The sequence below is a fragment of the Rattus norvegicus genome, chromosome 5, assembly GCF_021556685.1.
Source record: "Rattus norvegicus strain SHRSP/BbbUtx chromosome 5, alternate assembly SHRSP_T2T, whole genome shotgun sequence".
In the NCBI taxonomy this organism is placed as follows: domain Eukaryota; kingdom Metazoa; phylum Chordata; class Mammalia; order Rodentia; family Muridae; genus Rattus; species Rattus norvegicus.
In genome coordinates this window covers 165,970,592-166,037,773 of record NC_141538.1, presented here as the reverse complement: position 1 = coordinate 166,037,773, position 67,182 = coordinate 165,970,592, and the positions used below count along the sequence as shown (strand labels likewise).

General features: G+C 47.5%; 3 protein-coding genes across 24 annotated transcripts; 1 reads left to right on the top strand and 2 right to left on the bottom strand.

Moving 5' to 3' along the window:
* Positions 1-20,098: 20,098 nt before the first annotated feature.
* On the bottom strand, positions 20,099-33,369 carry Lzic (leucine zipper and CTNNBIP1 domain containing). 9 transcript variants are annotated; one of them, XM_087550258.1, is made up of 8 exons: positions 33,334-33,369; positions 32,612-33,239; positions 31,534-31,642; positions 30,240-30,375; positions 29,738-29,836; positions 26,185-26,280; positions 25,722-25,803; positions 20,099-23,334 (listed from the first exon to the last, which is right to left on the bottom strand). In XM_087550258.1, exons 3-8 carry the CDS (start codon positions 31,632-31,634, stop codon positions 23,276-23,278), a joined length of 573 nt encoding a protein of 190 aa, XP_087406384.1. In that variant the 5' UTR covers positions 31,635-31,642; positions 32,612-33,239; positions 33,334-33,369; the 3' UTR covers positions 20,099-23,275.
* Positions 33,370-33,425: 56 nt separating this feature from the next.
* Positions 33,426-51,495, top strand: Nmnat1 (nicotinamide nucleotide adenylyltransferase 1). 11 transcript variants are annotated; one of them, XM_087548519.1, is made up of 7 exons: positions 33,426-33,498; positions 35,069-35,246; positions 44,253-44,423; positions 45,343-45,377; positions 45,679-45,862; positions 49,546-49,688; positions 49,933-51,495. In XM_087548519.1, the coding sequence occupies exons 5-7, from the start codon at positions 45,768-45,770 to the stop codon at positions 50,346-50,348; spliced, it is 654 nt and encodes a 217-aa protein (XP_087404645.1). In that variant the 5' UTR covers positions 33,426-33,498; positions 35,069-35,246; positions 44,253-44,423; positions 45,343-45,377; positions 45,679-45,767; the 3' UTR covers positions 50,349-51,495.
* On the bottom strand, positions 34,853-61,102 carry LOC148006159 (uncharacterized). Of its 4 annotated transcripts, none has more exons than XM_087551717.1 (7): positions 60,543-61,101; positions 55,039-55,192; positions 39,661-39,723; positions 38,739-38,818; positions 37,411-37,541; positions 36,333-36,399; positions 34,853-35,408 (listed from the first exon to the last, which is right to left on the bottom strand). In XM_087551717.1, the coding sequence occupies exons 2-7, from the start codon at positions 55,050-55,052 to the stop codon at positions 35,332-35,334; spliced, it is 432 nt and encodes a 143-aa protein (XP_087407843.1). In that variant the 5' UTR covers positions 55,053-55,192; positions 60,543-61,101; the 3' UTR covers positions 34,853-35,331. The 4 variants fall into 4 exon arrangements, with proteins under 4 accessions (XP_087407843.1, XP_087407842.1, XP_087407844.1 ...); XM_087551716.1 differs by lacking the exon at positions 60,543-61,101 and adding an exon at positions 59,511-59,566; XM_087551718.1 differs by lacking the exon at positions 39,661-39,723 and having other exon boundaries at positions 60,543-61,102.
* Positions 61,103-67,182: the final 6,080 nt, after the last annotated feature.

Below are 67,182 nucleotides of genomic sequence, written 5' to 3'. Positions count from 1 at the left end.
ATCTGAAATGGAAGACGTTGCAGACTATTTAGAGGCGTGGGCGTGGTATCGTGGACCGGTTAGGTCTGCTCTTGAATTTGGGGCCTAGCCGGGCTGCTGTGAAACCCCTCTGCCAGGGCCTCTGGGATTAAAATGTTTCTACAGTCAGTCTTGCTGTATCTGGAGAGGTTGAAAGGGGAAAATTGTTCATTTTTGACAAAATACGAATTGCTTTTAGTATTTGACATCCTTTTAAAGAGATATGAATGTGTAGGTGTGGTCTCATTTCTAATATATTTTTGAAATATTTATTATGTGTGTGCCGACATGCATGTATGTGTACCACATGTATGTCTGACGCCTTGGCATTGGGTTCCCTGAAACGAATTCCAGACGGTTGTGAGCAACAATGTGGAACTGGGAACTGAACTCCGGTCCTGTACAAAAGCAGCAAAAGCTGTTAGCTGAGTCATTTCTCTCTCCAATCCCTGGTTTCTAGGGTTTTAGCTTACTGTGACAGAGTCCTGACTCCCAGTTCAATTACCTCTTCCCCACCTTTCAGTGTCTGCTCTATTCTTTTTCTTAAGATTTATTTATTTTATGTGTATGAGTACACTATTGCTGTCTTCAGACACACCAGAAGAGGGCATCAGATCCCATTACAGATGGTTGTGAGCCACCATGTGGTTGCTGGGAACTGAACTCTAGACCTCTGAAAGAGCAGTCAGTGCTCTTAACCATTGAGCCATCTCTCCAGCCCCAGTGTCTGCTCTTTATTCCCTGCTTTTCTGTACATTTATTCCTCTCCCTAAGGGGAGGGGATAAAGTCCGGGATGAAGAGATGGCTCAGGAGTTAAGGTAACTCCTTACTCTTGCAGATGACGCAAGCTTGATTCCTAGTATTCCACTTCAAATGGCTCACAAACCGTCTTAACTCAACTCCAGGGGATCCGATGCCGTCTTCTGCCCTCCATGAGCACTGCAGTCACATGCACAAAACCGCACTCCTAGACACATATGCATATTATTTTAAAAATATAAAATTAAATGTGGAAAAGATGGGTCAGTGGTTAGGACTTGGGTTTGATTCCAAGCACCCACATCTGGTAGCCTGCAAGTGACTGAAATTCCAGTTCTGGAGATTTCAACACTCTCTGCTAGTGTCCCATGGTATACAAACAACAGGCATCCACACATATAAGTTAATTGAATAAATAAATTTAAAAACTAAAAATGGTACTTGTCCTGGCAACAATTCAGAGATTTGCAATGGGCCCCGAACAAGGATGACACACAGATCTGTGAAGCATTCCATATTAAAAATAAAATTTAAGGGCTGGAGCGATGGCTCAGCAGTTAAGAGTGCCGACTGCTCTTCCAGAGGTCCTGAGTTCAATTCCCAGCAACCACATGGTGGCTCACAACCATCTGTAAAGAGATCCGATGCCCTCTTCTGGTGTGTCTGAAGACAGCTACAGTGTACATATAATAAATGAATAAATCTTTAAAAAAATAAATAAAAATAAAATTTAAATGATAAAAGCCAAAACCTTAAAAATACAGTAAACTTCTATGTATTGTTGTTGTCTGAGTATTCCTGGGGAGAACAAGCATATACTCACCTCAGACAAAAACTCTACCAAAATCCAACCTGGTAAACCAATGAATTTTATGGCTGCAGCTTACAGAAGTATGGGTGAAATTAAAGGAACAGAAACGACTCAAAGACTACTGTGTCGCCAAAGCCTACCCCAGTATGAGTGGCAGCTCACATGAGCTAGAAACCTGAAACACACTGCACAGTCTGCAGGCAGCTCAACAGGTTGGAGAATGTCTTTGTCCTGCAGCTCAGTTGGTCCATGCCTCTTCTTAGCAGCTCAGCCGGCTTTATTGCCTACCCATGCTTGGGAAGGGATGGGTCTAGTAAATCTGGTCGATTTCAGGAACTTCCTGAAGCCATTGAGTTGTCTACCTCCTGAACTTAATGAGTTTAGCTGTAGGATGGGATGTTTTATCTTCCTTTAAAAAATATAGTCGCAGGCTAGAGAGATGGCTCAGTGGTTAAAAGCGCTGATTGCTCTTCCTAGAGATCCTGAGTTCAATTCCCAGCAACCACATGGTGGTTCATAACCATCTGTAATGAGATCTGATGCCCTCTTCTGGTGTGTCTGAACTTACATATAATAAATAAATCTTAAAAAAAAAAGTACAGTCGCTTTGACTTCCCTTTAACATCCTGTGTATAAAAGAGCTTCCTTCAAAAACAGAATGTCTTCATCCCAGAGGAAACTGCTACACAGCAGTTATATGTGTGCATGTTGTTTGTATGTGTACATCTGTATGGAGGTCAAAAGGCAAAGTCTGGTGTCTTCCACTATTCTTTTTTTTTTTCTTTTTTCTTTTTTTTTCTTTTTTCTGAAGCTGGGGACCGAACCCAGGACCTTGCGCTTCCTAGGTAAGCGCTCTACCACTGAGCCAAATCCCCAACCCCTTCACTATTCTTTTTTTATTTTTGTTTTTTTGGTTCTCTTTTTCAGAGCTGGGGACCGAACCCAGGACCTTGTGCTTGCTAGGCAAGCGCTCTACCACCGAGCTAAATCCCCAACTCCGGTCTTCCACTATTCTTTTCCACCTTATTCTATTTTTGTTTGGTTGTTTTTTGGTTTGTTTTTGTTTTTTGTTTTTTGTTTTTTTTTTTTTTGAGTTAATTTCTTCTACTGATCCTAAAGCTGAGGAACAATTTGTGAGTTCTTTATTGCCTTTAATGATTTAGTTATCTTTATTTCATATGTATTGGCTTCTTGCCTTCACGTATGAGGGTGTTGGATCATCTGGAGCTGCCATGTGGGTGCTGACAACTGATCCTCTGGAAGAGCAGCCAGTGTTCCTAACCACTGGGCCACCCCCTCAGCCTCTTGATGAGCTTTCTCTTCCAGCAACCTGCATACCACCTTATGTCACTTTGCTGGGAAGCTGCTCACTTGGATTCGCTTTGACTTGCCCGTGTGCTCTATCCCAAATGTGTGGCATCTTCAGCAAGGCAGCGGGATGGGTGATGATCAAGAACCATACCATGCAATGCGCCTCCATTGTTTTGGAGCCTCTGGCTCCCTGGCCGCCAGCTCACAGAGAGGGACCCACACCTGACGCTGGGATTTTTGTTCGGGAGGCAGCATTATCCATCCACACAGAGTACTTCAAACTTGTTAAAAATATACTTTTATTAATTAAGGCTGGACCGGCTAGCCTGGCGAGCCCCAGGGCTCTGCCTGCTCAGCTCTTTGGTTACAAGCTTTTATGTGGGTGCTGGGGATTTGATACCTCCCCAACTCTCGCCGGAGACATTTTAAAACACTATGCTCACATCCTGAAATGCTCGAACTGCCCCTTACTCTTTTTTTTTTTTTTTCCCTTCGGAGCTGGGGACCGAACCCAGGGCCTTGCGCTTCCTAGGTAAGCGCTCTACCACTGAGCTAAATCCCCAGCCCCTGCCCCTTACTCTTGATTCCACGAGCTGTACCTTAGTCATAAGTGAGTGGACACGGTGGTTATGAGAATATGAATCCTCAAAGACCGTAAAGATGCCTCATTCATGACTGGACCTCCAACAGGATCCAGAAGGCAACTGTGCCTGGAGCAAAATCTCAACAAATATTTGCCACTACAGCTTACCAGTGGGCACTTCAAGTTTCCCAGTGAGCACACTGATGCAAAAACACAAGCTCACGGTGTTTTGTTTATGTAAATACTCATGTCTATGCAAATCAATTAAAGACTGTTGGTGTTGCTTGCTAGTCAAGACGTAAGAGCACGGATTATGTTCTCTTAAAGATATGCTTAAGGAGGTGGGAAGGACGTGCAGGAGATTAGACGTGCTGGTGAGAAAGAATGGCTACTTCCGATGTTTCCCAAGTTTTCATGTGTAGTTTTTTTTTTTTAAGATGTGACTATTTGGTTTTATGTGTATGCGTTTTGGCCTTAATGTGTGTCTGGTCACCATGTGCATGTGGTGCCCTCAGATCCCAAAAGCGGGCGATGAACCCCTTGGAACTGAAATTACAGATGGATGTGAACTGCCTGCCATGTGGGTGCTGGGAATCCAACCCTGATCCTCTACAAGAACAGCCAGTGCTCTTTTTTTTTTTTTTTTTTTTTTTTTTTTTTTTTTTTTGGAGCTGGGGACCGAACCCAGGGCCTTGCGCTTCCTAGGTAAGCGCTCTACCACTGAGCTAAATCCCCAGCCCCATGAACAGCCAGTGCTCTTAACCATGAGCCCTCTCTCTACTGTGTTTATGGTTCACAGTAAATTTATTAACACAAGTCAGCCTATGAGCTCAGAGTTGGGCAATGGGCATTTATAGGCAGCAGAATTCCTTAGATTAGCTCTGACCCCACCCTGTGCCTAGGAAGTAAGGAACACTCTTCAGTGTGACCGTCCCTCCGTGGGGAGCAGGAAGGACACAAGTCCAAGGCCAGGATGGGCACCGCAGTTATATAGCTCAAAGCAAACTCAGCGGCAGAAGAGAAGGTCAGAATCTGACGGTGATGGTTAATACGGATTGCCAATATGACGGGTCTAAACTCACCCTGGAGACACATCTGTGGGCATGTCTGCAAGGTATTACCTAGATGGGGTGAACTGAATTAAATGTGACCAGAATTATCCCAGGGCTGCTGTCCCAGACTCATAAAAAGAAGAAAGCAAGCTGGACATCAGCATTCATCTCTCTGCTTCCTGACAGCGAGTGTGATGTGGCCAGCCGCCTCCCATTCCCAGTATCGGGCCTCCCCATCCTGGTGGACTGTTAAACTATACATTAAAATAAGCCCTTCCAGAGTTAGGGATTTAGCTCAGTGGTAGAGCGCTTGCCTAGCAAGTGCAAGGCCCTGGGTTTGGTCCCCAGCTCCGGAAAAAAAAAAAAGAAAAAAACAAAATAAGCCCTTCCTTAAGTTGTTTTTGCTGTTGTTGTTGTTGTTGTTGTTAGATGTCTTTATCACAGCAACAAGAAAGTAACATAAGGGTCTGGAGAGATGGCTCAGTGGTTAGGAGCACTGACTGCTCTTCCAGAGGTCCTCAGTTCAAATCCCAGCAACCACATGGTGGCTCACAATCATCTATAATGGGATCGGATGCCCTCTTCTTGTGTGTCTGAAGACAGCGACAGTGTACTTATATACATAAAATAAAAATCTTTAAATAAAAAGGAAAGAAAAAAAGTAACATAAACACAGGCTGACGGTGTACCTCTGTGGTAACATGCTTGCCCAGCATGCACAGGTGAGTCTGACACCAGTGCCACAGAAAAATTTAAATGTACCAGGTAGTGACTGGGAGCACTTGGGAGGCAAAGGTGGGTAGATATCTGTGAGTTCGAGGACAGCCAAGGCTACACAGAGAAATCCTGTTTTGAGGAACCCTGTTTCAAGAACCCAAAATCATAATAAATAAGCAGACAAATTAAATCCTAAAGTGTAAACGTAACAACTATTAACTAACAAAAAGTATAGTGAACAGAGCTGAGTGTGGCGGCTCACACCTGTCACCTCAGGAGCCGGACACAGGAGCATTGCCATGAGTTTGAGGCAAGACTAGACCTCACAGTTACATATTGAGCTGCAGCCTAGCCTGGGCTATGGGAGTGGGATTCTGTTTCTAAAACACTAACAAAACAACCATTGATGTGACACGGTGGGTCACACAAGCCTGATGACCTGTTTGATATTCTGACCCAAGTAAATGGAAGGAGGGAATCAACTCCACACTGCTGTCCTACACACATGGACGTGCACGCGTGTGCACACACAAGCCTGCACATACACGTGCACATACCCACACAGACACACAGGGGTTGGGGTAGAGGCTGGACAGAGGGCTCACTAGGTAAAGCATTAAGGATGCTTATATAATGAGTCTATATCCCTGACCTGGGTTCTGATCCCAGGACCCTTAAAAGCCAACAAGGTAGTGTGTGTCCAATCCTAGGGCCTGATAAGGAGGCAGAGACTTGAGAGCCCCTGGAAGCTCACAGCCAGCCTAGTGTGGGTGTAGCTGAACAAAGACCCTGTCTCAAACAAGGTGGGAGCCGAACTGACTCGGGACTGCCCATTGGCTTTAACAGGGGCATCAAGGCGCATGTGTACGTGTCTAAGGGAAACAAGTGCCTTTTGTTCTGGTCCCATGCCTGAGGTCTGCTTACATTCTGGATGGCTCTAACTTTTCAGATGGACATTTGGGAGCCAGATGCACAGGGGACAGGTCCCATCCTCCTTGGTTGTTCCTTTGGAGATAACTGGGAATTATTAAACATGATGAATACATATCTGTGAATGTATGTTATTCGGTGTCCTGAGTAGGGCAGGTGCAGACTGCTCCCAGAATCTTGGTCTCCACAGCATTGGATAAGGAGGTGCCCATCACATCACAAAGTCCTGAGAGGTGTTCAGGATCAGTACAAAGAAGTCATTGCCTCTTTCCCAGGGCTAGGAGTTTGCAGACAGACTTGCATGTTTGCAAGAGTGCGTTGGATCTGACTGCAGCAATGAGATCTCACCTTGAACGCAAACACTCAGCCTGCTGCCTTTAAACCTGCTGTGTGTTACCTTTTGACTGCTGGTTATTGTCCAATTAAGGACTGAAGGAAAAGACAATTCCTAGAAGCCATTAGCTTCCACTCTCTGTGAGTGAGTGCTAAAACACTCACCATGCCCCTCCTAGAACACAGCTACCTGAATTCCATACCTTGCAGATGCTTCGGGACTGTCCGGCAGAGCTTGCTCAATCTAAATGAATATGGTAGTTGTGTTTCTCCACCACCCAACCTCTTTGTCTCTTCATTACAGTCCTTGTGGGAAATGACTTCCCGTCTGCAGCAAAGGCCTCCCAGTCGGCTCGTTCTGACGCTAAGAAACACTGAAGGCGCATCCCAACCCTGATGTCTGCTAAGGAAGAGCCCCTCACAGACACTTATCCAGACATGCAGACGTGCATGGTGCACATATGCTGTGATCTGAGGGCTCACTCTGCTCCCACACGGTGCATGACAGGCAGCCATGATTATTAATTATTTAAGCAATGAACATTAGAGCCAATGCAGGTGATTTTTCCTTTTTTGAAGGAAGCTACACTCTTGGAGCCTCTGTTGAAATCATTTTAATTAACATAAGCTGTAGAGCTCAGAGAAATGTGTCAAGATACTAATAGAAGATAATTTCATTTTTTTCTATTACTTTTTTCCCTTTAAAGACAATGACAAATTGGGTTATGTTTGTAAACACGGTTGACAAAGTAGAATTTAGGATTAACTTGCTTCAGCAGGCTTCCTTTTATGATATCAAGGAAAGGGCATGAAGTGTTGGTGAGATCTGTTATGCGTATGCTATGTGTATGTATGGTGTATGCATACCTATGTGTAGGGGCGTACACCCATGTGTGCCCATGTACAAGCCAAAGTGGGACATTAGCGTCCTGTTCTATCTCCACCCCACCTACATATTCCCTCGGAGTAGGGTCTCTCTCTGAATCTAGAGCTCACAGCTTTTCTTAGAGTCTGGCAGTAAACCCGTGATCCTCTTGTATCCCAGCGCTGGGAATACAGGCTCTAAGGTAGCCACACACACTTTTTATTTGGGTGCTGGGGACTTGAACTCTGGTCCTCATGCTGGTGCCGTAAGAGTGCTGAGCTACTGAGCTGCCTCCCCAGCCCTGGTTAGCTAGGCCTGAACTCGCCACCCTCCTACGCCAGCCTGTACCTCTCCTAGCATCGTGAGATGCCCTTGGACTTCTGATTTTCCTGCTTTCACCTCCCAGGGGCTGGGGTTCCAGGTGTGAGCACCAACGTGCTCTGAAATTTGAATTTCAATTAAAAAATCAAATCTTAGAGATTCGCTTGTTCTTTGACATCTGGGTACTCACAACAGTATCTTTCAAAAGCGTTCACACTATTTTTAAAGCAAAGAACCAAAGGGGCGTGGTTTCGATGTCTCTTTCATATTCCAAGGCTGGTGTCACCCATCTGAAACTAACAGGCAATTCCCTCCCACTGTAACCTTCCCATGTTGCCAACCTTCCTGTATTAATGCTATTTCTCTCTTACCACGGTGCTCACTTCTAACTCAGTGACATTTAGACATCTCTCATTATCACTATAACCAACCTGCCTCTGCCGCAGACCAGCCTCTCCTATGCAGGTGTCTTTTGCAAATCACTTACATTGTCTTTGCCTTCACAGTGGGTGTGACACATGCCAACAGACGAACAATGGGTAATTCTTTGTATCTGCAGCTAAGTGCTAAAAGCTGAACTCTGTAGGAATATAACCTTGTATCAAGGTCAAGGTTCTATTAGGGTCCCTCCTCCTTAGAAGAGTAACATAAAAGATACACTTGAATTGGATGACGTAGCACTGAAGAAAGACGCTGAGGCAGGAGGACAGAGTTCAAGTTATCCACTCTACTATGTAACAAGTTTGCAGGCAGCCTGGGCCTCAAAGCAAAGCAAAGCAAAACAAAACACCCAAATAAAAACTAGTAAAAATGTAAGTCTTTTGTGGTATTCTTTGTTTTGAGACAGGGTTTCACTTTGCAGCACTGGCTGTCCTGGAACTCACTATGTAGGCCAGGCTGGCTTCAAACTCACAGAGATCTGCCGGCCTCTGCCTCCCGAGTGCTGGGATTAAAGGTGTGCACCCCTACATCCAGTTTAAATGAAAGTTTACACTGATGTTATAAATTGGGAATTAAGTAGGCAAGGAATGAGGAGAGATGTGTTGTAGGCAGTGGGTCCAGACCATACAAAGATCATGAGGAGGAAAGGAAAAAACCCAAACAAAACACAACAGGCCCACAGGACTGAGTGAGAAGGCTAGAGGCTGTTTGTAGAGGGATGGAGAGACAGACACAAAGGAAGCTGGTCAAAGAGGCTGGGTCCAGGTCTTTTTGGATTTCAGAAGCTACACTTTTGGTCTTTATCCCAACAGTAAAGAGGATTACTGAGGTATATGGTCTCAATGAGCATGACCCCTGGGGTTGGGGATTTAGCTCAGTGGTAGAGCGCTTGCCTAGCAAGCGCAAGGCCCTAGGTTCAGTCCCCAGCTCCGAAAAAAAGAAAAAAAAAATGAGCATGACCCCCATGGGCTCAAATATTTGAGTGCTTGATCCCCAGTTGGGGAAAATGGTCAGGAAGGATTAGGGGGTGTGGTCTTGTTGGAGGAGGTGTGTCACTGGGGGTGGCCTTTGAGGATTCAGAAGCCCATGCCATTCACAGTTAGCTCTCGACCTCATGCTGTCAATCAAGATGTGATCTCTCAGCTATTGCTCCATCGCCATGACTACCTCCCTGCTGCCATGCTGCTCATGCTCATGGACTCTAACCCTCAGAGACCATGAGCCCAAACTTCAGCACTTCCTTTGAAAGTTGCCTTGGTGGTGAATGATATTCTGTCATGGTAATAGAAAAGTAAACCAAGGCAGGGGGTTTAAATGAGGATAGGACATCATCAGATGTATCCATGAATAGGTAACTATGGAGACTAGGGGTGTAGCTTAGTGGTAGCTTGTGGGTAGAGCAAGTATAAGGGTCAAGGTTCAACCCCAGCATCCCCAACCCCCACCCCCATACCAGCAGGGCTATAGTAAGAAGAATGGGCCGCAATAAAACAATACTGTGTGACAGATGTGCTGTTCCAATGAGAACAGCCTCCACGGGCTCGGACATTAGGAAGCGTCCTGCTTGGTGGAACTGTTGGGGAAGGGACAGGTTGTAGTCTTGTTAGAGGATGTGTGTCACTGAGAGTGGACTTTGAGGTCCCAAAGGCTTTCTGTCATCCCAAGGGTATTCTCTGCCTCCTGCTTCTGGTTCAAATGTAAGCTCTCAGGGCTGGACATGATTCAGTGGTTGAGAACACTGGCTGCATTTCCGGAGGACCCGGATTCAGTCCTACGGTGACTGGTAATCGCTTGTATCTCAGAGAGCTCTATGTGCTGGGGTCTGATGCGCTCTTCTGGTTTCCGAGGGAATGACTGGGAATACACAGACATACGTTCAGTCAAAACACCCATACGTGTAAAAATAAACCCGAAGGGGGTGGAGGATGCCTCTTAGCTACTTGGCTCTGACTTCTACCTGCTACATTTGCTCCATCACAGAGACTCTAGCCCTCTGGAAGGGGAAGCCCCAAATAAACCCTTCCTTCTCTAAGTTGTATTGGTCATGGTGTTTTCTGTTTCTTTGCTTTCAAGACAGGGTTTCTCTGTGTATCCCTGGCTATCCTGAAACTCACTCTGTAGAGCTGCCTGGTCTCGAACCCAGAGACCCATCTGCTTCTGCCTCCTGAGTGCTGGGGTTAAAGGTGTGTGCCACCACTACCCAGCTTGGTTTTTAACACAGCAACAGAAAAGTAATTAACAAACCAGCTCAACCACTTCGAAATTTTCTGGTTTTGGTTCCTTCCTTCCTTCCTTCCTTCCTTCCTTCCTTCCTCCCTCCCTCCCTCCCTTCCTCTCTCTCTCTCTCTCCTTTCCTTCCTTTCTCTCTCTCTCTCTCTCTCTCTCTCTCTCTCTCTCTCTCCTCTCTCCTTTCCTTCCTTTCTCTCTCTCTCTCTCCCTTTCTTTCTTTCTTTCTTTCTTTCCTTCTTTCTTTCTTTCTTTCTTTCTTTCTTTTTTTCTCAAGGGCTAAGATCGACAGGCTTCAAGCTGTGGTCTAGCCACTTACTGTGCCTGGTTGGGCTGGATCAACAGGGTTCAGGTGCAGACTGGACTAGGATTACTCCACCAGTCTCTGTTAGCCCAGGGGCTAGTCAGTCATGAACTTCAATGATGAATGACAGAAAAGTCAGAGCAACCGTGGAAGCTCACCAAAGCTCCCTAACCACAAACATTCCAGTGGCCAACTGCCTCATGGCCAGGCCCCAAACTATGAGGCAAGGAAGCACACTCCACCCAAGGGAGGGAGGTGTGAAAAGCAATTCTGAGTAATACTAACGTATCTCAAAGCAACGATGACCAAGGAACTTTCTTTTCCTTGTTGGCTTTAAGGTTTAATTTATTATGTATACTATGTTCTGCCTGCATGTATGCAGGCACACCAGAAGAGGGCGCCAGACCTCATTCCAGATGGTTGTGAGCCACCATGTGGTTGCTGGGAATGGAACTCAGGACCTCTGGAAGAGCAGCCAGTGCTCTTAGCCACTGAGCCTTCTCTCCAGCCCTGTTGTTTTCTAAGACCAAGGAGGAAGCAGGGCAGGGCTGGAGAGACGACTCATCGGTTAAAGGTACAGCAAGTCTGATGAACGAGTTCAATCCTCGGATCCACGAGTCAGGTGTTACATACCTAGTCGTCTTGTAGAGGGAGAGAACGTAGCCCTGAGAGGTACTCTCTGAGCTCCGAAAGCATGCTTATGGCTCAGGCACACCTCCTAGCTAACAAACTCACACAAAATAAAATTTTAAAAACAGAATTAAGACGGGGTCTTATGTGTCTATGACTGTTTTGAACCCCCAAATCTTGTATAGCTAAGGATGGACATTGCCCCCACCCCTAACTTCTGATTCTTCTGCCTCCATTACCCAAATGCTGGGATTTAACAGGCACGTGCTACCACACCTGGTGTACGTGGTGATATAATTTATTTGGTGGTTAAAATAAAAATCTGACTTAGCTTTCGAGATTTGTTCATTTTTAGTTTATGTGTATTTTTCCCTGCACGTTTAGTGTGTGTGCTTGGTGCCCGAAGAGGGCATCAGAGCTCCTGGGACTGAAATTAAATGTAGTTGTGAACGGCCAGGGGGTGCTGAGAACTGAACCTGGGTTCTCTAGAAGAACGAGCGCTGTTGACTGCTGGCTGAGCCATCCCGCCAGCCTCTCTGCCTTGTTTTGAGACAGGTCTTGCCTAAAAGTCCAGGCTGGCCTGGAACTCACGGTGCATACGCCTCTCCCTTCAGGGGTAAGGAGTGTAGGTATCACCTGACTGCACGGCTTGGTTTAATAAGCAGCTGGTCTTGTTGGACTGCAGTGGTTTTGCTGGGGCTCAGGCTGGTGGAGACGGGCACTCTTGAGCTGTGAAAGTGAGATTTTTTTTTTTTTTAAACTGAATTCAAGTGGAGGTGATTCATGTAAAGAATCTAAAGGTTTCAGTAATATCTTAAATTGACTTTAATGAGTAGTTAGACTGAAATAGCTACAGGCTGGGGGCTGGGGGTGGGAGGGAGACCAAACCTATTGAGGCCCCCTTCCTGGGAGATAAAAGAGCTTTAAAAGTAGCTTGCACTAGCAAAGCAGTGTCAGGTTCTTAATGCCCCCAGCACAGAACTCAGCGGGGGAGCATTTCTGCTCATCTGACTAATTGGTGGCTAAGTGCAGACAGAATAGAAAGGGACGCCTATTTCACTAATGAGCAGGAGAGCTGTCTTAGGAAAGAGAGGGAGGTTCTCAGGGAAGGAGGCAGGGAGGCTCCAAGCTTGCATACAGGTGACCATTCTTTTCAGAGCAGGGAAACACAGAAGCAGCAAGCAAAAAGGGTTGCGGGGGTCTGGAAAAGATAAAGGAACTAGTTTTAATTTGCCTTCCGGTTCTGGTGCCAATGATGCCCCGCTGAGACAGACTGGAGTGTTAACACTCCAGTTCCCACAAGCCCATTCATGCTCTTTCATCAGCCCATTAAGAGGAAACTCCTTCCCAGCACCTCCAGGAGGGGAACCAGAGGAGGAACATGGCTGTGAGCTCTTTCCCACATCGGGTACCCCAGTGTCTAAGACATTTACTTCCTATCCCTCCAGAGGTCTAGACTGTCAAGGCACAAGCCCCTTAGTTAAGCCAGACACAATGCCACCACTGTGTGGTGGAGGATTGGTTCTCTTTTTTCCCCCCCGCTGTGGGATCCAGGGCGCCAGGGCAATCACTCAGCACACTTACCCTTCGAGCCATCTCACCAGACCCTATTTTAAAGCTGGTGTTGTTTTTCTTTCTTCACTTTTTTGAGACAGGGTCTCAATGTAGCCCCGGCTGCTCTGAAACTCACTCTGTAAATCAGGCCGTCTTTAAATAGCGATCCTCTCGTCCCACCTCCAGAGCTGAGGGATTGAGGGTGTGTGCTAACATGCCTGGTTTATTATGTTTTCATAGTTTTGTGTTTATGTGTGATGTGTGTGTGTGTGTGTGTGTGTGTGTGTGTGTGTGTGTGAGAGAGAGAGAGAGAGGAGAGAGGGAGGGAAGGAGAGAGGGAGGGAGAGAGAGAGAGAGAGAGAGAGAGACCCATGTGGAGGCCAGTGGAGAATGTCAGGTGTCCTGTCAAGTTTTTTAAAAAAGATTCATTTTATGTATATGAACACACTGTAGCTGTTTTCAGACATACCAGATACAAGAAGAGGGAATCAGATTCCATTGCTGGGATTTGAACTCAGGACCTCTGGGAGAGCAGTCAGTGCTTTTAACCACTGAGCCATCTCTCCAGCCCCCTAACCCCTGTTCTTTTTTTTTTTTTTTAAAGATTTATTTATTTATTTTATGTACAGCATTCTGCCTGCATATGTGACTGCAGACCAGAAGAAGGCACCAGATCTCATTACAGATGGTTGTGAGCCACCATGTGGTTGCTGGGAATTGAACTCAGGACCTCTGGAAGAGCAGTCAGTGCTCTTAACCACTGAGCCATCTCTCCAGCCCCTAACCCCTCTTCTTTTTTTTTTTTTTTTTTTTTTTTTTGGTTCTTTTTTTTTGGAGCTGGGGACCGAACCCAGGGCCTTGCGCTTCCTAGGTAAGCGCTCTACCACTGAGCTAAATCCCCAGCCCCCTAACCCCTCTTCTTAAGGCTGAAATGGACCTCGAGCTAGGCTGGTGGCCAGCAGGCCCAATGATCCTCCTGTCTCTGCTCCCAACAGCACTGGAGTTCGAGGCTTGCACAGCCACACCAGTTCTGTGTGTGTGCTGTGGAGCCACGCCCAGGTTCTCACGTAGGCACAGCAAACACACTTTTCCACTGAGCCATCTCGCTAGCCCCCACACGAGTCATCATGCTGCAACTGCAAAGCAGTTCTTCACGGAGTATTTATGGATCTGTAGAGAGGGCCCTTGACAAGTAGGAAAAAACCTACGTATAAACCTGTAATCCTAATCAGAGGCTGAAGCCCCAAGATCGCTGAGTTCAGCCTGAGCTACAGAAAACCCTGAGGTTAGATCCAGAGAGATGCCTCGGCAGGTAAGGCATTTGGCCTTAAAGTCAAGCTGAAACCCACATAGTGGGAGAAAAGAATTGATGATTACCAGAGGCTGTCCTCTGATTGCCACATGTGTTTTATGATAGGAATGCGCAAGCACGAACACACACACACACACACACATTAATAAGCTCTTCTGGAGATTTCTTCTGGAGATTTTTTTTTTTCTTTTTTTCGGAGCTGGGGACCGAACCCAGGGCCTTGCGTTTGCTAGGCAAGCGCTCTACCACTGAGCTAAATCCCCAAACCCTTCTGGAGATTTTTTAATGAGAAGAATTTTTGTGACAGTACTGAGGGTCACACCCCAGAGCTCGCATATCCTAGACAGGTACCCACCTCTGAGCTACACCCCCTGCCCCGGACTCTCCGCTCCTAACTCTAACTCCACCACTCGTTCACACTTGCTGTTTGTGTGCGTGTGCTGTTGTTTTTATGGAGACATGGTCTATCTACATAGCACTGGCTATCCTGAACCTTGATATGTGAACCGTGCTGGCCTTGAAACCGTAAAGGTCCTTCCTGCCTCTGCCTCCCCGACATGTCCGGTTTAGTAATGTAATATCTTTCTTTACATTTTATGTATTTATTGAGCACAGATATGTATACCTGAGTGAGTTTATGGGCACTATGCGTCTGCAGGAGCCCTCGTGGACTAGTAGAGAGTACCAGATGCCCGTGGACTAGTAGAGAGTATCAGTTGTGAGCCACCGTGTGGTTGCTGGGATCTAAACTCAGGTCATCTGTAACAGTGGGTAGTGCTCTTAATCAAACCACCTCTCCAGCCACAACGAAATGTCTTCTTTTTCTTTTCTTTCTTCCTCCCTTCCCATCCTCCTCCTCTTCCTCCTCTTCCTCCTCCTCCTCCTTCCCTTCTTCTTCTTCTTCTTCTTCTTCTTCTTCTTCTTCTTCTTCTTCTTCTTCTTCTTCTTCTTCTTCTTCTTCTTCTTCTTCTTCTTCATTGTTGTTGTTTTGAGACAGTATTTCTCTGTGTATCCCTGGCTATCCTGGAACTTGCTCTATAGACCAGGTTGGCCTCAAACTCAGAGATCCACCTGTCTCTGCCCCTTGAATGCTGAGATTAAAAGGCGTACAACACCACTGCCCAACCACAATGCCTTCTTGTTTTGGTTGCAGGCCTAGTCTTTAAGAGCAGAGCCATCTCTCCAGCCCCACAATTAATATGTTAGGGAGCCGCCTATTTTATGAGATCGCTTGAAGATAAAATTTTTAAAAATCACCGATGAATTGTCGTATACACTATTCTTGACAACATATGTGAATTTCCACTTAAATCCACATTTGAATGTTTCTAAGAACCCAGAAAACTTAGATACTGATAGGTATCTCTTTTATTCTTATATTTATTTAATTTTGAGACAAGGCTTCGTGCAGCCCAGGGTAGCCTCAAACTTGCAACACAGCAGAGGGTGGCCTTGAACTTCTGCCCCGCCTGGGGCCAGGATAACAGGTGTGTTATGACATCATACTTGGCATGAGCTGGGAAAGAACCCAGGGCTTTATGCATGTTAGGCAAGCACCCTGCAGCCGAGCTGCACCCTCAGCCCTTTAACATCCTAACTTTATCATTACAAAGGAGGGAACTGCAGGATGACACACTTGTGCCGCTCAGCCTATACTGCCATTGTGAAACCACGTTGTCACTACTGCGTGTGTACCAGGTGCATGTGTGAGCGTGAGCACCACGGCATTCGTGTGGAGGTCAGGGGGCAAGGTCGTGGGTTTGGTTCTCTCCTTCCCCCTCTCCATGGGTCTCAGTCGAACTCAGACTGTCAGGCTTGTGCAGCACGCACCTTTCTCACCCACTGAATCCCTGTCTTAATGATTATGAATGATAGAAACATTTATGATTTATTTGGAAGAAAAATAACACTGTATCAAATGCCCACTTTAGAAACAAAAAAAGAGGAGCTTACTAATTAAGTGTTTAGCTCTACCAGCACTAAGTTAGTAAAGGATTCTCTTTTTAATTCTATGTATTCAGAAGGCCAGGGAGCATGCACATTCCCGTGGAGGCCATAGGAGGGCTCAGATCTCTGGGAGCTGGCGTTACAGGCAGCTGTGAGTCATCACATGTGGATGCTGGGAACCAAACCTGGATCCTCTGTAAGAGCGGTCCATGGTCTTGGTCACCGAGCCGTCTCTCCAGTCCATCCATCACGCAACACATTTCTTATGAGAGATTCAATGGCATCGCAGAGATGGCAAAAGGAAAGGCATCCCACTCCTAGCAGCCATGGCTTTTAAGATTCTCTCAGAGAGTACTTCCTTTTCTCTGACTTTAGCACCTAATCTGCAGCAACGAGAACGAACACGCCTTTAATCCCAGCATTTAGGGGGCAGCGGCAGGCAGTTGGAGGCCAGCCTAATAACCTACACAGTGAGTTCCAGGACAGCCAGGGCTATAGGTGAGATTCTGTCTCAAAGCCAAATGAACAAAGTTGGCACCATGTACCTCCTACTCTGGCACAAGAAACATAGTAGGTGGTTGAAAGCCAAGCCGGCACAAAGGGTGCTGCTGGCTGGTCTGACTCCCCCGAGAGGGACGTCTGCCTACAAAGGAAGGGCAGGGTCCACGTTTTATATTGAGAATGCTGTGTCTATATCTTCCATCATATGGAGCCCCGCACTTAGTATTTCCTGGCACGGCAAAGAGCCACTCACTTCCTGAAGACAGCCGGAGAGCCACCATGATGCTGAGGCCAAGGGTCAGGGTTTGCTCCTTGCACTCCAGGAGAATAAATGTGAAATAGTATTCCAGTACAGTCTAAGTTTTACAAAGTAGACCTGCGGCATAATTCAGGACTCAAGAGAAGCGTGCTGTAAAGCCAAGATTCTAACCAAACCACCACCTTTCTCCAAGATCAAACAGCAAAGTGCCGATTCCCTAAGCCCATGGCCGAACCACAGACACGGCCATGGGTCACAATCTAATCCAAGAAAATGTTTACTGAGGTCTAAACTACCTGCCCTTTGAGTATCACTGACGTTAACAAGTTCAGTATCTAGTGGGATGTGGGTAACGCATACTGGGAAAGGATGTCAGAGCTAAACGAAATTCCAGTTTTTACATAAGTAAAATTTTCTCCTCAATATTTTAAATTAAAAATTTCTTTTGAGGGCTGGAGAGGTGGCTCAGTGGTTAGAGCACTGACTGCTCTTCCAGAGGTCCTGAGTTCAATTCCCAGAGACCACATGGTGGCTCACAATCATCTATAATCAGGTCTGGTGCCCTCTTCTGGTGTGTGTGAAGGCAACGACAGTGTATTCACATTAAATACACACACACACACACACACACACACACACACACACACACACACACACACACACACGAAGAGCTAAGTGCTTGCCTATTTCAGAGTAAGCAGACAACTCTGATAGCCTACTCTATGAGCTGATTGGCACTGCATGTCTGCAATCTCAGTGCTGGGCAGGATGAGGCTAGCCTGCAATGCCTACTGCATTCTAGGATAGCCTGAACTGCTGAGTGAGACTGTCTCAAGATGGCAGAATGAACAAAATTTAGAAGATAACTTACATTCTTAATTCCAGTGTTGAAATTGTATCTGGAACATGGCTTCATCAGAAGCTGCTGTTGGGTAATGTATCAAAAACTCATAGTTGCTAGAAAGTGGGGCAGAGGATCCATGGCTGATACACGATTTTAGAAATAACCCTTTTTCGGGATTGCTGTCACTCAAAAATTGGGGTGTGGGGGCCAGAACTTGGAGGGAGATATCAGTAAGTAAACAGGTGGCCTTGTACATCCGGGGACCTAAGTTCTGTCCCTAGAACCCAGGACCCACCGTGGTAGCACATGGTGGTTAATCCCAGCACTAGGAAGACAGATAGGTTGGTCCCTTCGGCTCCCCGGCTACCAGTCAAGCCTACATGTCAAGCTTTAGGCCAACGAGAGACGCTGACTCAAAAGGAGCTAAGGCTTTCCTGAGGGTCACTGGAGGTTGGATGTGATCTTTCCATGTGGCAAATTTACAGCGCTCGCGCTCTCTCTCTCTCTCTCTCTCTCTCTCTCTCTCTCTCTCTCTCTCTCTCTCTCTCTCTCTCTCTTTCTCTCCATGAAGGGTTTTGTACATGCGTAGCAAATCCTCTGTACCCCAATTTCCAGCTGTTTCTGTCAGTTGAGAGAGGTTGCAAGCAACTAAATTCTTATAAACAACAAAGGATTAGGATGCTTCCCTCAAACCTTTGTTTTATATAAACTATTCATTAGCAGTAAAGGCCTAGAGACTCATTTCTTCTTGGTTATACCCATGGTACAGCCCAGCAGCCAGTGGTCCTGATGTGGTGACCGCCTGTGGACATGAACCCCACAACTGGCACAGCACCCAATGGGCTCCAGCCTTCAGCTGCTCCTGGTCCCACGCAGCTTGTCTAGACCGTTGGCCAGAACCTGGCTGTACTTCCCGCTCTTCACACCCTTCTGTCTGTCCAAGAGTCAGTCTGGGACCTTGTAGTGTCGTGGATTCTGCATGGGGGTGATCACACGATCCACCTCATTATCTCGCTATCCGTGAGTTCTCCAGCCCTGGTGAGGTCAATGTCTGCCTTCCTCAACACCACATGAGCTTTTCTTTTTCTTTTTTTTTTTTAAGATTTATTTATTTTATTTATATGAGTACACTGTAGCTGTCTTCAGACACACCAGAAGAGGACATCAGATCTCATTACAGATGGTTGTGAGCCACCGTGTGGTTGCTGGGATTTGAACTCGGGACCTCTGGAAGAGCAGTCAGTGCTCTTAACCCCTGAGCCATCTCTCCAGCCCCCACATGAGCTTTTCTGCCTCACGCCCTCAGCAGCAGTGCTGGCCACATCGATGTTGGTGTTGAGTACTTGTGAAATGTGCTGGATTTTTTCCGAGATCACTAGAGACATGAGGGCACAAGCAGCAGCGTGCAGACCTCCTCTGGAAGCCAGCTGTTAACCTTTCAACTGCTGTCTGTGTGGACTGACCGACCCTTGCCCTCAGGGACCTGTCAGCAACATGGCCTCTACATTTTGAGGTCAATTCTTTATTAAACACTTAAATAATTTATTTTATTTTATGCACATTGGTGTTTTGTCTGCATGCATGTCTGTGTGAGGTTGTCAATTACTGGAGTTACAGATGGTTGTGAGCCACCATGTGGTTGTTGGGAATTGAACCCAGGTCCTCTGGAAGAGCAGTCATTGCTCTTAACCACTAAACCATCTTTTCAGTCCCAGGGTCAATTTATTTTATTTTTCTTCTTTTTCTTTTTTTCAGAGCTGGGGACTGGGGACCGAACCCAGGGCCTTACGGTTGCTAGGCAAGCACTCTACCACTGAGCTAAATCCCCAACCCCCCCAGGGTCAATTTAAATAGTGTGAAAGACTTCAAAATGGAGGTGAGTAGGGTGTGAAAGGGACATATACTGGGGGATTATCTACCAGGGTCATACTTTGCTTTTTTTTTTTTTTTTTTCTTTTTTTTCCGGAGCTGGGGACCGAACCCAGGGCCTTGCGCTTGCTAGGCAAGCGCTCTACCACTGAGCTAAATCCCCAACCCCCATACTTTGCCTTTAGAAATGTGATGAGATGTGGAACACATTCCTCCAGTTTCTAGCATCTTTTTTAACTTCCAGGGCTAGGCAGAATGGAAGCAATTATGTGTTGCAATTTGTTTCTGGGAGTCGGTGGGAATGCTGACAGTTTTAATTTACACACTAATGTTGGAAAAACATTTTGAGAGGCAAAGTAATAGAAAGGTCTTTGTAACAGAGAGACTATGGAGAAAAATAGACCACTCTGAACAGCAGACAGGAAGTGGCTGCCCACTGTGGGTGACGGCCAGGCTCAGTTCCTCAGAAATAACCCCCACCGTCCATCATCACTGCAGTAAGACACCATGCAATGGACTCACAGCCTTTTATTCCATGGCTCTGCCGTCAGAGAACGGCCTAACATCACAGTTTACGAGCTGTTGGCCCCAAAGTCTTGGTTTCTCCTGAAAACCCTCCTGCTTGAATACCTGTTGCCATTTGCAAGATCAAACAAATCTCTGAAACACAAAGTCTAGGTTAATAGATTTAACTAACAGCCCATTTAGACACTCTCATTGGAACTTTTTTTTGTTTTGAGACATGGTTTTGGTATGTAGCCCTGGCTGGCCTGGTATTTACTGTGGAGCAGTCTAGCCTGGAACTCAGAGACCTACCTGCCTCTGCTTCTCTGCCCCCCCCCCCCCCCCGCCCCTGACCATACACACATCTGGTAGCCCACAAGTGATGAAATCCCAGTTCTGGAGGATTCAACACTCTCTGCTAGTGCCCTGGGCACCTACCCGTGGTATACACATATAAACTGAGTAATTCGATCCGTGCGCCACCACACCTGGCCTGAAATGCAGGAATTTTCACCAAAACATCTTGGCACAGGAATATTACAAGGCTCTCTTCTGTATGTGACAGACCTTCAAGTTCCAGAAAGGATGAAGATGTGAACAGGAGACACGGTTTACTGGCATTTAATAACTGCCCTTGTAGGGCCTTACGGTGATGGCGGCATTGGGGAAGCAGATATCACTCAGGCTAATGAGCACTGGAATGGTGCACTGGCACCACGGCTAACCGCTGCTGAGGGAGGAAATGCAAAGTAACTGCAAAGCAGGTCTTCTACCTCTGCTGAAGACGGTGAGGCTCCATGAGCTGCCGTAACTGAGGTGCCCAGAGTGTCAGACTCTTAACAGGGGCAACTTTCCATAGAGCAGAAAGCTGTAACAGTAAGTTCCTCCCATGCTCATCTCGTGGTTCTGTTTTCTCTTTGCTTGAGAAGGGCTTCACCAAGAAGCCCTGGCTGGTGTCAACCTCGTCTCTGCCTCCCAGCACTGGGGTCACAGGTGTATGATACCATACCCAGCCTCCTGGTGCTGGTCTTTAAGGATGGTTAAGGCTCCCCAACATTAAGGGTTTCAGACTGACATGAGTCTTCTTCAGATGAAAAATACCTCTAGATTCCTCAGTTTACTGGGGGAGCATTAGGCAAAGGACAATCTCACTATATCTTAAAACTCAACATAACGATTCGGTAACTAGGTATTAACGCAAAGGAACCTGAAAATAGGAACTCAACATGTACTCGTGCAGAAATGTTCTTAATGGCACTGTTCACAAAATCTGAAAACAACCCAGATGTTCATCAGACACACGGCTAAACAAAATATAGTATTCATACAGGGTAGTATTAGTCAGGCACAAAAATGAAGTTTCAAAGTGTGTTACAATGTGAGTTAGCCCTAAAAATACTGCATGAAAAAGCCCGATACATAACCAGGAACACAGGGTATAATCCCATGTAAAGTTCATATGCACTGTCCAGCTGTAGAGACGAGAGAGCAGCTCAGAGGAGGCTGGAGGCTGGAGGAAGGCATCTTGCTCGGAGTGACTGGAATAGACACAGGCTCTCCTGCATGAATGATGGGCATGACTTGGTGCTCGGGTGGGAGCTGCACAGCATCACTGAATCTACACTGTGGAACTGGGACTTCTGGGTAATATGAACTTCTCTCTACGGAATGGGGGTGGCACACACAGCACCGCGGGTTACAGCGGTGATCAGCTTTCTGGGTGTTCTACACTGAACGGCGAATAGAGACAGCCCACTGGTAAGGCCCAGCAGTGCTCATCTAAGCACTGGCTTCTTGGGAGGAGGAGTGGCTAGAAGAGTCTGAGCCTACGACTCCAGCATGGGGACTCCTGCTCACTATTTATTTATTGTATAAGTGTGCATATATGTGTGTGTACATGTGTACACATATGGGCCATGGAACATCTGTGGAGGTCAGAAGATACCTTGTAAAAGTCAATTCTCTTCCTTCATCAGGTGGATCTGGGGATTAAACTCAGGGCATCAGGAATGGCAGCAAGCACCTTTACTCACTGGGCCGTCTTGTTGGCTTATAGACCCACACCTCTCAAAGAGTCCAAAAGACATTACAGTTCCAAATAAGGCATTTACATAGCTGAGGTCCCCTAATTTGTCCAGTTGGCAAAGCACCTAGTAGAACTTTAGTTTATAAGAAGCAGTAAAAATGTTTTTAATTTGTATAAAGTGCAAAAAAAAAAAAAAAAGAATAATGAGAAATACACAAAGGACTACAATGCAGGCGAGGCCTGGAAGGTTTGTGTGAGGGCGAGGCTCGAGGTTGCCCATGCAGAGCTATGGCTCCCAGGGAGAAACCTGCTTTCCTCATGACTTTGTGTTTCTCCCCAAACTGCACAGTTGATAGTAACTTGCTGTTACCACCCTCAGAGCTGGCAAGAGGTCACACACAGAGGGCTTCGGGCTGCCATTTCCCCACTGAGACCAGGCAGGGGGTTAAGTTACTTCAGGAGGCTCTCAACAGGGCTCCCATTGTTGCTTCTTAGGAACCCAGAGATACAATGGGGCCCATTCATGCTGCCCACCACCAGGCTGGGAAGAGGCCTCAGTGCCCATTCAACTGAGTTAGGTAGGACACTGAGTGTTCAAAGACGCCAACTTGCACAAATACAAGTTAATTATTATATTAAAAAAAACCTCAGAAACAGTACAGAAGAAAGAAATAAAACTTGGATTCAGGACACCTGAGCCCCAGCCTCAGCCCTGCATCTAGAGGGACTTTGGGCAGATCAGATACTCTACATCTTGGTTTTCCTTGTGTAAAAACAGAAAGCTTTGTAAGGTTCTCCAGATGCAGGGTGGCCAGTGACACCACTGTGCTGTTCATCACAAGGCATGCAGACAAAGGCAGGACAGCCGCTAGCTCGCAGCTCTCACCCTATCAGCACTAAGAACAAGACATCTTAACAGAACAAACCGCGGTGAACAACGTCCCTCTGTCCCAACAAGTCTGGGGTCATGTAAGAAGGGAGAGGCACAGAGAGGGACGAGGACCCGAAGCAGAAGCCACACCGAAGTGTCCAGGTCACCTGCTCCTGGGCTGTTGCTGCCTGTTGAGAGTCTCTCCTCTTTGCACCGCCTGAGTCCTCAGGATGGAAGCACCAAGTGCAGGACGGACGGGGCTGCCCGGGCCAAACCCACCGCGCTGTCATTTCTTGGCTTTTTCAACCTCGAACCCTGCCAGAGCAAGGACCTTGTCTCCAGAGCCTACGGGAAAGACACAAAATAAAAAGGTTACTTCAGATGCAGTTCCAGCCCAGGTAGGAAGAGAGCAGAAACAGATGTATTAGCCCTACAGCGTCCCTGATGGCCGCCTCTCCCTCCCGCGCAGTCCAGCTAGGAGAATGGCTCACTGGTGAGGAATCTTAACTCAGCTCCAGGTATGAAAAGCACATGCAAATCTTAACGTAGGTCTACAGTTACCGCTGCTGGAAGGCATTCTTTTTTTTTTTCCCCCCTGGAGCTGGGGACCGAACCCAGGGCCTTGCGCTTCCTAGGCAAGCGCTCTACCACTGAGCTAAATCCCCAACCCTCTTTTTTTTTTTTTTTTTTTTAAGATTTATTTATTATATATAAGTACACTGTAGCTGTCTTCAGACACACCAGAAGAGGGCATCAGATCCCATTACAGATGGCTGTGAGCCACCATGTGGTTGCTGGGATTTGAACTCAGGACCTCTGGAAGAGCAGTCGGGTGCTCTTAACCACTGAGCCATCTCTCCAGCCCGCTGGAAGGCATTCTAAAGTCATCTGTGGGGGATTTGGCTCAGTGGTAGAGTGCTTGCCTAGGAAGTGCAAGGTCCTGGGTTCGTTCCCCGAAAAAAAGAAAAAAGAAAAAAAAAAAAAGTCATCTGTGAAGCTGGGGATATAAGAGCTAAAGAGAGCTCAGCAGTGAGGAGCTCCTGCCGGAGGACCCACTCCTCAGGATAAATCAGTTCTGTAACTCTAGGGGAAGGGGACCCAATGCCCTCTAGGACTCCTAGGGCACCAAATACAAGTAACCAAAACAGTCATACATGAAAAATTTAAAATAAATAATCCTTACTATTAAAAAAAAGCTGGGATTGTTGGTGTGTACCTACGGGGTCTGTTACTTGGGGGCTAATTGAAGATAGGTGATTTTAAACTTCCTCTCTGTGTATGGGTGTCTTGTCTGTATGTAAGAATGAGTCCTATGTGTGTGCCTGGTACCCACGGGGCTAAAGGAGGGCCTCGGGTCCCCTGGAACTGGAGGTCCAGATAGTAGTGAGCTAGCACAGGGTGCTGGGAATTTAACCCATGCCCTCTGGAGGAGCAGTTTGTCCGTGCTGTCAGCTGATGAGCTATCTCTCCAGTCCTATGGCATGGAATATTTTGGAAATTCATCTGTCTTACTTTATTTTTATTTTAGAATATGGAGCTTGGTGTGTGGCACATGGTCATGATTCCAGCACTTGGGAGGTCAAGGCAGAAAGATGCTGAGTTCAATGCCAGATGAGGCTCCTATGTGACCAGGGAGATGTGTGGGGGCCAGAAGGGCAGCTCAGAGACTAAGTGTGGTTAGTGCTCATTCACAGACTGAATTAGGACCCATGAGACCCCACATTACAAGTTCAGAAACAGCTTCAACTTTAGGTTCAGGGATCTAAGGCTCCATTCTGTGGTGTCTGCATACGTGTGTATATACACACCCGGTTCACACGTATAAATAAAAAGTGAGTATTTTTTAGAAGCATGAAATAAAACCAATAAAATAGATTTATGGAGAAAATAGTTGGCTGGAGAGATGGCTCAGTGGTTAAGAGTGCTGGCTGCTCTTCCAGAGGACTCACGTACAGTTCCCAATACCCACGTGGGTAGCCCACAACCTCAAGTAAGTCAAATTTCAGGAGATCCAATGCTTCCTCTGGCCTCTTTGGGTACCTGCACTAATGCACAAACACCACCCCCAGAGACGCACATAATGCAAATTAAAAACAAAAATCACACTTCACTGTAAAGAAAAGGTCACTGCTGGGGTTGGGGATTTAGCTCAGTGGTAGAGCGCTTGCCTAGGAAGCGCAAGGCCCTGGGTTCGGTCCCCAGCTCCGGAAAAAAGGAACAAAAAAAAAAAAAAAAGAAGAAAAGAAAAGGTCACTGCTGTCTATGCATATTCTCTGTCATAGAAGCCCAGCTTTCAGAAATACGCACGAGGTCCTGGGCTCCATCACCAACATCACTAAAAAAAAAAGTACTTTCACCTTAGAGACCCTTTTACAATTGAGAGTTCTTTCATTTTCCCCTCAATAAACCTATGTTTACTCAGAAAAAAAAAAGAGAGAGAGAGAGAAGAGAAGGAGTAGCCTGGTGGTGGTGGTGCACACCTTTGATCCCAGCACTCAGGAAACAGGGACAGAAGAGAGGGCCAGCATGGTCTACAGAGGGAATTCCACCAGAGCCAACGCTATATAGAGAGACCTTGTCTCAAAAAATAGATAAATAAAATAAAATAATAAAAAAGAAAGGAAAAAGGATAAAAGGGAAAGAAGAGGAGGAGTGACTTCAAGGAAGAGAGGATAGAGAGAAGAGGGCCAGCAGGGAGGGAGGGAGGGAGGAACATGAGGGCGCTCACTCACCGAGCTCTGTGGAGACTTTTTCAAACTGGCTGAGCACTGCACCTGCGTTGGCTGACAGGAAGGCCTCATCATCATCTGTCAGCTGCACGGATGAGACAAGTTGAGTGAGTAGGGGCAAGTGTGAGAGCCAACATGGGCAAACATGTGCAAACTTGTGTGTCCTAGGAGCCACAGTGAGGACGGCTCAGGGCTGGGGAGATGGCTCAGTAGTTAAAAGCACTGACTGTTTTCCAGGAGCCAGCTTCAGTTCCAGCACCACATGCTCACATGCTGGCTCCCAATCATCACAACTCCAGCTTACACACACACACACACACACACACACGCAAAGCATTCACACACATCAAATAAAGAAACCTACAGACATTTTTTTAAAATGCCTTAGGTCTACAGAGCACATCACAAGCAGTAAGTTCTGTGTCAAGTACAGTTCTACACAGCACACTGAAGCACACGCCACTACCTTCTCCCCGAGCTTCCTGAGAGCTGTCAGTATCTCCACCTTCTGCTGGGTATGCAGGTCTCTTTCCAGCTTCCCCACCATCAGATCTCGGTCCATCTAGAGGGATGAATGCAAGGCATGTGCACGTGAGCAGCCATTCTGTGCAGAAAAGCCACCTTTTCAGACCTACCTCTTAATCCACAACTACTGGGTTAACATAAACTATAGAACTGATCAGAATGACAGGCAGTGGCAGTGCTGTCAGGTGAGTGCTTGGCTTTAATTACCTGCTTGTTTGTTTATCTATTGGTTTTTCAGGACGCCATTTCTCTGTGTAGCGCTGGCTGTCCTGGAACTCACTATATAGATCAGGTTGGCTTCAAACTCAGATCTGCCTGCCTCTGCCTCCAGAATTCTGCAATTAAAGGTGTGTGCATCACTACCTGGCCAAGTTTCTGAAAAATTTCTTTTCTTTTTTTCGGAGCTGGGGACCGAACCAGGGCCTGAGCTAAATCTCCAACACCAAGTTTCTGAAATTTTAAAAAATTACCTTCATTTACCTACATGCGCATGTACATGCCTGTGAAGTCAGGGACAACTCCTGGGAGTAGTTTCTCTCCTACCATGTGGGTCTAGAGATGGAAATCAAGCTCAGGACAGGCCATCAAGCTTGGTGACAAGTGTCCATACACACTAAGACGTCTCGCTGACCCACAACAGTTTTTACAGTCCACTTTTGTTTTTCAGAACAAAGTCTCAATCTGTACCTCTCAGGCTGACTTCAGAATGTGTTGGTGACCCTCCTGCCTCGGCTTCCTGAGTGCTAACATTATGGACATGAGTCACCATATCAGACTAGTTTTAAAGCATTTTAAAATTATTACTAGCATTGTTTTGTTTGTGTGCGTGAATGCCTGTGTATCTGTAGAAATGTGTGTTTTCCACAGTGTACACATGGAACCCAGAGGATAACTTCGTAGCGTCTGTTCCCTCCTTCCACCTCTACATGGGTCCCAGGCCCATCATGCACTGACCGTCTTGCTGACCCCTAAATCCGAGTCTGTAATGCAGACACTGTTTAGCTGTAAACTCCACAAGGCCACGGCTCCCACTGGAAAGAAGCTGCCTTCTACAATTTTTACTCTCTTAGGACGGTCTTCTTCTTCACTTTTTCTTTTTACAATGTCTATGTGTGTGTGTGGTGGTGTGTGTGTGTGTGTGTGCACACGCGAAGAGGTCAGGAGACAACTTCACAGAACGGCTCTCACTTGCACACTTCGGTGGGCTGAGGGACTGAGCTCCAGTCTTCAGGTTACATGGCAGGCGCCTGCACCCACTGAGCCCCTCAGCACCGGAGGTTTGTTTTTTTTTTTTAAGGTTTATCTGTTTTGTTTTTTTCTTTAAAAGATTTGTTTATTTATTTTATGAATATACTGTAGCTGTCTTCAGACACACCAGAAGAGGCCATCACATCACATTACAGATGGTCGTGAGCCACCATATGGTTGCTGGACTTGAACTCAGGACCTCTGGAAGAGCAGTCAGTGCTCTTAACTGCTGAGCCATCTCTCCAGCCCAAATGAATTCTGAGCCTGAGTATTTTGTCTGCTTGTCTGTATGAGTACCCTTGCCTCCTGCCTCCACTTCCCAATATTAAAACATATACTACTATATCTTGTCAAGAAATGAGTTTTTAAAACTAACCTGGAGTTTCTTGGTTTGAATGGGGTATCAGGCTCCTGGGGGCTTCGCTCAGTCCTTGTTGGCAGAAGCCCCAGTCAGGTACTAACACTGTGGACATCCCACCCCCTTTGTTAGTTTTCTTTGTGACACTGCTTTCCTCTGCAGCTTGAACTCAAAGCAATCCTCCTGTCTTGGCCTCTGAGTGTTGGGATCACAGGTGTGAGCCACCTTGCTCTAAAAAAATCTTAAAATGTATTTAATGTTTACTCAGCTGGAGATTTAATCCAGTGTCTTGTTCAGGCTGGGCATCCATGTTTACAGGGCATGTGTGGAGCTCAGAGGACAAGGACGGTTGGCAGGCATCAGTTCTCCCGCTGGCATGTGGGCTCAGGCTTGGAGGCCTTCACCCAAGGTGCCACTTCACTGGCCTACTTATTTCCTCCAGACAGGGTCTCTTATGTTGTCCAGGCTGGCCTCGAATGATCCTCCTTCCTCTGCCTCCCAAGGACCTGGGTCCGAAGTCAGCTGTGTCACCTAACCCACACGACAGCCACAAGTAGAAACTCATAATCACCTTCTAACAGGTAAGAGACCAAGGTACAACGCTGAGTGAAACGCCCTGCCAAAGGTCACACCCACCCAGAAACAACCTGCCTGCCAAGGTCACACCCACCCACTAAGTACAGAAGGGACTCAAGCCCAGCCAGTCTCCTCTAAACCTGTGCTCTTTCCCGTGTGTGCTCTGTGTGCATGTGTGCATGTACACGTGTGTAAGCCCAGTGGTCATGTCAGGCATCTTCCTCAATTCTGTTCCCTTTATTTTTTGGAGACAGGGTTTCTCACTGACAAGAGCTCCAGTCATCCTCTGGTCTCTACGTCCCAGTGCTAAGACCTCGGAGGTATCCTGCCTTGCCAGGCACTTGGCCAGTTGAGCCATCCCTCCAATCCCTAACACATATCCTTACTTCTTTCTCTTAACTAAACTACCTGTAGACGGAAATTACCTGGTAGGCCATAACTATATTCAAATCCATAACAAGACTTCTAGAACTAACAGGTGTATAGAGATGTTTGATAGGAAACCAAAAGAGAGAGGGAGGGAGGGAGGAAAAGAGAGAGAGAGAGAGAGAGAGAGAGAGAAGGAAAGAGAAAGAAGAAAAAGAAGAGAAAAAAGAAAAACAGAGGGCAGTAAGTTTAATCCAAGTACTCAGGAGATAGAGGCAGGTGGATCTCTGTGAGTTCAAAACCACACTGAGAAACCCTGTCTCAAAAACCAAACCATGGGGCTGGGGATTTAGCTCAGTGGTAGAGCGCTTACCTAGGAAGCGCAAGGCCCTGGGTTCGGTCCCCAGCTCCGAAAAAAAGAACCAAAAAAAAAAAAAAAAAAAAAAAAACCAAACCAGAACAACAAAAAGCTGTTTGACAGGCAGGAGACTCAGCTCAGTGGTTAAGAACTGTGTACTGGGGGCTGGGAATTTAGCTCAGTGGTAGAGCTTACCTAGCAAGGCCCTGGGTTCGGTCCCCAGCTCCAAAAAAAAGAAAAAGAAAAAAAAATACAAACAAATCTGAAAAAGAAAGGAAGATGCTGGCAGTGTACACACAAAAGCAGCTGATGCTGATCCCAGCAAGATCTCAAGTTACGGCCCCAGATGGTAAGGGAAAAATATTAAAGATGGAGGCCAAGTAGAAGTGGTTGGAGGTGATTCAAATACCCACCCAGTGGTTAAACATTCCTTTATAATTAATTATAACTGTCCCAGGTAGCAACTATTGACAATCGAGTGTGGCTCTAACACCAAGTGACCAGACTCTAAAGCACGGGCTAGTACAAGAAGTGAATCCATGGCTTGAAGAAACACACAGAACCACTGGAGCCTCGTGAAGAACTTACCTCAGCCAGCCTTGTCCGAAGTTGACCTGGCTGCTTCTTCGCAAACAATCTGATGACTTCAGGAGTTTTAAAGGCCTGGCTGATAGCTGCCTGAATGGCCTAGAAACAAAGGAATGCAAAAACTAACCAAATACCCCACACAATTAGATCTGCAACAATTCACTGGCGACATCAGTTTCATTCGCCATTGCTGAGCACGTTACTGGGGCTGAGCAGGCGTAAGATCAGGATGCTATCTAGTAAGAAGCTGACTAGCAAACACTCCACTCCTTTTTCTTTCTTTCATTTAACTTTTTGTTTTGAGGTGTTGGGGATAGAATCTAGGGTCTTGTACATGCTAGGCAAGTACACTTCCACAGAGCTTCATCCTCAGCCTTCAAAGTAGTCTACCTGAAATATACCCACAAAACAAAAAACAAAAACACATTCACTTACACAACCCACACAGGCTCGTAATACACTCATGCACACATGCACACACACAGAATAGAATTCCTCTTACCAGTTGCATTCCACTGAGTTCATCTACCAAAGTCATATTTCCTGACATAATCTTCTTCAGCGAATCGTTGAACTCACTCAACTGCTCCAAAGTTTCCTTTTTAGTTTCTTCATATTCATCCCCATCGAGCTCCTCCCTAAATCATAGCTCACATCAGAATGCAGAAATACCCAGAAGTTTCTAAGCATGAAAATCTTATAGTTGTTCTAGAGCAAGGCTGGAGGGAAACACAATGACTAGTGGTACACAAATCCACACTTCTGGCATTTCCGCTGCCTTTCAGTGAGGTGAAACTCAGGATGAGAGCACATTACATCCCCTCGCCCCCAAACAACTTTTACCGGTATGAGTAACACTTCAAGCACACGGTAACTTCTCTTACGCATCAATGGTAAAACCTAGGGCAAAACAGTACACAGAGCCAAACCTCAACTTGTCTATTCAGCTTCAGAGAACCACTGTACAGTGCTACTAAGATATTTATAGAGAGAAAACAAAATAAAGTGCCTGGCATCTACTTATAGCTCAACAGCTGCCATCAGCATCAGACTCTTCGATGGTAGGAAGCACCTTGTACCCTGCAAGCAACAGCAGCACATCTGCCATCTGAGTAGAAGGTTATTTTAATAAGCAAACCGCTTATTAAATCTTTACCTCAAGTAACAACAGCTCCGCTAAGTGAAGCACTTACCCGGGACAGGCACTGTTTTCTCTCCTTCATTTTGACATTTATAATATCCTTGCAAGGATACTAAAAGCTATAATTATTAGTTGGCTTGTTTTCTTCTGCTTTATTGAAACGGTCTCATATAGCCAGGCTAATTCACCGTGTAGTCAGGTAGGACCTTGAGCTCCTGACCCTCAAGTACCCATCTCCCATGTGCTGGGATTACAGAAGTGCAGCACCTCCCTTTCCCTCCCTCTTCTCTGATGCTGGGGATTGGGTTCTAGCATGTTAGGTACCCGCTCATCCACAAAGCCAAGCCTCGCCCCCCAACCCCCAGCCCAATCATACTATTGTTAGCAATTAGCAGGGAGTTCATGCTAGGCAAAGCCGTTTAAAATACTAAAGACAAAGTAAGCGTTGTTATTTCCAGGACTTAAGTATTTTAAGTCTTCTACATCTGAGGCTTTATGACTACAAAGCTTGACAAGTTTGCTTCTACAGACAGACAAAGTGCTGTAAAATATGACAGAGGAGACCAAAGTCACACGCCAGCTTGCATCCATGGAGCTTGACATCGCTTCTTACAAACAGGAGTTTACAGAGTAAGAACATATAGTTATAACTTACCTGCATTCCTCCAGATCTTGTAGCTGCTGCATCAGTCTATCTAACTGCTCTTCTAAATTCTGCTTTAGTTTGCTTGTCTCCGTCTTTCCTCTGGAAGCCATTTTAATCACTGTAAGAACAGTAAGCTACATGACTACATTGTATTTGGTTACATGAGTACATTTGCATTGGGAAGAGTCGACATATCAGTGGAATTCAACTTTAAGAAAATCTAAAATGCTGGGTGTTGGTGGTGCATGCCTTTAATCCCAGCATTCAGGAGTCAGAGACAGTCGAATCTCTGAGTTCAATACCAGTGTGGTCTATAAAGAGAGTTCTAGAGCACCCAGGGCAGAGAAACCCTGTCTTGAAAAACCAAAAAAGTAAAAAGTAAATTATAAAAATATAAAATGAAGAGCTGGAGAGATGGCTCAGTGGTTAAGAGCACTGACTGCTCTTCCAGAGGTCCTGAGTTCAATTCCCAGCGACCACATGGTGGCTCACAACCATCTGTAATGCAATCCAAAACCTCTTCTGGTGTGTCTGAAGACAGCTTACAGTGACTCATATACATAAAATAAATAAAAAATTTTTAAAAAAGTAACTTTCAAAAAAATATAAAATGAAAATAATATATTACATCTAGGATTTCTAGCATTACAGGTATGTGCCAACATGCCCAGACTTTTTTTTTTTTTCCCCAGAACAGGGGATTGAATCCAGAACCTCATTCCTAAGCAAGCACTCTACCATTAAGATAAATCCCCTGCACAGGGAGTTATTACTGTTTAACAGAAAATCTACCTATCTCTTCTTGGGGGGAAAGGGAAGGACCAGAATACTACATAAGCACTATTACCAGGACACACTCCCAAGCCGCAAAGTCTCAAAAAGCAAAGTTATTCTGAATAAATTAAGGAAATATGGAGACTTGTTAACAAAACCAAGACAAACCCTTTAACCACACACTACAGATTTAGGCCAGAAAGATTTAACTCACTGGCACCACCTAGTACTGAACAGAAGTGATGCATTTCCTTTGAGACTGCTGAAAAGGGCCAGTTGTCATCTGGAGTGGTAAATATTTATTCACGCTCACCGGGCTTCTAGTATTCTGTACTGTGTACGGAGCTGATGGGTCTCAAATTGTACAAATCGCCAACTGTTGGAGCTCTGGGTGTCATCAATTTGAGGAAAGCGAAGCTGTTATAGAGTTTACAGGAGGCTCAAACTTCAAACCTCCTAGGGGTGGAGTTGGCTAGAACAAGGTAAACTGTTACCGTTTTATTTGCTATGTCTGAACTTGGCCTACTGAGTCCAGAAAACTTCCCTTTAAGCAGACTGTAATTAAAATACATTCTCCATTCCTAGGAAGGTGCAGGAGAGGCCACAGAATCCCTGGACTGTGCCTCCTGTAGCTTTTGCTGAGGTTTCCTCTGGGTGAGGCCAAAGCACACTGCACTCAGGGCACGGCTTGAGGAAAACTGTCACAGAAGCACGAACAGGCAAGGGCAGAAAGCACACCTTCTCGGGGACGGAAGGGAGCAGCGCTCGGCCCAGGACCACCGGAACAAAAATAAACTGCCACGCTCGGGCGCCAGTCTCCTCCTCGCGGACGAACTCCAAGCTCCGGTCTGCAGGTCCCGCCAAGGCCGGGCTCCAGCAGGCCCAGTGGTCACCTGAGGTGGCGGGGAGTCCTACGCCTGCGAAACGCTTCTCGGTCCTCCCTGATGAGAAACAGGACAACCTCCTTCTGCTATGGCGTCCCCGCCGGCCGCCGGCTAACAGATCCCAGAATTTGGAACCAGGAGCCCCGCCTACCTGACGCCCTGGCCGGGCGGACCACATGGAGCGAGCACTTCCGCTGGACTCGCGCACTTCCGGCTTCGTGGGACCAATGAGAGCGCCGCTTCGGTGTTCCCTGCGCTGGCGTCCGGGCCGAGGTTGTCTCCTGGAGGACTAGGGCCGTTTGGCCTTCACGGCCTGGTAAGCACCCAACCCAAGGACCTAGGAGACGCACCTTTGGGACCGTTAGCCCGACGCCCCGTATTTTGTCAAGCAAGGGAGAATGCACAATGGCTGGACCTATAGAGACCTTCGTAACGGTCCCCGGGGCCAGGTCTTCATAGTCAACTCTTGCCCTTTAGTTCTTGGAACCAAAAAGTTGGTAAAATTTCCAGTGACTTTGATGCAGGTCAGTTCACCCTTTGGAGTGGCATGGGGTTTTCCTGTCTAGAGGCTTCTGGAGAGCAGGCGCCCATGAACTTAAAGGGAAGTGAGAGGCAATGTGGGAAAGCCGGCATTGAGACAGACTTTACCTCTTAATCATTTCCAAATTTGGGAAAGAGCATGCGCACACAGCCTTTGAGAACTAGGAAAGTAGCTGCTGAGTGGACTGTACTGAGTTGCCAGGGAACTGAGTGGAGATAGGGCTATGCCAGCTCTTTGGAACCCAGATCGTGAGTCCCAAATATCGGATATTGAATTACACTGTTGGATTCTGGGTTTGCTTTGTTGGGATCATTCCTATTCTCTGGTTTTTCCCATTTGGGATTAGAAAGTCTGAAACTTATTTTGTATTTTACAGGAGCTCATGACTAAAAGACTTGGACTTTGAGACTCAGAACTTTTAAAAGTTGAAATTTTTAAAGACTGAGAATTTTGAAAGTTGGCTTATGCTTGATATTACAATGTTAAGGAGACTTTGGAGACAAGGGATTGAAAGGTTATAGCTTATCGAGATGCCTTTGTGAGGTTAAAGATGGGGTGGGGGTGGGGATGGGGCTAAGAGTTCATAGATTACTTTTAACTGCTAACTGTCATAGCCTAGAGTCATCTGAAAGGAAAACCTTGATTGAAGAATTGTCCAGATCTGTGGCCATGTCTGTGTAAGGCTGTCCTGTAAATTGTTAGAGGAGGGCCCAGCCCACTGGGCGACACTATTCCTGGCAGGTGGTCCTGGGCTGTATTAGTTTGCTGGGTACTGGGCATTGGCACTATAGAGGCAGAGGCAGGATGATATCTGTGAGTTCAGGGCCAGACTGGTCTACAGAGTGAGTTCAAGCCAGGAGGCAGCATTCCTCAGTACTGTCTGCTTCATGTTTCTCCTAGAGCTGGTGCCCCAATTCCGTCAGTGATGGATTGACCTGGAAGTAAAGGGCAAAAGAACTTTTCCTCCCCAATTGCTTTTGGTCAGAGTGTTGTGTCACAGCAGCCGAGGGAGGCTCAGACTCACTTAGGTCAACTTATGTGTTCTACAAAATAATTGGCTGTAGTAATACGGAAGACTGTTGTAACCCACAAAGAGATTCTCCTTATCCAAAAATCTCCACAATGCAAAGAATGGATACATTGATCTTGTTGAATGTAAGGTCTCAACCACTGTTTCCATGTGAAACTTCACTTGGCTGAGATAAGTGATTTCTTTTGACTATGCCCACTTCGGCAGCTTTCGTCCACTCAGATACTAACGTCCCTGGTTTCTAGGAACTGAGGCTTATAGAAAGTCAATATAACAATCTCGACAGTACTGTGTAAATCCTCACTCTTCCTTCAGATGAATTTGTTTGTAATGGAGAGCCTGTGGTAGCAGTTGACCAGCTCACTTCCTCGCTCGGTATGAAACTTTCTTCCATGATGGCTGGTTTTGGCCTGCTTCCTATGTGGCCAAGGTGTGCAGCTGACATTTCATGTAGAAATGGCAGCTAGGAGATCATCTTCTGAGATGCTTGACGGTATGTGGCGGGTGCTGCTGGGGCAGACTCAGTCAGCCCAGGCGTGTAAATGAGGCATGAGACCAGCAGGACCCACAGGCAAGCTTCAGACTGTTGGCTTAGCATCTGACCTTGGGCAGGTCACTTTGGACAGCCAGATGAGCCCCATGCCAGAGAAAAGCACTGCAGGACAGAGCACAGAATCTAATAAGGTAGAGCAGAACTCAGGCAAGAAGGATGCTTTTAAAAACTTATTCCTAAAAGCTTAGACAAACAAGGACCGCATATATAAATGTTTGTTGATGGTGTTTCCCTGCAGTACTCTCTTATTCCCCTTCCCCATGAAAACCTTTCTTCCGAAGATATCCTGTCCTACTTCCATGACTTTGTTTTCTTTGTGGCTCAGAGGCTTTAATTAATGTTGCCTGCATAAGTGGGGGGAGGGGGCAGGTGAGCAAGAGCACCTTTCCAGTGCCTAAAACCAACGTGAAATCTGACTCCCTCTCTAGCAACCATTAACTGCCTATATGGAACACCTGGGGGGGGGGTGGCCTTATGAGCCCCTCCTCTACACATGATGATGGAATGTTGAGTGGCCCAGTCCTGTGCAAGTCCTATGCAGCTAACTACTGCTGCTGTGGAAGATTTGTGACACAGGGTCTCTCTCTTACATAGTTCCTAGAACTCATTGGGCTAGCCTCTGACTCACAGGAAACCACCTGTCTCCATCTCTGCCTCCTGAGTGTTAGAGTCTCATGTTTCTCAGGTGGGCCGGGAACAGGTTGAACTCCTGATCCTCCTCCTGCTTCCTCCTCTGGAGTATCTGGGATTACCAGCCTGGGTGCCACCACCTGGGCATAGGCAGTGCTGGTGTCTGAACGCAGGACTCTGCTGTGCTGGGCCAGCACTCCCCACGGGCTGCATCCCAGGAAACCTCTTTCTATCCCATCCAAAGCCTCCTTTCCCCTCTCTAACACTCTGTCTCTGAGAGTTCTGCAGTAAGAGGAGCTGGGGCTCCTTACATAAACCGAGGTCATGCCATGTCTTCGCTTGAGGGGTGTGCAAGCATCTGACCTGGGTGGGGGCTTGGGAAGTGTTTTTACTCACCCGTGGATACCAGGCTACCCACTGACAGCAGCACGGATAAGTAGTAAAGTTCAGGGGTGGTTTTCTCCTGTATGAGAAGCAAAGAGCATCATCAGGAAGAAATACCTTTGTCATTTAGCCAGTGGGGTTTGGTTTGGTTTGGGTTTGGTTTCTGTTGTTTCAACCAGGGTCTCACTGTGCTGCTCCGGCTGTCCTGGAACTCACTATGTAGACCAGGCTGGATTCAGTCTCATACAGAGATCCACCTGCTTCTGCCTACCAAGTGCCGAAATTAAAGGGTGTGCTATGCTCAGCTTTGTTTGGGTTTTGATACAGTGTTTCTGTGTAGCCCAGGCTCACCCAAACCTTGCAGTCCTGCTCCCTCTGCTTCTCAAGTTCTACAGTCACAGGCACATAGGCTACAATACTCTTGTAACATTTGTTGTCTTTTAATGTTTATTAAAATGGGTTTAGGGCCAGTGAGATGGCTTAGTGGATAAAGGTGCTTACCACCAAACCTGATGACCTGAGTTCAATACTGCCTGGGAGAAGGAGGGCATCTGCTCCATAGACTTGTCCTCTGACCTCTACAAGCTTGCATGGCATGTGTTTCCAAATATACATCACACACACACACACACACACACACACACACACACACACGCTATACTTTAATAAAAAAAATTTTTAAATGTAATGGTAGCTAGATGGTGGTGCATGTCATTTAATCCCTGCTCTTGAGAAGCAGAGATAGGTGTAACTCTGAGTTCAAGGCTAGCCTGGTCTACAGAATGAGTTCCAGGACAGTCAGGGCTACACAGAGAAACTCTGTCTCAACCCCCTCCCACCCAAAAAAAGAAGAGAAAAGTAACGGTTCTGCGTTCAGAGTGAGATGCCAAAACTGCCACCAGTCAGATGGCTCACTGGGTAACACTGTTTGCTCCTGAGATGATAACCTGAATTTGATCCTCAGAGCCCACATAAAAGGGGAGAGGAGAGACCCAGCACCCTCAAGTTGTTCCCTGGCCCCCATTCAGATACTGTGGCATGCATGCAATGACATGTAGACAAATTAATGGACAAGAAGAAAAAAGCATACGCAGTCTGGTGCCAGAAGTGTTAACAGCCCAGAGCAGACTCCTTCACCAAAGGATGCCACACCAAATACGGCCAGCGTTGTCCTCAGAGTCAGAGGGGCCAGCTCCGCCTGAGTGAGCAGCACAAAGAGCCCTGCGAAGAGATGCACCGTGGCTGTCAGGCTCTACTGCCTCACATGAGCTCCTTTTTGCTGTTTTGCTTTCCTGTCTTGGAACAGGTTCTTACTATGTAGCCCAGGCTAGCCTCAGGCTCAGTGTTCTTGCCTCCCTTTCTTGATCGCTGGGACTACAGGTGTGCGTTACTGTGCCTGGCCTCAGAAGCATCATCTCTCAACATGAATTATTTTTATATTCATTAAGGAGAGAGAGAGAGATCACTTGGCAGGTAAGGGCAGGTGATCTCTGAGTTCCAGGCCACCCTTGTCTGCAGAGTGAGTCCAGGATGGCCAGAGTTACACAGGTCTAGAAAAACCAAGAGAAAGAGAGAGAAAAGGAGGAGAGGAGAGATGGGGGCTAGGGGGTCAAAAATGAGAGCTGGGGGTGGGGTGGGGGCACAAGCAGCATGGCCAGTGTACGTGGCAGGACGTCAGAACACTACTGTGTGGATCCATTCTCCTCCTGCCTTTCACTTGGGCGCCTGGAGTGGAACTCTGGTTGCCAGCCTTGTCCCCCGCAAGCCCCTTTCCCTGCTGAGCCAGCTTGCTGGCCCTACACGGCATATTGAACGAGTCACGAAATCTGGAGCTTTATAACTAAATAGAATGTTACAATTCAGGCATGGTGGCCCGAGCATGTGATTCCAGCATTGAGGGCCAAGAGGCAGGACGATTGCCATGACTCTGAGGATAGTTGGGATGCACAGCAGTAAGTTCAAGACCGTCCAGGGCTGGAGAGTGAAGCCTGATCTCAAAAAACCAGCACCCTAGGCAGGCAGTGTGGGACATGCCTTTAATTCCAGCTCTCTGGAGGCACTTGTCTGGAGTTCAAGGCTAGCCTGGTCTACAGTACAGGACAGCCAGAGCTACACAGAAAAACCCTGTCTCCAAAAACAAAAAACTCAGACACCCCAACCGCACCACAAATATTAGGGGAAGAAAGGAGAAAAATAAATTTATTTGACTAGATTTGGCCTCAGGTTTCACATTCTGATTATAGGATTAATAAGGGTTGCCCAGGAAGTTTTTAAGATTCTCTTCGTTTAAGTTGTTTTTCTTTTCTTTTTTAATGATGCTGACGGTCAAACCCAGACATCATATATACTAGGTAAGCATTCTACCATGGAGCTAGGACCCAGCCCACCGTCAGGGTTAACTGCTATACACTTACTTACCAAGTGAGAGCAGGGTGAAGACCATGTTACCAACCAGGTTGGCCAGGAGAGGCTGACTGCAGTACCGGGAGGATCTGGGCCTGAAAAGCAAACCACAGACTGATGGCCTTCATTCACCACTCACCACAGTATTCCCTCGTGCTCCTGGCAGCCTAATAATTAGCACTGTGAGTCAAAACGGAGGAATAATGCTTATTTTGTAATCCTAATTTGATGGTTTTGGTGAGAAAAACTTTGTAGAAGTTCTGACAGTTGGGAGTAAAGAACCGCGCTATACCGCGCACAGACCTGCGCTATGCGTTTAGCACCAGCTCGGGCCTTCTCTTTTTGTTTGTTTGTTTGGAGCTGGGGACTGAACCCAGGACCTTGCGCTTGCTAGGCAAGCGCTTTACCACTGAGCTAAATCCCCAACCCCGGGCCTTTTCTTTTTATCCCCACATCAATGGCTTCTCAGCTTTCAGATTTATGTAGAACTTCCACATTTTTAAGATTGAGACTCGCTTCGCTCACTCAGTGGCAGTTGTCTCTAGCTTGCAGACTGAGCACCCGCCCTGAATCTGAAGTGGCATATCCGCTGAGAATGCAGTCGATTGAGTGTGCCTGCCCTGCCCTCGGCCCAGCAGACAGTAGGTCACATTAGGCCCTAGGGACTGGACTCTAGGGAATCCACCAACTGAGTCATTGGTGGTGCCCTCACTGTCTCCCCTCTAACACTGGAAGTAAATCTCTGTTAAAACGTAAATTCTCCGTTCCCTGCAACCTTTACCAAACTAAGATTTCCAAGTATGCGAAGAGGCGGGGCACACTGCGGTCAATAACAGGAGCAGAAACAATGGGGCAGGCGGCAGTTAGGCGGGTAACTCGGACCTCAGAGAGCATGCGCACCACACCCACAGGTAAGGCCCGCAGGGCTAAGACTTACCGAAGCAGCACGAAGAGCTGGAGGGTCAGGGTGCCCATCCCAAACAGGAACACTGCCACCTGGCTGCAGGGGCACAGGGAGGCACACCTTTAGGACTTCAAGGAAGCAAGTTTGAATTCCGTTTTAAACTAAGCAAAGGTGGATTCCTAGCTCGCTGCTTTCCAGGGAACCGGCTCCTGTCTGTACCTCAGTAAGAAGCTAGTAGCTGCCGTTATTCAGCTCCAGCCTTGTACCGGGTGCCGCGGATCGCAGTCGCGAGGCGATCCGCAGAACCTTTGCCAGGATTCGGTCAATGTTACAAAACAACCGAAACAACGCACAAATTACAGTGGGAAGTGTTAACTCAAAGTAAGAATAAAGAGAAAAAACAAAACTACGAAAGTTAATATTTACAGTTAGATAAATATGAATTTCCTTCATACATTCTCTTATTTAATAGTCAAAGCTCTCTAAGGTAAGGACTATATCCTTGACACCAGAAAGAAACTCCGTGTATAGACCAGGCTAGCGTCAAACTCACAAAGATCTCCCTGCCTTTCTGAGTACTGCGATCAAAGATATGCAGTACACAGGTACACACGCATGCGCTCGTGCACACACACACACACACACACACACATATTTTTTTTTTAAAGATTAAGTCTTACTATGTTCCTCAGGTTGTTGTTGAACTCCTGGGCTAACGCAGTCTTTCTGCCTCAGGTTGCCAAACACTAGTACTAGAGGCACATGTCACCAGGCCTGGGGTCCCCATGTTAAAACTGCAGAAGCCAAGGCTCAGAAAATTTTGAGTTGTTCAAGGACAGACAGGAGCAGTAAATTCTTCTCGGTGATGGGGTTAGGGATTTAGCTCAGCGGTAGAGCGCTTGCCTAGCAAGCGCAAGGCCCTGGGTTCGGTCCCCGGCTCCGAAAAAAAGAAAAAAAAAAAATTTCTTCTCGGTGCTGTCTCAGTGGCCTATAAGTAAAGCTTCACCATAAAATACTAGTCCACCCTCTGGGTGTTACTCACCCCAGTTGTTTTATTCATAGGCCTTAGGGCTGAATGACTGTAGGATGTTCATAGAAAACAATTACTGCACTTTCAGATGAGGCGCTAAAAGGATGCACACCTTCAAAGGCCACACGACTTAAAACACTTGACGCACCATCAGAACAAGATACAGAAAGCTACCCATTCAAAAGGAACAGAGGCGGTTGTGAGAGGTGGTCCGACCTGATGTGACATTTGACAGTGGGCCAGTGTGGTTTGAGACAGGGCATCTGGAGATGAGAAAGAACAGCCCAGCAGTGTCCCAGCGCTCTTCAGACAGTTGTAACCACGGGTTAATGTTTGCATCACCGTGTCTTTTCATCTCAAAAGATGGGTGATTTAGAAGTAAATTTCAGTTAAACTTGAAGACTGCCCCAGGAAGCCGTGAACTTTTTGACATAACGCGCTGGGGAGGGACACTTACAGCCTGAGCCGGTGCGACCTCGGCAGCCAGCAGTGCAGGTGATAGGCTGTGTGAACCAAACAAAAGTGAATCATGGCGACACGGGTCCCCCGTAGCAGTGGCGTTCAGAACGGTTGTGAGATTCCACACCCATCCGTCACCTCCATGTTGGGGCAGGCCACGATGTAAGAGCTCACTGTCACTTAATTCTGTGGCTTGGAGGGTTGAGAGCCCAGCCGAGATGGCTGGATATCTGAGACAGTGTGACAAAGGACAAAGACTGCCTTCTGTCCGCTGAGAGATCAGCTTCCACCAGCCTCCTCATTCCCCAGGGATGGAAGGGAACCCAAGCTCCCCAGCACATGGGGTGGGGCCAGGAGCACTTTGTTCTCTCTCTGCTTCCAGTCCCCAGGCAGTCGCTGGTCTCCCTCCACACCTTATCTCCTTCTACTCTGCTCTCCCTTAAGGGACAGCATCTAGCACCTGACTTGGGTGTGTCTAGGACTGGCATGAGGGACCTTCCAACAAGTCCTGGAGAGCTTGCTCGGAAGTTGGCAGGTGCCCTAGTCTCCCTATAGACTACAGTCCTATGGAGATCCTGCCTCTTTTATAGCCCGGGTTGGCCTTGAACTCACAACTCTTCTCTTTCTCCAGCTGTGCAACAGGTACTTTGTATGGGCAGTGGATAGAGGTAAGGCTGGAGGGGACAGGGTTAGCAAACCATAGCTTTGTAATGAAAAAGGAGAAATGGGACCTCGAATCCCTTACTGTTTAACAACTCCTTTTCTTTTAGGGTATCTGACCGATGGCTGCATGAGAGGCAAGCACTCCCACTGAGCGCTAGCTGCAACTCCTAATGCAACTAACAGCAACTAACAAAACACTGAACGCTGGTGACTGGTCTCAGTTCCCGTCCAGCATTTAGCAGCTTTGCTGTGTCTTTTGTCTTTCATTTTTATTGGTCAGTTGGCGCGCGCGCGCACGTGTGCGCGTGCATGTGCGTGAAGGTGCACGTGTGTGTATGTGTGGATGTGTGAGCATGTGGAAGCCAGTGATCAATATCTGATGTCATCCTCAATAGCTGTCCTCCTTACCTTTTGAAATGGGGTCTCACACAGAACTCAGAGCTTGCTGATTGAGCTAGAACAGCTAGCTCTGCTTCTCCAGAGCTCAGATATAGTAGGTGTGTGTTCCCAGCTCGATATGTGTGCATGCACAAGAGCGGGGGTGGGGAGTGTATGTGCGTGCAAGTAGAAAACTGAGATTAGTGACAGGTGTCTTCCTCAACCCCTCCCACCTCTTTCTAAGACAGGGTCTCTCAGTGAACCTGGGGATTGTGGTTTTGGAGAGACTGGCTAGCCAGAGATCCCTTGATAGCCTCCTGCCTCTCTCTGCCTGCCCGGCTCGTTTATGCGGGTTCTGGAAATGAAATTCAGTCCTCATGATTGCGAGATTGACAAGCACTTTTGTTTGAGCCCAGCCCCTGTCATTTTGGGAGGTTTAGGGAGATTTTCTGAGATGAGACCTTGGTTGCTTGTCCAGGCTCCTCTTAGGTCCCTGCCTCACAGGCAGCTAGAACGCCCAGACTGTTTGGTTTGAGGGCCTCAGGCATGCTCAGAGCCATTCCCACTGCCTGCCATAGTTTCTTCTCTTGTTTCTTCCAGAGCCATCTGAATTACTGTTTGCTTGTTTTGCTGTGCAGGGGATCGAACACCTCATATGTGTTAGGCAAGCATCCCGTCACTGACTGCGTCCCCAGCTCTGTGAACTGCTTTATTAAAATTCCATCACAAACCCCGAGTGACATCTATCAGTAAATACTCACTTCTGCCTGAGACTGAGAACAGCCCGCGGGGCTGCTGGGCTACATCAAGTGTGTCTGCTCTCTCCTGGGCTTGCTGTGCGAAGGGCTACCTCCAACGGCCAGTCACATATCGAGAGGCGGGTGAGGCGGGCGTGTCGTCTTCTCAGCTGGGGTACCAGCGGTCACCCAGAGCAGTCTAGGGTTGAGGCAGCAGCAGAAGACGGGGACACCTCTGCTACAGTTTAGGTTTTGTCTGAGTGTTTCCTTAGAGACCATGTGCTGAAAGTGTGGTGTCTAGTGAGGCTGTGGTGAGGTGACGGGCAGGTCCTTAAAGGAGAGGTGCCCAGTGGGAAGCCAAGAGGTCATGGGAGTGAATTAGTTTTCAGGCAAGCATTTTTTTGGTTTTGGGGGGTTTTTGTTTGTTTGTTTTTGTTTTTGTTTTACGAGGTAGGGTTTCTCTGTGTAGCTGTTCCTGGCTGTCCTGGAACTCACTCTGTAGTCCAGGCTGGCCTTGAACTCAATGAGATCCACCTGTCTCTGCCTCCCAAGTGCTGGGATTAAAGGTGCACATCTTGTTTTAATGTTAGGCAACATCATAAGCCTGGCCCTTTCTTACCAGGACTGGGTCACTTTCTCTTTCTCCACCATGTTATGGTGTAGCCACTTTCTTAGGCCAATGGAATCTCTTTTCTTGAAAATGTACCCAGCCTTAGCCACTCATGGTGGCATACGTGTAATCCCAGCACTTGGAATGGGAAGGCAAGAAGATCGGGAGTTCAAAGTTAGCCTAGGCTATGTAGCCAGTTTGAGGCCAACCTGAGCCAAGAGACCTCGTCTCTGTTTCTTCCTGTGTCCCTCTCCCAAGTTCTGGAATTAGATATATGCTATCCACTAGCATGTTTTTGTTTGTTTTCAAGACAGGGTTTCTCTGAGTGGCCCTGCCTATCCTGGAACCCCTTCTGTAAACCAGGCTGGCCTCAAACTCAGAAATCCACCTGTCTCTGCCTCCCCAAGTGCTGGGATTAAAGGCGTGGGTCAGCACTACCTGGCTTTCATATGTTATTATGTTAGTATAGCAACAGAAAACACCTCTATGATAGACTCGAAGTACTAGACTCAAAACTAACACGGTATCTTTTCTGTCGTATTCTTCTGGGCAAATCAAATCATAGGAAGAGAAAGGTGTATCCCTTTCTGGGAGGAACCGCATACTTGAGAAAGCGAAGGGCAGAGCGTGAAGCCCGTTCTGCAGTTCATCTCAATCAGTGAAGCCAAGTGTTTGTCCACCTGTCTGCAGGGAGAGCCTGGTGACATCAAGAGATCTGTAAATGAACTGCGTCCTTTCTCCTTTGTAGACAACAACATCGGCATCAGAGGACTCCATTTAGATCAGCAACTGCAACTTCTCCCCATGGACTCATCCAAGAAGACAGAGGTGGTTCTCCTGGCCTGTGGTTCTTTTAACCCAATCACCAACATGCACCTCAGGCTGTTTGAGCTGGCCAAGGACTATCTGAACGCTACAGGTAGGCGCAACGCCCAGCTAATTTAAAGTCCGTGTCCGTGTGAATACCTGATCCTGTTGTCCTGTTTCCAGGTACAGGGATTTACCAAAAACGGTTAATGTGGTCAGTGAGGTGGCTCAGCGGATAAGGGTGCTTGCTGCCAAGTACGTAACAGGAAGGCGCGAATAAAGCCGGGTGAGGGTGTGTGCATCCCAGCATGTGGAAGTCTGAGGCAGGTGGATCTCTATGAGTTTCAGACCAGCCTAGTCTATATAGCAAGCTCTAGGACAGCTATGACTGCTCAGTGAGACCTTGTATCAGGAAAGTAAATAAATAAATGGGAGGAGGAGGAGGAGGAGGAGGAGGAAGAGGAAGAAGAGGAGGAGGAGGTGGAAGAGGAAGAAGAGGAGGAGAGGTGGAGGAGGAAGAAGAGGAGGAGGAGGAGAAAGAGGAAGAGGAAGAAGAGGAGGAGAGGTGGAAGAGGAGAAAGAGGAGGAGGAAGAGGAAGAAGAGGAGGAGGAGGAGGAAGAAGAGGAGGAAGAGGAGGAAGGGGGTGAAGCACATACGAGGGAGCAGGGCTGGGCAGAGGCTCAGGCAGTAAAACTCATTTGATGTTGCCAAGCACCTAGAGGCGGCGAACCGGATTCCTGCCGCTGCCCTAGGCGGACAATACAGCCCGACTCAGGCTTTCCCCAGGGACAGTAACACCCACCACCATTTTAAGTGTAAGCCGTGGAGGGAACTTGGCGTTAATGTGTAAGGGACAGAGGGCTTTAGTCAGGGAAGATGAAGTTCTGAGGATGGCAGGGCTGAAGGTTGTGTGGCAGCCTGCATGAGCTCCACACTACAGTTTCTTTTCTAATTTAAACATGTTTACTTATTTACTTGTAAGCCATGGTATTCTTTTTTTTTTTTTTTTTTTTGGTTCTTTTTTTCGGAGCTGGGGACCGAACCCAGGGCCTTGGCGCTTCCTAGGTAAGCGCTCTACCACTGAGCTAAATCCCCAGCCCCAAGCCATGGTATTCTTGAGGAGGACAGAGGACAATTTGGAGATATCCGTTCTCCTCTCACCATGTGTGTCCCGGGGGTTGAGCTTGGGTCATCAGGCTTGATGGCACTCTCCTTTACCCATCATGCCCTCTTGGCTAACCATTCGTCACAGTTTCAGTTGCCTATTAAAGGGGGCGGGGCATTGTAACCGTAAAATCATATTGCTATTTCCTACCCATAAAATCCGATTTGTTACCGCTAATATCAAACATCGCGCTTTGTCCAGGAGAATACAAAGTTATCAAAGGCATCATCTCACCAGTCGGTGATGCATACAAGAAGAAAGGACTCATCCCAGCCCACCACCGAATCATCATGGCGGAACTTGCCACCAAGAATTCACACTGGGTGGAAGTAGACACATGGGAAAGCCTTCAGAAGGAGTGGGTGGAGACCGTGAAGGTGCTCAGGTAACTGGTGCAGTCTGACTGTGCAGGACTATGAGGTTGTCACCAAGGGTCTGAGTCACTGTTCTCTTGTTGTGAAGAGACACCACGACCAAGGCAACACTTACAAAAAAGGCGTTTAACCGGGCGGCTGGCTTACAGTTTCAGAGGTTTAGCCATCCTGGCAGGGAACATGGCAGCACACCTCCTGTTGGAGCAGTAGCTCAGAGCTACATCCTGGTCAGCAGGGCAAGAGAGACCCAGGGCTTGGCACGGCCTTTGAAACCTCAAAGCCTGCCCCCCAGTGACACACTTGTTCCTACAAGGCCACTCCTCCTTATCCTTCTAATCCTTTCAAATAGGGCCTCTCCCTAATGCCTAAGCATTCAAATATCTGAGCCTGTGGGGCCATTGTTATTCACACCACCACACCAAGGCCTTCAAGCATACAACAGCAGGGCCCCTGAGCCCTGGTGTGTCGCCCCCCCCCCACCGGCTGGGGACCAAAACAACCGCTAGCTCTACCACTGAGCCAAATCCCCAACCCCAAGCCCTTGTGTCTTTGAGCATGGGGTGAGATGTTGACATGTCTGTTCCTCAGATCTATCTATCCATCCCTGTCAGAGATTAGGGGAAGCTGGGCTGACTTTTCTGCCTGGAGGGGAAAAGACAGAGCTGTTGGAGGATTTTGCAGTCACCAGCATTCCTAGGTGTGGAAGAGGGGAGGAGATGCTTAAAGAGGGTGGTGCCCCAACAGACAGCAATCATTTAAAAGGGCCAGGTCCCACAGCCCAGAGATACTCCAGGAAGCCATCTCTGGGGCAGGCTTCAGAAGCAATCTGAGATGTGCTGTGACAGTTGTCAGTCTGTGAGACCAGGCTCTTCTGTCTTCTGTGCCCTTAGTCATTCACTCTGTTATATTAAGTCAGATGACGTGAAAACTCCTGCCAGCCACCCCCCCAGACTTAATACTGTCTGAGCGTTCTTTGTTCTTGGGATTTGCTCAGGGAAGTGCGCTGGCTGTTCTGAAAAGGCCGCTCTGCCCCACACCCCTCAGAGCCATGCGCTCCCTCGCTTTCTCTCTCTCTCTCTCTCTCTCTCTCTCTCTCTCTCTCTCTCTCTCTCTCTCTCTGCTTCTCTTTAAAAGAAAAAAAACTTTATTTTTTAAAGATTTGCTTATTTTATGCTATGTGGGTACACTGTAGCTGTCCTCAGACACACCAGAAGGGGGCATCGGATCCTATTACAGATGGCTGTGTGCTTCTAACCATTAAAGTTCCTCTCCAGGTTTTAAAGGGAAACTGCTCCTTCCCTCTAAGGCCCCAGCATGTGTAGCTCTCCGCATATTTATTGTTTCTGTCTAAGGCTCTAACACACACACACACACACACACACACACACACACACACACCACACACACACCCCACACCACACACACACATACACACACACACCACACACACACACCCCACACCACACACACACATACACACACACACCACACACACACACCCCACACCACACACACACACACACCACACACATACACACACCACACACACACACCACATACACACATGCACACACCACACACATGCACACACCACACACACATGCACACACCACACACATGCACACACCACACACACATGCACACACCACACCACACACACACCACACACACACAAATACACCACACACATACCACACCACACACACCACACACATGCACACACCACACCACACACATACCGCACACACACACACCACACACACACAAATACACACTACACACACACACCACACACACACAAATACACCACACCACACACACACAAACATAACACACACACACACACACACACACACACACACACACACGCTCCCTCATGAACCACGTCTTCTGAGGGACTCATGTGTCTTTTATTCTGGACCCACCGCTGTTGCTGTGTTGGCTGTTTCTGTTTTTAATAATTATCTTATCATACTCAATAAGGAGGAATGTCAGGCAGAGCTCGCCTGGAGTCCAGCCCAACCTTGTGTGTGCTTCCAGGAGCGCACAGGAGGCTACCCAGACCTCTGTGCTCAGACTTGAGACCAATCCTGTGAGGGGAGTACTGTGCGACCATCTCCTTATAATCTGGAGGGAGAAATGGACTACTTTGTGAAAAACCTGTATCTGATGTCTGTTCTTAGGATTCTTGGGGGTCAGAGTAGGACCCCCTCTGGGCACTTTGATTGAGTGCAGTATGTTAGAAACCCAAGGCATTGGAGTGGCCCTTGCACAGCCAGAAGAGGACCTGACCTGCTCCCTCTGCCCTCTGTGGCTGTTGGCATCTGCAGACACCACTGGAGCTTGAGCCGTGGGCTATGATGGCTGCTGCAGAGAGACTGGCTTCCGTCTCCCAGGACTGCCAGAGAGTTTTACCCACAGACTCTCAGCCACACTGGAAGTTGACATAAGTGTGTAGGGTAGGATGGGGCGTTGATCTAGAAGACGGCAGCTACCTGTGACATATAAGGACTCCCTCTTCAGGGTCGACAGGAAAAGCAGTCTCCCTGCTGCTGGTAAAAAATTCTCCCATGGGAGGCCATGATCTCGTTTCAGCCCCACTCTTCCCTCAGTCCTGATGGTGCCCTTATCCCCACTCACTCTTCCCTCAGTCCTGATGGTGCCCTTATCCCCAGCACATTCAGTTTGGCTGTTGAGGGGGGAGGGATTAAGGGTTAGAGGGGCCAACCACTGGGTCTCGAGGTATGGTCCACATTGCTCCGGTGGCTTACACTGATGTACAGCAGTGAGCCTTTGCTGCCAGCCCCGTTCCTGCAGGGCTGCTCTCCCTGAAGGCCCCAGACCCTTGTCCCTTCAGTCCTTCTCCTTGACATGTGCTTCCGCATTTGCAAGATCAGGCCATGGTCTTTAGTGGTCAAGGGTGTAGGCTCTGGACCCAACCGACCGTCGGATAAAAATCCCGGCTCTGGCAAGGCCCTGGGTTCGGTCCCCAGCTCCGAAAAAAAAGAACCAAAAAAAAAAAAAAAAAAAAAATCCCGGCTCTGGGGGTTGGGGATTTAGCTCAGTGGTAGAGCGCTTGCCTAGCAGGAGCAAGGCCTTAGCAAGGCCCTGGGTTCGGTCCCCAGCTCCGAAAAAAAAAAAAAAAAAAATCCCGGCTCTCTTGTACTGTGGGCAGTTTAATCAGCTCCTCTCTCAGTGGGCTGACAAACACTATGACAGACACTGACAGTGGCACCCGGTCACTCTGTTGGGTGTGGGACACTTCCAGTGTCAGGACTCTGCTGGTGGTGGACCCAAGGCCTCAAGTCTCATCTACCCCCATGTCAAGGGCAGTGCTTCTCCCAAGAGAAGCTGAGAAGAGTGCATAAAACGGTTAAGGGAGTAAGTAGTTATGCTAGCTCCTACTGTTGCAACACACACACACACACACACACACACCCCACACCACACGCACACACACACCACACACACCACACACACACACCACACACACACACACCACACACACCACACACACACACACACCACACACACCACACACACATACCACACATGCATTCACACACACACACCACACACACACACATACACAACACACACACACAAACATACAAACACACACACATACACACACACACTACTTCAGAGGGCACTCTGACATTAAAGAATGTTCTTTTGGGTTGTCATTTTGTAGACACCATCAGGAGAAGCTGGCAACTGGCAGCCGCAGTCACCCGCAAAGCTCACCTGTGCTGGAAAGGCCTGGGCGGAAGAGGAAGTGGGCTGATCAAAAGCAAGATTCTAGCCCACAGAAGCCCCAAGAACCCAAACCAACAGGTTTGTGATGTTCTACCAAGACTCCAAAAATTCCTCAGATTCCACAGTAGAGACACCATTGGAGTTTTTATTTCTTATTCCATATCTGCTGGGTCCCTGATGATGTTAGGAGGGAGGGAGGGAGGCAGGCAGGCTCTGGAGTAAAAAACACCAAATCTACTTCCCTTGCACACACACAGTCACTTTAATACGGGTGATCACTGAGAAAAGAAACCCTTACATTGTGTTTGACTCTTCCTCCGAGGTGTGCCCAGGGTGAAATTGCTGTGTGGCGCAGACTTGCTGGAGTCCTTCAGCGTCCCCAACTTGTGGAAGATGGAGGACATCACGCAAATCGTGGCCAACTTTGGGCTCATCTGTGTCACTCGGGCTGGCAGTGACGCTCAGAAATTCATCTACGAGTCCGATGTGCTGTGGCGACACCAGAGCAACATCCACCTGGTGACCGAGTGGATCACCAATGACATCTCATCCACCAAGATCCGCCGAGCGCTCAGGAGGGGCCAGAGCATCCGCTACTTGGTGCCGGACCTCGTCCAAGAGTACATTGAGGAGCATGATCTGTACAACTCTGAGAGCGAAGACCGGAATGCCGGGGTCACCCTGGCACCTCTGCAGAGGAACACCGCGGAGGCCAAACACAACCATTCCACCCGATGACACCCCGCGACGTCCGATGATCCTCTCCAGGCCCAAAACAATTGGTGTTAGTAACTCAGGGAAGGACTTGCCATCCTGTTTTATAAACTGAAATTTAAAGGTTTGATTAAAAAAACCAACAGGGAATTAAGATCAGTTACTGAGATGAATGTTCTAAATAAGACCATATAAGAAAGAATGTAATACACCTTTAAAATAACAGCTCATTCACTAAAATGAGATGTCAATGATGCCCTCTCTAAATACATTTTTTCAAGAAAGGACCCTGTGCTGTGCTCTACCACACAAGAGGCCGGAGACATAGTTCCGAGGTTAAGAGCACAGACTGCCCTTCCAGAGCATTCAGATTCAGCTCCCAGCACCTGCAAGGCAGCTCACAACTGTCTGTGACTCCAGTCCCAGGGGATCCGATGCCCTCTCTGTCCCCTATGGGCTGTAGGCCACAAATGGTGCATAGACAGACATACAGGCAAAAGATACATACATACACACACTCACAGATACACGCACAGATACACACAGACACAAAAACACACACGCACAGATACGCATACATACACATACATACACACACACATACATACATACACACATACACGTATTCACACACACACACACACACACACACACACACACACACACACACACACACACACAAAGAAGAACCTCACTTTAACCAGACTCAGTGATGGCCACCTACAGCCCCAGCTGCACCAGGAGTTGACGTAGGAGAATCACTTTGAACCCAGGAGTCTGAGATGACTCTAGACAACATGGACCCTTTCTGAAAACAAAAACAAAACAGAATCCTAGCTCTAGTTATGAAGAGAGCTGTCCATGGCTGGCGCCGGCCATCTTTATCCAGAGTAGAAGAAGGAAGGAATTCTTTACGACGTGACCTTGGCTGGGCATGCAGCTCGGTCGGTAGAGCATTGGCCCGCAGGCCCGAGGCCCTGGGTTAGATCCCCAGAGCCACATCGACTGGGCACGGCAGTGCACACCTGTGATCCTGGCACTCGGGAGATTGAAGCAGAAGGATCAAAAGCTCGAGGTCATCCTTGACAACCAGCAAGTTTGAGGCCGTCAAGAGATGCCAAAGACCCCTTCTCTAAATTAAACAAATAAATAAATGACTCTGTAAAATGCACCACGACGGCCACCCTCTGGTTGTTTTTAAGACAAAACCCCGATCGTTCGGTTTTACCAAATGAAGACTCAGGAGCCAGATGCTGGGTGAAAGCCCGTTAGCTCAGAGAGGCAGAGAGCACACCCAGCTGACCTCAACTGAGGACATCCCAGAAGTCCCCTCCACACGGTCTAAAACCCTTCAAACCAAATGTCCCTCCTTCCTACTTCCTGTTCGTCTCTCTATCCTTCCTCCTGACTTCCTCTCCCTCCCTATGGTTTATGGTTTTTGTCCCCATGTTCACTTCCTGTCAACTGGTTGCTTGCTCGACTCTTTAAAAAAAAATTATTTAATTTATGTATGTGAGCTCACTGTCACTGTCTTCAGACAACCAGAAGAGGCTTTGGATCCCATTACAGATGATTGTGAGCCACCATGTGGTTGCTGGGCATTGAACTCAGGACCTCTGGAAGAGCAGTCAGTGCTCTTAACCACTGAGCCATCTCTCTAGCACCCCCTCCCTTTTTATTTTTTGCCCCACCTCTTGACCTATGGTTGACTTTATTTAATCTTGTCTACAGTAAACATAAAAGGTGTGTACTAGGGCAGAGGCGCCGCACCACAGCTGGAGACAGGTTTTCCCAGTATACAATCCCAGGGTTCACAGTACGATCAGATATCCTGCAGCCGTCCTCCAGCTCTGCAAAATGAAGGTTGTGAATACACCTGGAAGGAGTCAGAATAGACCACAGTTCTTGCTCCCCATCACAATCGATGATTAAAGGGATGGGGCTGGAGAGATGGTTCAGTGGTTAGGAGCACTGACTGCTCTTCCAGAGGTCCTGGGTTCAATTACAGCAACCACATGGTGGCTCACAACCATCTGTAACGGGATCTGATGCCTAATTCTGGTGTGTCTGAAGACAGTGACAGTGAACTCACATACATGAAATAAATCTTTAAAAGATGGCTCATCAGATAAAGGTACCTCTCAGGCCTTACAACCTGAGTTCAAGCCCCTCAGACTGGCAATAGTTCCCAAAAGTTCTCCTCTGACCTCTGACACACACATGAAATAAACATAACTGATTAAACTTTGCCCAGATGCATCTGCTTTGAAACCCAACCTTAGAATCAAGGGGTAGGGCCTTGGAGGACAGGGTGAGGAGGGGGTGAGGAGGAGTGAGGTCTGAGTTCCCAAATGCCCACCAGGGCCTTGCGCCTGCTAGGCAAGCGCTCTACTACTGAGCTAAATCCCCACCCCCAGCTGTACATTTTTCTTGACACAGCCTTGTTGCTGACTCAGCACCATCCTTTCTCTCCTGGACGACTTCAAAGACAGGAAAGCCACAGTTCCCCCCGAGAGAGAACCGCAGAGGACGAATAGTCCCACTGAAGGATCTTAAAAACATGAATGCTCTTTAGCCTCATTTATAACCAGAAGATGAGCATGAGGAGTGACTGGGTCACCTCCAGCAGCTCTTTGCCGCTTTGTGGAGGCAAGCTCTGTCCAGGGCCATGGCAACCTGCATTTCCCGAATCTGCAGAGAAAGGGTCTCTGCCTTCATCGCTGCTTCTTGTTAAGGCACAAGGCTGTTAGGTGGTTCGTTCGTTCGTTACTTGGAAAGCAGATAGCAGGTGCCTGGGGAGGGCTTAGGTGTCAGGGTGGCCCTGCATCATGTTCGCACAGGTGGGGAATCATGTGGACAGAGGACTACAGTGTCCTCGGGGGTCCTCCATACCCTGTCCTGCACTTGGCATGTGCAAGACCAGGACAAATGGGTCCTGCCAGCATCCTGTGTAGTGAACATGACACTCCCCCAGAAATCTCACCCAAGGGGCTTCTGCTATCGTTGGGGTTCTGGAATGAGCCTTGGAGATCTTTCCCCACCGTCACCTATGAGACTTTAATGGAGAAACAACCAGCGTGGTAAATGCCATACGGCAGAAAAGGCTCAACTTCTACCGTTCCCCCCACTCATCCCTACCGCCGACTTCACCTGGGGTCTGGGACACCTGTGATGGTCCTGTCTCTAGCGGCCACCAGAGGAGGGGGTGGTGCTGGGCCAGTGTGGATGAGGAGTCCCATCAGCAGGAGTCTCCCCTCCCCCAGTCTCTGCAGAGTCAGTGATGGCCTGTCATGGGGTATAGCGCAGAGACGACTTAGTATGTTTTATGGAAGGGGTCTTGCAGTTGGTGCAAGGGTTCCTAAACTGGACTTGGTGGCACAGCCTGTAATCCCAGCATTCAGCTGGTAAAGACTAGAGGATCAGGAGTTCAAGGTCACCCGAGCAACAGTATCAGGCAACCCAGGCTACGTGAGACTGTCTCAACATCAACAAAAGGTTAAATTCTTGCCTCAGTCAGGGTTTCTATTCCTGCACAAACATCACAACCAAGAAGCAAGCTGGGGAGGAAAGGGTTTATTCAGCTTACACTTCCACATTGCTGTTCATCACCAAAGGAAGTCAGGACTGGAATTCACACAGGGCAGGAAGCAGGAGCTGATGCAGAGGCCATGGAGGGATGTTACTTACTGGCTTGCTTCCCCTGGCTTGCTCAGCTTGCTCTCTTATAGAACCCAGGACCACCAGCCCAGGGACGGCACCACCCACATTGCGTCCTCCCCCACCTTGATCACTAATTGAGAAAATGCCTTACAGTTGAGTCTCATGGAGGCATTTCCTCAAGGGAGACTCACTTCTCTGTGCTAACTCCAGCTTGTGTTAAGTTGACCCACAGAACCAACCAGTACAATTCCTAATGAAAATTGGGTGATGTACATTTAAAAAAAAATTTTAAGATGGGAGGTCTCACTATGCAGACAAGGCTAGAACTTACCCTGCCTCTCTCCTAAGTGGTAGGATAAAGGCCTGCATGGTTATACACCACCTAATTTACCCCCCCCCCTTTTTTTTAAATTTGTGTTTCATACTTATCTCTCTAAAGAAAGGCTTTTTTTTTTTTAAGTCACAATTGCTGATTAAAGGGATGGGGCTGGGGGTTGGGGATTTAGCTCAGTGGTAGAGCGTTTGCCAAGCAAGCGCAAGGCCCTGGGTTTGGTCCCCTACTCCGAAAAAAAAAAAAAAAAAGGGATGGGGCTGGAGAGATGGCTCAGCGGTTAAGAGCACTGACTGCTCTTCCAGAGGTCCTGAGTTCAATTCTCAGCAACCACATGGTGGCTCACAACCATCTGTAATGGGATCTGATGCCCTCTTCTGGTATGTCTGAACAAAGCGGCAGGGTACCCACATATATTAAATAAATAAATAAATCTTTAAAATTTTTATTTAAAAAAACATGTATTTTATGTGTATGAGTACACTGTAACTGTCTTCAGACACACCTGAAGAGGGCATCAGATTCCATTACCGATGGTTGTGAGCCACCATGTGGTTACTAGGAATTGAACTCAGGACCGCTCGAAGAGCATCCAGTGCTCTTAACCTCTGAGCCACCTCTCCAGCCAAGAAAGACTTTTATAATTCTACAGCAGAAATAATTATGCTAATTCCTAGTCACATCCAAATCTGACAGTCAGAGAAAGGAAAACCCTTTCCTTACCTTTCTGCCGCCATCCAAAAACAAGGAGAGATGAAAAGCCACGCCCACAGCCTCAGTACTCCGCCTGAAAGTGTGGATGGCCCGACCTCAGATGGCAGAGATACGGATTCTTCTTCCCTTGTCAACGTTTTCGGAGCTGAGAGATGATCTAGGACTGAAGGAGAACAATTGTGTCAGAGGAGCCATCAAACAGAGCCCGGGCTCTGCCGGCAGAGCATGCGCAGTTAGCTTCCTGTGCGATGGACCTTAAGGTTCTGGTGCTGGAACCTTACCTAAGACCTTAGCGTCTCCTATTTGGAAGTGGTGGGATCCACTTTATGATCACCTCAGACCCACTGGGCAAGGATGCAGGGACCCTCCCTGGAGGCCTGTTCGTTACTGCCTGGGATTAAAGGCGTACACCACCACATCCGTCAGAAATAACTACTTTTCAAAGACAGAAAGTTCAGCCAAATCTTGAAATTGTCACCTCCTCAAATTAAACAAGTCCAAATAAAATTTTGAGCATCATGAGAGACTACGGGGAAGTCTGATGTCTTTCCACACAGAAGGACTAAGTCAAACCTGTCTGGCTTTAGCAACTGCCTGGAACTAGGACAGCACATTTCTGGTTAGAGGGAGATGACTGAGCCATAATGCATGTACATGCGTGCATGTGTGCAAGCATGTGTGTATGTGTACTTGTGTGTGTATGCATTACTACATGTGTGTACATGTATGTACATGTGTGCATGTGTTACTACATGTGTATATTGTGTGCATGTGTGCATGTGTATCTCTGCATGTGTGTGTGCATGTGTTATTACATTATGTGCATGTGTATATGTGTGTGCATGCGTTAGTACATGTGTGCAGGTGCATATGTGTACCTGTGCATGTTTGTGCTTTGTGTGTGCCTGTGCATGTGTGCATGTATGTGCATACATTAGTACATGTGTGTATGTGTATGAGTGCATTTGTTAATATATGCATGTGTGCACATTTGTTAGTACATGCATATGTGTGTCCGTGCATGCATGAGTGTATTATGTGTGCATATGTTAGTACATGTGTGTGCATGTGTGGATTTGTGTATATGTGTGCATGTATTAGTACATGCATGTCTATATGTGCCTCTGTGCATGTGTGTGCCTTATGTGTGTCTGTGCACATGTATATGTGTGTGTGCATGTATGTATGTGTACCTGTTTGTGTGTGTGCACCTTATGTGTTTCTGTTTGTGTATACTAAGAATTAAACACAAGGCATGTTAAACACAAGCTCTACCAGACATTATATCACACCCAACCCATTCCTATTACACACTTTTTTTCTTCATTTTTCTGCAGTCCAACCTGGCCTTGAACTCCTGATTCGCCACACTCATTTTTTTTTAAAGTAAGGTTCAGGGATTCATGCCTCTAGTCAAGCACTCTCATTGAGCTTCATTCTCAATGTTTGTTTAGAGAGCGGTAGGGTCTGCCTTACCCGGGCTGGCTTTGAACTCATTCTGTAGCTTAGACAAACCTCTAATGGTTCCTCCACTGCAGACTCCTATGTAGCTGAGATTAAAGCTACAGACTTGTGCCACCAGGGTCAGCTCTATGCGGGAGAGGCGGGGAGGGGAAGGGAGAAGAGAGGAGAGGAGAGGAGAGGAGAGGAGAGGAGACGAGAGGAGAGGAGAGGAGAGGAGAAAGAGGAACAAAGTGGGGTACAGACAGGGAGAGAGGGGTGTAGCCCAGATGCCCACACACACATGCCTGTGAGACAGAGAGCAGAGTGGATAGCAAACCCCTTGAAGGTGGGTTTCTAGCGCCAGATGTCCAAGTCTGTCATCCACTGGGCCTCCTCAGAGTCCCTTCCTTCTAAATTGTATGGTCCCTGAGGTCCCTCTCAGTTTTAAAATATTAGCCACCTTACTGGAGCAATGCTACTCAGAAAGGCGTCTCTCCTCTGGGAGCTGCCACCAGTGCTTCTGTCCTCATTGACCACTGTTCTATGCCAGGAGCCATGAAGGGTGGGATCTGGCCAAGTTTCCAGGAGGAGACGATTCTTAGATCTAGGGCATCAGTCAGGACGTCCTAGAACTATTTTAAAGGCCTGGGCTCCGGGAGGAAGGAAAACAGGAAGAACTGCACTATGGGAAGCCAGAAAAAGTCCTTATGCTCAAAACCACAGACTAGGGTCAGCTTGGCTCTGCTGCCAACTCTGACAGCTGTGGATAGGTGAGACAACCTGGGGGAGTGGGAGTATGAAGAAGGCTGGCACTTTACCGTGTGCTGTCACAGAGACCTCTGGTAGCCCATAAGGTGGGATCCGTGTGCTGGCGCATAAGGAAGGAGGGGCCAGTAAGCCTTGCCCTGATGCCTTGGTTCCTGCCATGAGCTGGGGAAGTGTCCTGATCCTGTTTGACAGCTCAAAAGAAAACCTCCCTCCCTGCGCACCTAAAGTCGCCTTGTTTCTCTACTATTTCTGCCTGTGAGTCTCCCTGAGTCTAATAAGTTACAGTGGACTGTGTGTCCCAAAGCAAGGTGAGCTATCTATCCAGTGAACGTTTCAAAAGGAATGGTGACCTTAACAGCTATGCTGTAAAGTGGGAAATCCCAAAGGCACACAGAGCCAACAGCAGTCAAATGGACCATTATATACCATAGAGAGCCACCACCCAGTTACATTTTAACAAAGTGTTTCCCTGTGTCCCAATGGCACATTGTTTCCTATTACCGGCTAGTTTGTAGTTTTGTAAGACAAGGTCTTGTGTAGCCCAAGTTTGCTAGGAACTCAAGATCCTCCTGCCTCTGTGTCTGGAGTACTGGGATTGCAGATGCACCATGCCTGGCTTTCTCTTCGAATCTGAATCTGTTTTGCTTTGAGACAGCACCTCTAGCACAGGCGGCTCTTAAACTCCCTGTGTAGCTGAGGACCATCCTGACCTTCAGATCCTCCTGCCTCTACCTACCTAGTGCTGGTACTGCAGGCATGAGATTACAGGCATGCAGAGTTAGGCAATGGTAAAGACAGAGCCTAGGATCTCCCATGCTGGGCAAGCACTCTACCAACCAAGCTTCATCCCCAGTCATCGATTGACTTTTAAATACAATCCCACATGTATCACCTCCCTATGGACACTCCTAAGTGAGGATGCTGGAGTCATTCGCACACTGAAACAGTTACACTGAAGACTAGGAAGAGAGAGGACAGGAGAGGCAAGGACCAGGAGGAAAGAGGCGCTATATAAAGGATCTTACAGGAACGGAGGGATAGCCTGTGGTAAAGAACACTCGCTGCTCTTACAGAGGACCCGGGTTTAGCTTCCAGGACCCACACAGTGACTCATAGTGCTAGCAACTGCAGTTCCAGGGGATTTAACAAAGTCTTCTGGATCTGAGGACACGTGCTCACATGTGCACAAACACCTCCAACACACACACACACACACACACACACACACACACACACACACCACGGTTTTACAAATATTTTTGTTGTTTTCTTTTCTGAAACAAGGTTTGTCTATGCAGCCTTGGCTGACTTGGAACTCCCTCTGTAGGCCAGTTGGTCTTGAACTCAGAGACTGGCCTGCCTCTGCCTCCAGATCCTTTATACAGCGCCTCTTTCCTCCTGGTCCTTGCCTCTCATGTCCTCTCTCTTCCTGGTCTTCAGTGTAATTGTTTCAGTGTACGAATGAGACTCCGGCATCCTCACTTTGGAGTGTCCATAGGGAGGTGATACATTAGCATTAAAGGTGCTGAGTACCACCATCCAGCTAATTAAATGTTTGTTTGTTTGTTTGTTTGTTTAAAAGAATCTTAGGGCTGGAGAGATGGCTCAGTGGTTAAGAGCACTGACTGCTCCTCCAGAGGTCCTGAGTTCAACTCCCAGCAACCACATGGTGGCTCACAACCATCTGTCATGGGATCCGATGCCTTCTTCTGGTGTGTCTGAAGACAGCTACGGTGTACTCATCTAAATTAAATAAAATAAACCTAAAAAAGAGTAAAAAATAAAAGAGATGCAACTGGTTCCCATGCCCACCCTTGTGGTCGCGCTCTCACTAGTTCCGGCTCCAGCAGGCCATTGGAACTAGCGAAAATTTATCTCAGCAGCTCCACGCTGTCCCCAAGTACTCTTTGATCCAGTGGGGTCACTGCCATGCCAGTTTCATACAGAGACCGCCTATCTCTCGGCTCTCTTACTGTGGACTCTGCTCACATTTCCAGCACCCACCCCCTGGTTCCAATGGTAGCTACCCTCTCGCAACTCTCTGCCCCTGCTCTGTTTACAGTCCCAACAGCCGCCCCCTACTAGCTATGGAAAAAACTCCCAACAACCCCTTACAATCAGGACTCAACGAACTATAACCCAACAATCAGATTTACATGTTAAATCCTTAGTCCACAGTACACCCACACAATGAACTCACAACCAATTGATAAGGGTGTAAACCGCCCATCTAGATAAGAAATTTGCCTACGGAAATCCATCCCAGCTACCTTGGCAATTCAAGATCACCCAGATCTGGGTCATGCTTCTCCGTTCCCATCTTGATTCTCCTTCCTTCTCCTTCTCTCCCACCTTACAAAAGCTTTGTCCCTGCCTTATTTTTTTTTAAATGTCCAGTCATCGCCTTGACCTAACTTGTGCCAGCCCTCACCTGCATATTGACATCAACCTATATCCAACCATTAAATTACTCTTAGTGTTAGGCCACCACTACAATGTTGCTGCTGTTATGACTCATAATACAAATATCTGTGTTTTCCAATGATCTTAGGCAATCCCTGTGAAGGAGTTGTTCAGTCTCCAAAGGGGTTGCACAACCCACGGGTTAAAAACTGCTGATCTAGAGACATCCTGTGCGAGATCGTACTTGCAGTCAGCGATAATACGTCAGGCACTTAATTTTACACAACCAGACATGGTGCTTCATTCAAGTAGTTCAGAGGATTAGAAGTTCAAGGCCAGCCTGGACTGCTTGACACCTTGTCTCATTTATAGAATAATTCAGTAGGGGAGAGATCTTGTGCAATTTGTTCTTGCCACCATAAATAACAGAGAAAGCCCACAAAAGAAATGGTTTTTCTCTCTTTAGGCTGCCTCTGTGGTGAGGAAGAGCTAACTTCATGAGAAAGCAGTGTGCTCCCCAGGTGCTCTCCAGGTGCTCCCCAGGTGCTCTCCAGATGCTCCCCAGGTGCTCCCCAGATGCTCCCTGTGTGCTCCCCTGAGGTCTTTCCTACACAGTGTGGCAGAGCAAGATTGATAGGCTCAAGGCTCTTTGTGTCGGTCCCACCTTTGTCACAACCAACAAGCTTTACAAGGGTGCTGCTCAAAATGGTAGAGTCCCCAAAACAGAGCCCATGCATTTCCAGCCACCCGGCGATGCTGTCAAGAGAACAGTATTTATGGAGTAGCTTTTTGTTGAGCTTCCTCTCTGTGGATCCACAGCAAGTTAAGTCAGACCTGAAACCTAATTTCACCCTGCTGTAGGCAGTAACCAAAGGCAAGAGAGCTGGGGGAGAAAATACCTTGATTTTATGTGCTGTCCGTGTCAGATTTTTCTTCTGTAGGAAGCTCAACCCTGAGCGGCCTGAACAAGAAGGACCTTTGTATTCAGAAGCACAAAGGTAGGGCAGGATTCAGGGCTGGTGTGAATGAATCACCAGTTATCAAGGTCCCTGCCAGTCATGGTGTCCTAATTCTGTGCCTGGTGAGCTGCAAGGTAGTGACCAGTGTTCTGGGCACAGAGAGTGGCAAAGTCAGCTGCTTGCTTGGGTCCAGAAGCAGAGAAAGGGTGGGTCTCAGCTGAGTCTCCAACAGCTTTTCCTTCGAATCAGACATCTTTCCCGCAGTCTATCAACACTCAGGGCTTCATAGCCTTAAAAGCAATTCTTGGTACAGCGATTGGGTTAGCCTTGAACTAGTTTGGGGCGATCAAAGGAATCGAAAGATACTCCCTTGATGGTATTGTCTCCTGACAGTAGGAGGGGAGGTAGGGATGGTGGGAAGATCGCCTTCTTGATCCTGGATCCATCTTGGACCAGGGGAAACGTGATCTGGAGCCCTTGCGCCAGTCAAATCTCTGTCCCTTTCAGCTGTAGCCCAGTCCTGCCTTGAAGAGGTGGCCTTTACTCAAGCTGGCCCAAGGCCAGGGCAAGTGACACAAAGGGTAAAGTATTATCAGTGACTTCTGTGCCTTTCATTTTTAGGCCAGCTTTAGAACAATGCAATCGTTAAGATGAGGAAGTGGCTACTGTTCTTTTGTCTGTCCTGTTCCGTACTCCAGAAATTTGGGCAGAGTTCACAGTTATGACCCCTCAAATGTCAAGGGATATCTATGCCAATTGGGGGGAAGATAGTCAACAGCCCATTCTGGGCAAGCTGATCCCACCCTGGCTTCTCAATAAAAAGGACATTTCTCCCTTGGAAAAAGGTCACTTCATTCATTCATTCATTCATTCATTCATTTGGTTAGTCAGTCAAGCATTTATTGAGCATTTGCCTGGCAGAGGGCAAGACATGGGGACACTGTACTGGTGAATGATATGAACCTACTACAGTCATGCCTTGGCGGTCAACAAACAGGGAAACAGAGGCATGTACTAGCATGTACTAGTCAGCTTTTCATCTCTGTAGCCAAATGCCTTGGAGAAACTCTTTGAAACGAGTTAAGGGTTTGGCTCACAGTATTAGGTATTTCAGTCTGTCAAAGTTGGGAGGGCATGGCAGAGCAGAGATGCCCACATCGTGACTGCCAGGAAGTGCAGAGAGAGAGAGAGAGAGAGAGAGAGAGAGAGAGAGAGAACAACTTTTTATATTGTTGGGTTGGTTTTATTTTGTTTTTTTGTTGGTTAGTTGTTTTGTTTTTTGTTTTTTCTTTTAGATTTATTTATTTATTAGCTATAAGTACACTGTCGCTGTCTTCAGACACACCAGAAGAGGGCATCAGATCCCATTACAGATGGTTGTGAGCCACCATGTGGTTGCTGGGAATTGAACTCAGGACCTCTGGAAGAGCAGTCAGTGCTCTTAACCACTGAGCCATCTCTCCAGCCCTAGTTGTTTTCTTTGAGTCAGGATTTTTCTGTGTAGTCTTGGTCATCTCGGAACTCACTCTGTAGATCAGGCTGGCCTCGAACTTGAGAGATGCACCTGCCTCTGCCTCCTGAGTGCTCAGATCAAAAGTGTGCGCCACAACAGCCAACTTAAAAAGAATATGTTGGGGGAGTTGGGGATTTAGCTCAGTGGTAGAGCGCTTGCCTAGCAAGAGCAAGGCCCTAGCAAGGCCCTGGGTTCGGTCCCCAGCTCCGGAAAAAAAAAAAAAAAAGAATATGTTGGGCTGGAGAGATGGCTCAGTGGTTAAGAGCACCGACTGCTCTTCCTGAGGTCCTGAGTTCAAATCCCAGCAACCACATGGTGGCTCACAACCATCTGTAATGATATCTGATGCCCTCTTCTGGTGTGTCTGAAGACAGCTGCAGTGTACTCATGTACATAAAATAAAATCTTAAAAAAAAATGTTAACAAAGCTATGGGTTAGTGTCAGTGTCAACTGTGTCACTGTGGGTGTTGACAATGCCTGTTAAGTGCCCTGTACCATTGGCAGAGTTTAGGTCTTGGAGTATGTGAAGGGAGATGTGAATGGGCCGAGTGCAGGCAGGCAGTCTCTCTGCATTTGACTGTGGATGTCTGGTAGCTTCAAGTTCCTGGGACCCTGGCTTCCCTGCCAGGCCGGACCATAACTTGGACTAAACAATGAGTTAAAATAAGCCCTTCCGGGGCTGGGGATTTAGCTCAGTGGTAGAGCGCTTACCTAGGAAGCGCAAGGCCCTGGGTTCGGTCCCCAGCTCCGAAAAAAAAGAACCCCCCAAAAAAAAAAAAAAGCCCTTCCATGTTAGGGTGCTTTTGTCTGGGCATTTCCACATAGCAACAAGTAACAGAACATACCCGCTGGCTTTTCTGGTGCAGACGCTGAGCCTAGGGCCTCAGCAAGAGCTCTAGCTCACTGAGCTGTACTCCCAACCTGGTCTCCATGGTTCTTCTTTTGAATTCTGAAAGGCTCTGGTGGAAGTGATGTCACCTAAGCTCTGAGACCAGTTTGTAGGACACACAACAGCACCTTCGTGCTTCTCTTGGGACTCTTTGAGAACTTCGACCTCCCATGCTATCTGGGAACTTGAACAGCATAAAGAGCCCGAAATTTAAGGGACCCAGCCCTCAGCTCTCAAGCCTGGACAGGTTTCCAGCTAACACACAGTCAAGTCCAATCAGCTAGTTGTGAGATGGACCATTTGGGATGTGACTTCTCTAGCCCCTCCCACCTCAAGTCAACATACTCTGGCTGAGGTGACATGGAACTGTCCCCAGTGAGTCCTGCCCAAACTGTGCATTAAAGATCTCTTCTGTCTTCCTCTCCTCTCTCCTCTCTTTTCCTCCCCTCCCTTCTCCTCCCCTCTCTTCCTCTCCCCTCCCCTCTCTTCCCCTCCTTTCCTTTCCCTTCCCTTCCCCTCCTCTCCCCTCTCTTTTCCTCCCCTCCCTTCTCCTCCTCTCCTCTCCCCTCCCCACTCCTTTCTGTATCAGATATGAACCTAGGACCTTATTGCGTCACCCAAACCCCAGCTTTAATCCTACAAACAGACTTTGGAGCAAGCTGCCTGAGGCAAAGCTATGTACCATCTAGACAGAGGCTTTCAAAGTTAGAAGTTTTGTTTTATTAAGGATGACCTTTGAAATTGTAGGCATGCGTCACCATGCCTTGCTTACCACAATGCCAGAGAATGAACCCAGTGTGTTCGTGCAAGGCAAATACTCTACCAACTGGAGTTAGAACTCCAAACCCAGAAGGTTTTCTATTTCAAGTTGATTTCAAGTTAATTCTATCTAGTTGATTAAAATGGGCCAACGGCTGCGGCCCCAAGGATAAGTTCCGGATTGCAGTTTTAGAGTAAAGTCCCGTGTCTCCGGCCCTTCTTTAGTCCAGCGACACTCATCCCTGCTCCATGAGAAAGAATAGGGGACCAGGAGTGTCCAGAAGAAGTTCCTCCAGGTACAGAGCGGCACAGGAGGAGACAATCCCTCCTCTGACCTAGAAGGCAGAGGCACCAACCACGCAAAGACCAAGTAAACCACCGCAGGAAGAGGGGTGCCACTCCGCAAAGATCTGGAAGAGAATGAAAACTTCATCTTTACCAAAACTAAACACAAAAATGAGGTTGTGTGGGCGAGCACTCACTGCTCTTCGGGAAGGACTGGGTTTCTGTTCCCAGCACCCGATGTAACTCCAGTAACATCCAGGTATTCTGATGCCCTCCTCTGGCCTCTGTGGGTACTGCATGCATGTAGCGCTCATACATGCATTCCGACAAGACATAAAACAAAATAAACTAATTTAAATGGGGTGGTTGGATTTTATAAATTGGAAAAAACAGAATGTAATGCTGTCAGGGACTTAGCAAGAAGCCAAGTCAGGAAGGACCACTTGAGAGCCATGGGAGTGCTTACTGGTATCAGTTTCTACAAGCCTGGATTCATCTCCAGGAAACTCCTCCCCCAAATGCAAACACGGATGCACAGGCACACGCACGCACGCGTGCGCACGCACACAAAGCAAGAACACAAAAAAGAAGCCTGAATGAAAGGAGGAGGGGAGGGAGGGAGGGAGGGAGGGAGGGGGAGAGAGAGAGAGAGAGAGAGAGAGAGAGAGAGAGAGAGAGAGAGAGAGAGAGAGAGAGAGAGAATGAGAACATTGGGGAATCATAAGCAAAAAAGATGTGAAGATGTTTCTTTTAGGATTATTGGTATGGGTGTTATAGTTGTGGGGTGTGTGTGTGTGTGTGTGTGTGTGTGTGTGTGTGTGTGTGTGTACACCATGCTTGTGGAGGTCAGAAAACAATCTCACATGTCAGTCCTTAGATACTTTCCACCTTTTGGTTTGAGATATAGTCAATCACTGGCCTGGAACTTAACCTCGCTTCACAGATGCGTGAATCTCACTAACCCGTGAATCTGCTTCCCTAGCCTGAATCCCCCTCCTCCTCCTCTTCCTCCTCTTCCTCCTTCTCCCCCCTCCTCCTCCCCCCTCTTCTTCCTCTTCCTCCTCCTCTTCCTCACTCCCTCTTCTTCCTCCTCCACCTCCTCTTCTTCCTCCTTCTCCCTTCCTCCTCCTCCCCCCTCCTCTTCTCTTCCTTCTCCCCCTCTTCTTCCTGTTCCTCCTCCTCTTCCTCCTCCTCTTCCTTACCCCCTCTTCTTCCTCCTCCTCCTCTTCTTCTTCCTCCTCCTCCCCTCCTCCACCTCTTCCTCCTCCTCCACTTCCTGCTAATTTGGCTTTTTAAGACAGGCTGTCTCTGTGTAGTCCTGGCCGTTCTAAAACTCACTTTGTAGACCAGGCTGGTCTCAAAATCAAAGATCCTCCTGTCTCTGCCTCCCCAGTGCTGGGATTAAAGACATTCACCATCACTATTGGGCATCTTGAAAAAAAATTAGGTTTTATACGTGTGTGTGTGTGTGTGTGTGTGTGTGTGTGTGTGTGTTTTGCTTGCATATGTGCATGTGGGCCACGTGGGTGCATGGAACCCTCAGAGGGCAGAAGGCACAGCATCAGATCCCCTAGAACTGATGCTGTGGATGATCTGGAGTTGCAGGCAGTTGTGAGCCTCCATGTGGGTACTGGGGACTGAACTCATGTCCTCTGATACAGCAGCAAGTGCTCTTAACTGCTGAGCCATCTCTCTCCTGCCCCTGCCCCTCAAGGGATTACAAGAATGGCACAGTAGTAAGTCTTGCAGACATCATGCATAGATGATGTCTATGGCTGATACTGTAGACTAGTCCACTTTTTCTCCTTCCTTCTCCTTTGGCTCTCTATGTTACGGAGGCTAAATCCTGGAGACTACATCTCCCAGGCTCCGTTGCAGTTAGCAGTGGTAATTGAAGGGTTGGGTCAATGAGAAGTAACTGGAACTGTGTGCCCAGGAAGCTAATGCTGCAGAGTTAATGGTGTGTGACATTGCCTACTCTGTACCACATGGCTGACACCTGAAAGCTGACTCAAGACAGTGAGGTCAAAAACAGAGGCAAAAGGGATTGGGGATTTAGCTCAGTGGAAGAGCGCTTGCCTAGCAAGCGCAAGGCCCTGGGTTCGGTCCCCAGCTTCGAAAAAAAAAAAAAAAACAAAACAAAAACAAAAAACCAGAGGCAAAGGTTACTAGGATCACAGAGAAACCCATTCTGGGTCATCTAGGTGTCTACTCATTATAGAAGTGCTGAGTAAGACACTCAGTTCCCTTTAACCCATGAAGTTCTATTTAAAACCCAAGCACCATATAAACCAGGTGTGGAGCACAGGTGTGGAGCACAGGTGTGGCACACACCTGTAATCCTGGCAGAGGCAGCAGAATCACAAGACCATCTTTGGCCAACATAGTGAGTTAGCAGGCAGCCTGAGCTACAAGAGACCATGTCTCAGAAACGAGGCAGACACTAGACAGGTGACACAGCTGTTGAGAGCACTAGGGGGCTGGAGAGATGGCTCAGTGGTTAAGAGCACTGACTGCTCTTCCAGAGGTCCTGAGTTCAATTCCCAGTACCCACATGGTGGCTCACAACCATCTGCAATGGGATCTGATGCCCTCTTCTGGGGTGTCTGAAGACAATGATAGTGTCCTTACCTACATACATATAATAAATAAGTAAATTAATTAATTAATAAAATCCTAAAAAAAGAGCGAGCACTAGCTGCTCTTTCAAAGGACCTGAGTTCGTTGTCTAACATCTATGGAGTGGAATGGGAGTGGGTAAGACTGCAGCCTGCCTGTAGTTCTATCTCCTGAAGAGATACTCTCTTCTGGCACTGGCACACGCATGGTATACACTCACACACACACACACACATACACACACACACACACACACATACACACACACACACATATAAACAAAATTAAAATGGATATTTACTTAAACCTGAGCGGGGTAAAAGAAATGGATTTCTCTATATTAGGATGGCTGTGTGTTTGCATATACTGTCATTTATGTTGACCCCGTATTTGATGCTAAGAGCTGAAAACCATTCCTTTAGTCATTAACGTCGAGGCAGAAGAATAAAGGATGACCTAGGACACACTCTGGGCTCAGACGTGCCTAAAGTTAAACGCCAGGAGGGAGTCACAA

Bases quoted from the DNA above. Each gene is read 5' to 3' on its own strand.
- LOC148006159 (XM_087551716.1), bottom strand. From the start codon at position 59,544: ATGACCCAGATCTGGGTGATCTTGAATTGCCAAG. The intron at 55,193-59,510 runs GTAGCTGGGATG...GTTCTCCTTCAG, and splicing joins GGTGATCTTGAATTGCCAAG to TCCTAGATCATCTCTCAGCT. The intron at 38,819-39,660 runs GTAAGTCTTAGC...TTTGCTTTTCAG, and splicing joins CAGCTCTTCGTGCTGCTTCG to GCCCAGATCCTCCCGGTACT.
- Lzic (XM_087550256.1), bottom strand. From the start codon at position 31,634: ATGGCTTCCAGAGGAAAGACGGAGACAAGCAAACTAAAGCAGAATTTA. The intron at 30,376-31,533 runs GTAAGTTATAAC...GCTATGATTTAG, and splicing joins CAAGATCTGGAGGAATGCAG to GGAGGAGCTCGATGGGGATG. The intron at 25,804-26,184 runs GTAGTGGCGTGT...TCATCCGTGCAG, and splicing joins TCAGGAAGCTCGGGGAGAAG to CTGACAGATGATGATGAGGC.
- Nmnat1 (XM_087548513.1), top strand. From the start codon at position 35,210: ATGGCAGCTAGGAGATCATCTTCTGAGATGCTTGACG. The intron at 45,863-49,545 runs GTAACTGGTGCA...GTCATTTTGTAG, and splicing joins GAGACCGTGAAGGTGCTCAG to ACACCATCAGGAGAAGCTGG. The intron at 49,689-49,932 runs GTTTGTGATGTT...TCTTCCTCCGAG, and splicing joins CCAAGAACCCAAACCAACAG to GTGTGCCCAGGGTGAAATTG.